Genomic DNA, 72089 nt, shown 5'->3' with positions numbered 1-72089 from the left:
CACCAAAGCCAGCTCCAAGGAGTTCCCTGGCGTGGCAGTTCTTCAGACAATGTGCTGACGACAAGACACGAGTTGTTTTTTACGCTGTGCAATCAGAGCCTGAAGCGAGGAATAAACGTTCTCAACATGAGCACGAGCTGCAGTGGAGTAGACACCTCAAAAACCAAGAAAGGTCTCTGGCTCCTCCAGCTTCCTCTTCTGCTGCAGTCTCGGCCTCTTCATCCACCTCTGGAGTGACAGTGCCACCTGCCGCCCCGCAAACAGAGGATCTGCCAGCAACACCACCACCCGGGTCACCAAGCATCTCCACAATGTCCCACGGAAGCGTTCAGCTCTCCATCTCCCAAACACTGGAGCAGAAGAGGAAGTACCCCCCTACCCACCTGCGATCCCTGGCCCTGAATGCCAGCATTTCAAAATGACTGTCCTTTGAAATACTTTAATTCTGTCTGGTGGAGACGGAGAGTTTTAAAAGCCTTATGGCGGTGGCTGTCCCACAGTACGTCATGCCCAGCCGGCACTACTTTTCCAGGCGTGCCATCCTTTTCCTGCACAACCAAGTGGGGGACAAAATCAGGTATGCACTGCCATCTGTGGCAAGATCCACCTAACTATGGATACGTGGACCAGTAAGCACGGTCAGGGAAGTTATATCTCCATAACAGCACACTGGGTAAATGCAGTGGTGGCTGGGCCTGAGGCGGATAGCAGTTTGGCGCATGTCCTTCCACCACCGAGGATTGCAGGGCGCTTCAGTTTGCCTTCTGTTGCTTCCTCCTCCTACTCCGCTTCCTCATCCCGTCAGCGTAACACCTTTGCCACCAACTTCAGCACAGCCAGGGGTAAACGACAGCAGGCAGTTTTAAAACGTATCTGTTTGGGGGACAAACCCCACACCACGCAGGAGCTGTGGACGGGCCTTGAACAACAGACCGATAAGTGGTTAGTGCCAGTGAGCCTCAAGTCCAGCCTGGTGGTGTGGGGTAATGGGTGAAATATCGTAGCAGCTCTGGGACTAGCCGGTTTGACGCACATCCCTTGCCTGGCGCATGTGCTGAATTTGGTGGTGCAGAGGTTCCTTAAAAATTACTCCGATATGTCAGAGCTGCTGCATAAAGTGCAGGCCGTCTGTGCGCGCTTTCAGCGGTCTCACCCTGCTGCTGCTCGCCTGTCAGCCCTGCAGCGTAACTTCGGCCTTCCCGCTCACCGTCTCATATGCGACGTGCCCACAAGGTGGAAGTCCACCTTGCACATGCTGGCCAGACTGTGCGGGCAGCAGCAGGCAATAGTGGAGTTTCAGCTGCAGCACGCACGGGTGAGTTGCTCTGCGGAACAGCACCACTTCACCACCAATGACTGGCCTTCCATGCGAGAACTGTGTTCCTTGTTGCACTGTTTCGAGTACTCCACCAACATGGCCAGTGCCAATAACGCCGTTCTCAGCGTTACTATCCCACTTCTATGCCTCCTTGAAAAAACGCTGCTGGCGATGATGGAAGAGGATGTGGCACAGGAGGAGGAGGAGGAAGAGGAATATTTTCATAGGGTTTCCGGCCAGTCATTCACAAGTGGCTCCGAGGGTGGGTTCCTGCACCCACAAACGCCAGGTACGCAATTGTCCAGCCAGGGCACAGTTCTGGAGGATGACGAGGTGGAGGATGAGGAGGATGAGATGGAGGAGGAGGAACCGTGTTCACAGCAGGGTGACACCCAAACCAGCTCATGGCCATCACTGGTACGTGGCTGGGGGGATACAGAGGACACAGACGATACACTTCCCACAGACGACAGACTTTCGTTGCCTCTGGGCAGCCTGGCACACATGAGTGATTACATGCTGCAGTGTCTCCGCAATGACCGCCGAATTGCCCACATTCTAACTTGTTCTGATTACTGGGTGGTCACGCTGCTGGATCCCCGTTACAAGGATAATGTACCGTCCTTAATTCTGTCACTGGAGCGTGATTGTAAGATGTGCGAGTACAAGCGCACGCTGGTAGACGCGCTGCTGGTGGCATTCCCACCTGACAGCGAGGGCACAGTGGAAGCACAAGGGGAAGGCAGAGGAGGAGGAAGAGGTCGCCAACGCAGCTGGGGCACCACCAGCACATCAGAAGCCAGGGTTAGCATGGCTGAAATGTGGAAAAGCTTTGTCAGCATGCCACAACAACCAGCACCACCAGCTGATATGGAATATCTTAGCAGGAGGCAGCATTTCAGCAACATGGTGGAGCAGTATGTGTGCACACACCTACACGTACTGACTGATGGGTCTGCCCCCTGCAACTTCTGGGTCTCCAAATTGGGCACATCACCTGAGCTTGCCCTTTACGCCTTGGAGGTGCTGGCCTGCCCTGCAGCCAGTGTATTGTCTGAACGTGTGTTTAGCACGACTGGAGGGGGTTATCACAGTTTATAATTCCCAATGTTTTGGGGTGTACCTCCACCGCCGCTTCCACCTACACCGCCACAACCACTGCCTCCTCAACCTTCTACTGCATATGGACCTCGTCCTCCTAGATCAAGATTATTATTTATTATTTTTATGTATTTTATGTTATTTAAAGTAATTTCCCTATCCACATTTGTTTGCAGAGCACTTACCGTGCTCTTAACCACATTGTGCTGGCATTTGCAGCCCTCCATCCCTTTCCATGACATTTTTAGAGCCATTTTAGTGCTCAAAAGTTCAGGTCAAGTTCGAGTCCCGGCTGAACGCGTCGAACCCGAACATCAAGGTGTCTACTCAACTCTAGCAATGAGCAATCATTTTGGCTATAATATCATCAGATAATACTGTACACTTCTGAAAATGCACAACAATATACAAACAGATTTACAGAATAAAGTGGTCTTACAAAGCAGGAGATGCTCCAAACCCCCTATGCTGTAGCGCACTTCCATCCGGGGGGACGGCAATCCCCAGCAGTCATGTATACAATGGAGTGTGATAGGGAGGGATTACTGTGTTTTAATTGGGCTTGTGTTCAGTGTGTTATTTTAGGAATTACTTTGCTAGTGTTTAGTGTCACTGTCTTTTGTCCTTAAAAAAAAAAAAATGTTTCTGTCCGTTTATTTTTTGGGCCTTTAATTTAATTTTGGGCAGTGATATCCTGGGGAAGGTAATGCAGAAGAGTGAGCTGCAGCTTGGTCTGGACGGTCAGGACCTTTTGGAAGGGATTAAGGAGGAGGAGGGGGTACCGCCTTTCATTACCCCAGTGACATCCCTTCCAACTGGTGCTGGTGGTTTCGGCGAACAGAACCCCCGCACCTAGTCAGACCTAGGCATCAGCGGGGGGACAGCGGAGCCAGGTCAGGGGCTCCACTTATGCTGGTCCCCTCAGTCCACCACTGGTCGACCTTGGGTCTGACAAGCTATGTGTAGGCCTTATGCTACACCGTTACCAATTACCTGCTGCTGCCTGTCCTGAGTCTGATGTTTTTGGCCGAGCTATGTGTAGGCCTTATACTCGACCGTTACTGCTGATGCTGTGTGTCCTGATCCTGATGAGTTTGACCCTGGACTAAAGGGGCCTTACTGCAACCTTATTGGTTAAAATTACACCAAAACCTAACAATATAAAAAAAAAAAAAAAAAAAATGGAAGCACACGTTAGAACAGAAAAAAAATATTTATTAACAAAAATGGCTCTAAGGCAACTTTTTAAGAAGGTCGTGCAGGTCCAACATCTCATTCATCCGTTTGCGGTGCAGCTCCTCCATCTTCCGCACCTGCTCCCGGATCTCCTTTATGGCTGCATCATGCTTCCACTGCAGCTGCCTCATTTTTTGTTTTAATTTAATGAGTACTGTTAAGAGGCACGAATACAGAATTATATTGCTGTGTGCACATACAGGGAGTGCAGAATTATTAGGCAAATGAGTATTTTGACCACATCATCCTCTTTATGCATGTTGTCTTACTCCAAGCTGTATAGGCTCGAAAGCCTACTACCAATTAAGCATATTAGGTGATGTGCATCTCTGTAATGAGAAGGGGTGTGGTCTAATGACATCAACACCCTATATCAGGTGTGCATAATTATTAGGCAACTTCCTTTCCTTTGGCAAAATGGGTCAAAAGAAGGACTTGACAGGCTCAGAAAAGTCAAAAATAGTGAGATATCTTGCAGAGGGATGCAGCACTCTTAAAATTGCAAAGCTTCTGAAGTGTGATCATCGAACAATCAAGCGTTTCATTCAAAATAGTCAACAGGGTCGCAAGAAGCGTGTGGAAAAACCAAGGCGCAAAATAACTGCCCATGAACTGAGAAAAGTCAAGCGTGCAGCTGCCAAGATGCCACTTGCCACCAGTTTGGCCATATTTCAGAGCTGCAACATCACTGGAGTGCCCAAAAGCACAAGGTGTGCAATACTCGGAGACATGGCCAAGGTAAGAAAGGCTGAAAGACGACCACCACTGAACAAGACACACAAGCTGAAACGTCAAGACTGGGCCAAGAAATATCTCAAGACTGATTTTTCTAAGGTTTTATGGACTGATGAAATGAGAGTGAGTCTTGATGGGCCAGATGGATGGGCCCGTGGCTGGATTGGTAAAGGGCAGAGAGCTCCAGTCCGACTCAGACGCCAGCAAGGTGGAGGTGGAGTACTGGTTTGGGCTGGTATCATCAAAGATGAGCTTGTGGGGCCTTTTTGGGTTGAGGATGGAGTCAAGCTCAACTCCCAGTCCTACTGCCAGTTTCTGAAAGACACCTTCTTCAAGCAGTGGTACAGGAAGAAGTCTGCATCCTTCAAGAAAAACATGATTTTCATGCAGGACAATGCTCCATCACACGCGTCCAAGTACTCCACAGCGTGGCTGGCAAGAAAGGTTATAAAAGAAGAAAATCTAATGACATGGCCTCCTTGTTCACCTGATCTGAACCCCATTGAGAACCTGTGGTCCATCATCAAATGTGAGATTTACAAGGAGGGAAAACAGTACACCTCTCTGAACAGTGTCTGGGAGGCTGTGGTTGCTGCTGCACGCAATGTTGATGGTGAACAGATCAAAACACTGACAGAATCCATGGATGGCAGGCTTTTGAGTGTCCTTGCAAAGAAAGGTGGCTATATTGGTCACTGATTTGTTTTTGTTTTGTTTTTGAATGTCAGAAATGTATATTTGTGAATGTTGAGATGTTATATTGGTTTCACTGGTAAAAATAAATAATTGAAATGGGTATATATTTGTTTTTTGTTAAGTTGCCTAATAATTATGCACAGTAATAGTCACCTGCACACACAGATATCCCCCTAAAATAGCTAAAACTAAAAACAAACTAAAAACTACTTCCAAAAATATTCAGCTTTGATATTAATGAGTTTTTTGGGTTCATTGAGAACATGGTTGTTGTTCAATAATAAAATTAATCCTCAAAAATACAACTTGCCTAATAATTCTGCACTCCCTGTATTTACCCTCCTAGTGGGGGCTGGTGACATCCTCCTCATCTGGAGCTGGGGAATCCAGCTGCCGAGAGGTTCCGGCCTCCTCCTCCGGTCTTCGCCCACATCAGGTGGGGGTGGTGCATCCTGCTGCGTCTGGAAGGGTCCGGCCAGCTCCCCCTCGGCGGACACCTCCACCACCTCCATCTCGTCCGTCGACGACCTGCGGCAGACAGAGGGAACGGGAACACCTGTAATCACACAATGTTCAGAATTTAGACAAACAACTCAGAACTCCTAACAAATGCAAATTAAGTGAGGGATGTGTCTAATGTAATGATGGATGGGGCCTTTTACTGGAATACAGAATGATGATTGTAGATATATATTGTGGGGATCCGCTCTAGTAGGCAGGTTAGCGGACGCAGTATAGAGGCAACAACAAAGTCTTTAACTTAAACAGTTCAGTGTTTATTCACACTTGGCAGGTTAACAAAATATAAACCAAGTCACCTTAGTTTAAATCCTGGTGTTCCATTCACACCTTGCTGCAGGTACCTCATACGAAGGTCAAGTCCTGGTGTTCACTTCACACCTTGCTGCAGGTACCTCATACGAAGGTCAAGTCCTGGTGTTCACTTCACATGATGCTGCGGGTACCGCATAAAGAGTCCTAGTCCTGGATGTCGTTCTCTCGTCCTCCCAGACAGGTCACAGGCATGCATCCAGCCACAAGCCTCATATCCCAATACAGAGATAACTTGCTGCTGAGCCCAGCTGTCTTTTAAGGACAGCTATTGTAGTGTACGGGAGAGTAATACCCCGTCACTACAGAAGGGTCACTTGGGTATTGTCGTTCCCCCTGTATTTTTGGGGAGGTTGGTATAGAATATCTTATAATGTCATGCTATGTATTTTCCTGTTACTGTGAAACGTGCATTTGCAGGCCGGCTAGGGTGTAGTTCCAGCTCTGAGTCACTAGAGGGAGCTAGGGAACCCTAGGTTATATAAGGCCCAGTCAGGAAGTTGTAGCAGGAGAGACAGACAGTGGGAGCAGAGGTCAGAAATGATCCTGTGTCTGAGAGAAGGCCAGGCTATGGGCCTGTGAGAGCAGAGCAGGCCTGAAGCCTGTCGGCTAGGAGAGGGTAGTAAAGGCCCTGTAACCGGGTTCCGGATCCAAGGAAAAGGTTCCCCTCCTGAGTCACCATCCGTTCAGCTGAAGCAGCATAAGCGAGCCACAAGCCAAGACACAGATTACCACAGAGGCCGATCAGATAAAGCGAGAGGTACTCAAGATAACAGAGGAGGTACTAGATAAGGACAGCTTCAAGGGTACGCCAGATAAAGGGCATTAGACCTTGGAGGGAAAGTCACGTGTAGCGGGACCAGTCAGGAATAGTGTGCAAGCCGCCTGTACTGCATCTCCTGTAATCAACACTCTGTATAATTCATCGCTAAGACCGGCCTTCCTGTAATGTCAAGAACCATCTGTATTCTTCTAAAACCAACCGTCTTTTATGGAACTGTGCACTACCAGTGTCCGTGTATTATCCTGACTGATATTCAGTAAAAGTTCCAGTTTTTGTTGGCTATCCTGTGCTTGCTTCATTCTTCCACCATACTTTACACGGCGTGTCACCGTTTAATTGACACTGGCGTCACGAACTCATCAACTACCTGCCTGTTCCAGCATTTGCCCCAATTGAAGACGACAGTGGATCCCAGGTTAGTGAGTCGATCTGCACTACAAAGCCCAGCATACACTACTGACCCCCTGGGACACTGCATCGCTCTTTTTGGCGTCACGAACAGGATCCGCATACTTCTACAGTGCAGAGAAGTGTGAACTGTGTGCTTTAACCATTCTACCACCGTATTACAAAGTCTGCACCCTTTATTTCTAAACCTGTGGATTACAATTGTGCCTGGGAGGAATCAGAGACGCTGTACTGTGTTGCGCTACCCCCAGAGAGAAAATCGCATTTGTGGACTGTGTTTTATTGGACTTTTCATCATCCTGCTTGCTGTCAGTGAATTGCAGCATCAGGACATCTAAAATGGCCGCCGACGCCATGAGGCTTTTTACTGCGCCATCAGGATGTGCAGAGGCGCGAATATTTGGCGCCGAAACCTTCCAAGAAGAAGGAGGGGACGATTGCCCTGGAGCGCCGCCCACCTTGAGGAGTGGCGAAGCGGCTAACTACTTTGAAGAGTTACGCCTGGGAGGCGGGGCTCCGATGGAGATAGACTGGCCCAGTGCGTGGGAGGAGTCAGAGTCGATGCAGCAACCAGGAAGAGAAGAGATGGCGTGCGCTGCAGAGAGCGAGGATGAGACCACGTGCGAGTGGGGCGCCACTCCACCGGACTTTCCGGAGTTGGGGCCGTGGGATCCTCTAGCCTGGACGGCCACCCCCTGGGCCCAGGCCATGGACCTAAGCATCACCCGACCTGAGTCCCCACCGATCCGTCGCCGGCATGCAGAATGGCCGGCTATTATGGAGGAGTTGAGAGCCGCGGTGGCGAAGAAGAACACCAGCCGGAAGAAGCGGTTCGAGAAGATGGCTAAGTCCATACAGGGAGACTCCTTTCCGGGTAAGCCCCAGCTAGAAAGGCGCCGCGGGATCGTGGTGTCCTTTGATAAGGACAAAGGCTATGGGTTTATCCAGGAGTTGGGGACTGGCCGGGACTTCTATGTCAACCGGCGATCGGTAAAGCGGCACTACCTCCCGGAGCATCTCCACAATCTGACCATAGGGGAGATCGTAGAATACACCCCAGCCGAAAGTCTAAGGGGCCCCTACGCCACCGCAGTGACTCACCCGAAGGCGCCGGCTGAGAACTGGGACTCTGGAAAAGAGAGGTCAGAACCGGTTGAAACAGCTAGAGCGCACGTGGAAAAGGGCCAAACCACCCATCTTCAAAGTCAGGCCTACCTCAGTCCAGACGTCTTCTGGGAGCCTATCGTGCTGCAGGGGCTGGAGGAGCGGTATCCCCCTCCGGATGCAGTGAGACGAGAGGAGGAGAAGGAGCGGCAGGACAGCTGCCGGAGAGCCGAGGAAAGTGCTGAGGCCCGGCGCCAAGCAACAGCTGCCATTGTTCCCCCAGCGGCCGGACCCCCTGGACCTCCGGTAGATCCGACCACCTGTACCAAAGCAGAACTAGAGGCCCTACGAAAGAGGGTGTATTGGGTGGCGGACCTCGGCTGCGCAGGAGGCGTGCGATGGTTTCCATTTCCGAGGACGGAGGCCGAGATGGAGGCCGTGAGAGACAAACCTCCCCCTCTAAAAATTGTCAGGGGAGACGGGTTTCAAATGTGGCCGTCCTTGCCGGAACAACTGCTGCAGGTTCCCTATGTCGACTCGTCATCTGAGGAAGAACATGATACTCGTCTGTGAGTACTTTTGCCCTCTTGTTCATCTCCTTAATGGCCGTTTGTCCCTCCAGTTGGCAGAGCTGGTGAAGCTCGCTGCCAGTTACCCACGGCCGGTGGCCTCCTAGTTGAATGATGTGCCACTGTGTATCAATGCTTCCAGCTGCCTTTGTTTTGTTTGGGACATCCGGTTTGCTGCTGAATTCCCGGTTGTGCCTTGAAGTTTTTGCACAAATTTTACCCCTTTTACCCCCATTTCAGGTTGAAAAGACATTTTTATGTCAGCACTATTTTAAAGGGTAAGCAGGACTTGCCAGGATAACAAGGCCCTGGTATTGTCAGAGTCCTGTATTGTCATTTTATATATGTGCTGCTGACAGTATTTAATAACCGGTTTTTCTATTCAAGTATATGTGCCCAGAGATGGACTTCCTATGTGCAAGCCTCTGAGAGGTTAATTTATTATGGACTTATTTATTGTCATGGACTATCCTGGTTCTTTCAACATCCGCTGTGCCAGGTCAGCGCCTCCGTTCCACTCACTATCCTGTGAAAAAGAGAACGACGCCCCTTGTCACCAGACTTCGCCATTTCCAATTGGGTCTGATAAGAGTGTAATTGACATATATGTATGCATGCATGTGTCTTTCTCTATTTCAGGTCATGATTCCAGTTGGGCGGGCCCTGATGGAGTACGAGGTCGTACTCAGCTTAAAGCAGCGGGGTATGTAGTGTACGGGAGAGTAATACCCCGTCACTACAGAAGGGTCACTTGGGTATTGTCGTTCCCCCTGTATTTTTGGGGAGGTTGGTATAGAATATCTTATAATGTCATGCTATGTATTTTCCTGTTACTGTGAAACGTGCATTTGCAGGCCGGCTAGGGTGTAGTTCCAGCTCTGAGTCACTAGAGGGAGCTAGGGAACCCTAGGTTATATAAGGCCCAGTCAGGAAGTTGTAGCAGGAGAGACAGACAGTGGGAGCAGAGGTCAGAAATGATCCTGTGTCTGAGAGAAGGCCAGGCTATGGGCCTGTGAGAGCAGAGCAGGCCTGAAGCCTGTCGGCTAGGAGAGGGTAGTAAAGGCCCTGTAACCGGGTTCCGGATCCAAGGAAAAGGTTCCCCTCCTGAGTCACCATCCGTTCAGCTGAAGCAGCATAAGCGAGCCACAAGCCAAGACACAGATTACCACAGAGGCCGATCAGATAAAGCGAGAGGTACTCAAGATAACAGAGGAGGTACTAGATAAGGACAGCTTCAAGGGTACGCCAGATAAAGGGCATTAGACCTTGGAGGGAAAGTCACGTGTAGCGGGACCAGTCAGGAATAGTGTGCAAGCCGCCTGTACTGCATCTCCTGTAATCAACACTCTGTATAATTCATCGCTAAGACCGGCCTTCCTGTAATGTCAAGAACCATCTGTATTCTTCTAAAACCAACCGTCTTTTATGGAACTGTGCACTACCAGTGTCCGTGTATTATCCTGACTGATATTCAGTAAAAGTTCCAGTTTTTGTTGGCTATCCTGTGCTTGCTTCATTCTTCCACCATACTTTACACGGCGTGTCACCGTTTAATTGACACTGGCGTCACGAACTCATCAACTACCTGCCTGTTCCAGCATTTGCCCCAATTGAAGACGACAGTGGATCCCAGGTTAGTGAGTCGATCTGCACTACAAAGCCCAGCATACACTACTGACCCCCTGGGACACTGCACTATGTGTTGTCAAAACCCGGACCGCCACTTAAAATCCAGTCCGGTGTTTGACCCCCCACATGGCTGCACATCAGCCCAACAGCACACACTGGGAAGAAAATACCTGCCTCCACATACAATTCCCTTTAGGCCTCATGCACACGGCCGTGGCCATATTGCGGCCCGCAAACGGTGGGTCGGCAATCCACGGCAGGCCGTGTGCACCCCGCATTCACTTAAATGGGTCCGCAATTCCGGAGATGCGGAACAGAGTCACGGAACAGAACCCTGGAAGCACTACGGAGTGCTAACGTGGTGTTTCTTTCCATTGTTCCGGATATACCACGCACCAGTGGCGTACATAGAGAAGCCCCATAGCAAGGATCAAACCAGGCCCTTAAAGGACTAGAGGGTTTTCGCCTAAACCTGTTTCAGTGACCCTTGGGCCATTTTGTCCACTGCCTCGTTTATTAAAAGTTGTTCCTTTAGAGGGTAGAGTCCTGACCAAGTTTTCATCTCCAGTAGAAGAGGAGAGTATCCCAACTGGGCCCCCTCTTTCCCTGGGCCCCATAGCAGTCGCATGGTCTGCTGCTATGGTAGTTACGCCCCTGCCACGGACCCATTCAAGTTGAATAGGTCTGGCCCGCTACACAGATGTTGCCCATGCATTGGGGACCACAATTGCAGTCCCCAATGCATGGAACGGCTGCACAACGGCCGTGTGCATGCGGCCTTACTGTGTTACAATATTTATGTGTGTGAGAAACGTACGAAATCAGCTGGTTACATCATACATCTGTACCTCGCTGAGTGAAAAAGTTCAATATTCTAGGCTCAAAGTGTCACACTCTAGTGAATTAATTAAGCCATACCCTCTGAGCAAAGGGTACCTGAGATTGTGACTTTGGGGTTTCATAAGCTGGAAGCCATAATCATCCTAATAACAATTAAAGGCTTGAAATATCTCGCTTTGCATGTAATGAGTCTATCTCATATGTTAGTTTCACCTTTTGAGTTGCATTACTGAAATAAATTAACTTTGCACGATATTCTAATTTTTCAAGTTTCAACAGTATATACACTGTGTATGTATGTTTATATGATTACTATGATTACTTAGTTCTTGGTATAAAACGTATGAAATCAGCCGGTTACATCATACATCTCTACCCGCGCCATGTGTATAAATATATATATATATATATATATATATACTCATGGCGAGGTAGAGATGTATGATGTAACCGGCTGATTTGCTACGTGTGACACCAGGTAGTAAGTAATCATTTGTAAAGGGATGAAATACTTATTTGCATAACTGTATATATATTACAGAGTGTTGGCTAGAGATACAAAAGTAATGTAAGCATTGTACCTGGGCATATTCTGTCACTTATATCAGTGATCCACGCGATGTGCCTCCTTTTAAGATCGGACCAGTGCTTAATGACGGCCATCGCACTGTGCTTCCCCTTGAACTCCCTCAAAAGCTCCTTCTGTATCCCCCGCACAATGGCCTGCTCTTCTTCTTGGACTCTGGTCCGATCATATCCCCGCTCCAACATGCGCTGCAGGATAAGGATGCAAGCATATAATCACTCATTTTTTAACTACAAGTATTGAAAATAATGTGCTCAACAACACAGCAAAAAGTATTTAAGTCTTTGAAGGGGAAATATTAGATTTAATGTTACCGTTATAAAATTGGATTGGATTGCAATTGTATGTGTGTGGGTTCTGAGCAATCGGATATTGGCCACCTGAGCAGAGATGTACCTGTCTAGTGAAGTGACGGTACAGTATGGGGTGTACAGCTTGTTCGCCTCCCCGTGATTCACCCATCTCCTGACCAACAGGACACAAACTCTAATCTATAGACTCTGTGTGTGTGGTATATAGTGTGTGGCAGGAAAATAGATGTGAAATGTGCATGTGAGAGATATTTCTCTGCTGTCAATACATAAATGCTACAGACATAGTGGTGTGATGTCACAGCAATACTTAGTGCACCAATCAGTAATAACATACTCAGACCTGATAAAATGTGAAGTTGTATGTATTGCGCAAAAATATGCGCAATATTCGCAATCGCAAATATATTGAAACACTCTATCTGCATATAAAGCCATTGTTCTGTCTTGCATTCGAAATGCAATCAAAATCAGTGCTGTAATGTAAAATTACTTACAGTGATCAGAAGTTCATCCTCACATTTGCGAAAGTTGCTAACAACCATCTTCTCCAGTCTCAGGAAACTTCTAGCAGTTAGCCAAACTAGGCCATGCCTGTATTGCGCAATTTGCATGCGCATTATGTGCATATTACATTGCCGATTTTTGTAATCAAGAAAATAATTGAGAATTCTCGATTTAGCGAATTTATGACAAATATTTACTCCCAAATATTCGTGAAATATCATGAATTTGAATATTGCCCCTGCCGCTCATCACTAGTGGCAACGTACTTCGACCCCCGGTACAAACACAAAATGGCAGCTGTCACCAGCATCACAGAGGGCTGTCAGAATGCAGCATTTCCAGGCCTTGCTGCGAGAGATGCTACATTCTGTGGGAATTTCCACCCACAGCGAAACAGGTGTGGGTACCAATCCTACCTCGCCTGCAAGAAGAGGGCGGTTTGAAGATGTGTTGGTCACTTCGGATATGAGATGATTCTTGCAGCCAACCCATCGACAACCGCCCTCCGGATCTAGCCTCAGGGAACGCCTAGACCGACAGGTGTCTGACTACATCGGGTTAACGGCCGATGTATACGCTCTGAGAAATGAGGAACCCCTGACCTACTGGGTGTGGAGGCTTGACCTGTGGCCAGAGCTGGCACAATTTGCCATGGAACTCTTGGCTTGCCCCTTGTCGAGTGTCCTCTCCAAAAGGACGTTCAGTGCAGCAGGGGGGATTGTGACCGATAAGCACACTCGCCTAGCTCACGACAGTGTGGACTACCTCATATTTCTAAAAATGAATGAGGCATGGATCTCGGAGGAATTCAACACCTGTGACGACAATGTGTAATTTAATTTCCTCATGCCAGCCCACACATATCCGCCGTCACCCAGAACAAAGAATGGTCCTTGTTTTATGCATATACAGCAGCATAAAAGGTCTTTTCTGTCAGGTGAATGCCTAATTTTTTGGGCCTGTACTCCAGTGGCCTACAGTAAAATTTGTATCCAGTGACCGCCTAATGTACCTCCAGCCACATCATCACAAGTTCTTTTCTGTATGGTGAATGCCTAATTTTTGGGGCCTGTATTGGCCTACAGTAAAATTTGTAGCCAGTGACCACCTAATGTACCTCCAACCACATAATCACAAGTTCTGCTCTGTCAGGTGAATGCCTAATTTTTGGGGCCTGTACTCCAGTAGCCTACAGTAAAATTTTTATCCAGTGACCGCCTAATGTACCTTCAGCCACATAATCACAATTTATTTTCTGTCAGGTGAATATCTAATTTTTGAGGCCTGTACTGGCCTACAGTAAAAATGTTATCCAGTGACCGCCTAATGTACCTCCAGCCACATCATCACAAATTATTTTCTGTATGGTAAATGCCTAATTTTTGGGGCCTGTACTTCAGTAGCCTACAGTAAACATTTTATCCAGTGACCGCCTAATGTACCTTCAGCCACATAATCACAATTTATTTTCTGTCAGGTCAATACTTAATTTTTGAGGCCTGTACTGGCCTACAGTAAATTTTTTATCCAGTGACCGCCTAATGTACCTTCAGCCACATAATCACAAGTTCTTTTCTGTCAGGTGAATGCCTTATTTTCTGGGGCCTGTACTCCAGTGGCCTACAGTAAAATTTTTATCCAGTGACCGCCTAATGTACCTCCAGCCACATCATCACAAGTTCTTTTCTGTCAGGTGAATACCTAATTTTTGGGGCCTGTACTGGCTTACAGTAACATTTTTATCCAGTGACCGCCTAATGTACCTCCAGCCACATATTCACCTGGTGAGGACGCTAGAAATATATGGCAGAGGTTCCTTAACTGGTTAAGTCATATGGTCCTTCTGGTGTACTTAGATATGCCCCTGTGTCCATAGCTTCTAAGAGTTATTACATATCCTTCATACAGTATGGATGCATCAAACTTTAAATTGAGACTTATAATAAAAGACATTGAAAGTTAAGTTGTTTGTTGCAATTCTGTATTTAATGAGTGTCAAACTAATGATTCTTACATCTGTGTATACAATATCAGTATTCTGAGATTTTATCTTGTTGCTACTTTCAGGAAATCAAGACAATACATTTTTCGTCGGAGAATGCAAGATATGCTGTATATAATTTTGTCTGTAATTTTGGAGTTCACATTTTACATATACTGAAGGTCAGGAAAACCCTGATCCATATTGCCTTCATGGTTAATATTCAGGGTTATGTGATCATTTCCTTTGAATCACCACTGTAGGATTTTAATTATGCTACAAAGTAACTAATGCTTAGTAAAGTCATTCAAACATCCTTCCATTTTAATTCATCCATGATCTCATCTGATCAGAAAAGAGCAAATCCTTACATCATGGAAAATAAATGTTTCAGTTAACAAAGACAAAAGCAAAGATACTATGAATAAACTGGATCTGTTCTGACAATACAAAGCATTCTCCTGTATATATACAGAATCACATTTACAAATGTGATTGTGCCTAGACCTTGTCCTAAAATGTGCTAAACTTTGGCAGTTTGGTGCATCTAGTTTTAGAAAAATACATTGCACCTAGCTCGTCAAGGGGTGTGGCTGATTGGGAAATGAGGTCTGAATTATAATGCCCCATTTTGCACCAAACTAGTGTGTTATATAGTTTTATTTATTTTCCAAGATGAGCTACATTGACATTTACACTGTCTAAAAGATTAATACATCTGTGAAGTCAGTAATTGTAGTATGACATTCCTGCATCTGTCACAGCTCTTAGACTTAATGCAGACCATTAGAAGGTGTCTGAAAACAGTAAGGGTAAGGGTCCATGAATAATGTCTTTATGGAAAGAAACTGTGGAATTTTACTGTAGCACTGATTTTACATCCTGCCAGCAGCTGAAGACTGGGGTGTCAATATAAATTATGGGGATCTGTGGACCACCAAAACCAAGCCTTTCCTACAGGGCACCCCCATCCTTTTAGCATCACATACCCTAGCAGAGTATATAATAAAGTGCTGGGTAAAGCAAGCAGTCCCCTTTATTATTGCTTCAAAAGTAATTAGTATATCTATATCAAGTACCCTGAGAACTAAAGCATTACATACATACTTTCATTCATTGTAAAGTTTATATTTCCGAAGCAAACATTAGAAGCTTTGTCCTCTTGTTTCTCGATATCAGATTGATTTACTGGCATCACAATCTCATTTGCTTTCACATACGTTAATACAGGCTCATCATTCTTTTCATCCATGATGCACTCTACTTCTTCATGATGAGTGTCATTGGCTTCAGTCTTTACCCATTCCTGAAGAATCAGAAATAAAAAATATTCAATTACAAGCAAACAGTGAGCAAACAGTGAAGTAAATCCCTTATCATTCTACATTTTGTAGGTCTGACTCCCAACTTCATAAAAAAATAAAGTTTAATCTTTGGAGCAGTGAGATCATAAAAAAACATTTATTTCATAAGATGGCGTGTGTGGATAGGTTGGATTTTCCTGTCTGGTTCTACGGTTCTTCTTTAAATAAGGCTACTTTCACACTTGCAGCAGGGGATTCCGGCAGGCAGTTCCATCTCCGGAACTGCCCGCCGGATCCGGCAATACGGACGCAAACTGATGGCATTTGTCAGACGGATCAGGATTCTGATCCGTCTGACAAACGCATTGAAATGCCGGATCCGTCTCTCCGCTGTCATCCGTAATTTTCAACGGAGATAAAACCTCAGCATGCTCCGGCATTATCTCCGTCCTGAAAAGGCAAAAAGACTGAACTGAAGACATCCTGATGCATCCTGAACGGAATGCTCTCCATTCAGAATGCATTAGGATAAAACACATCAGTTCTTTTCCGGTATAGAGCCCCTTGGACGGAACTCAATGCCGGAAAAGAAAAAAGCTAGTGTGAAAGTACCCTTAGAGAGGTACCTGGAAAGATTTCCTTTCTCGTTGCTTTGTAAGGCTGACCATTTGCATTCGATCATTAGTTCTAATGTTTATGCCTGCTTGACGGAGCATGAGAAAACCTCAGCAAGACTGTTCTGGCAGTGAAAAGAAAAGGCTTGAGCAGCTAAAATCCAATCAGGAGGCCTCCATGCACTTTAGATGGTCGCCTGCCCCACCAAAATCAGTAGTTATGGCTGACCCATATCTAATATGTATGGCTAGCTTAAGATGCACATTTGGAAAAACCAAAAGTATATGCTGACTGAACAGTTGACCATTTTAACTGTCACTGAAAAATCTTTAGGCTAAGAATCAGTTGCAATATACAAATGCTTTAAACTTTAAAGTGTTACTGTTATTTCAGATTAAAAAGTCTTCTTAGCAAAGCTTTGACTAAATGTTGCTAAGGAGATCCTGTCTTCAGTATCAGGCATTTTACTGAGCGCTAAAAACAAATCCAATAGGCAGGGTGATGGCCGGTAATAGGACACGTGCACATAGTCAGGGACAGGGGTAGCGACAAGAGGTGGGCTGGAACTAACTGTATTAAACATAGGCCTCTTCCCGCTCAGTAAAATGCTGAAGACTCAAGACAGGCTCTCATGAGCAATGTCAGAGCTTTGCTAAGAAGATTCTTTAAAACCTGTTTTCTAGTACAAAGAAACATCTTTCCCTAATTCAGTATATCAAAAAAGCGTTTAACATCCCCGTCCCTACACAATATTAAAAAATAAACGGAATCAACAGTTACACTTTAAGATGTTCAATTTACATTCTGATGCTTTTCTTTACTTATGAGGAAGTTTAGAGGTGTAGCTACAATATAGAGACTTGAAGTTAATCTTACAGATACCTGTAGAGTACAGTACACACATATTTATGTAGGCCCTTGGGATCTTAGAGAGCACTAAAAGTAGGTAGTACTTGCATGTCTATACTGTATGCACTCTTTATAAAAATATAGGATACACAAGGTAAGATAAGGAATAGGTGGAGTAAGCAAACACCTAGCATGCTATAGAGGGGTGATTGTGTAATTCAAGTTCAGAATATCTTCTCTTAACAAAAGTGGAACTTGATGAGGGGGCCGCTCCAGAAAAGAGAGTGCATGCAAAGGTCAGTAGAGTAGGTCATTTTTGACATGAGTATGTCTGAAAAGTAACCTTGAGAGGAGCTTTTAAGTGTACTGTGGTTAAACCTAAACTTTTCATTGATAAGTATCCATCTTGTTTACATGGGAAACTGAACATTATTTAAACCTTAAGCATTTTTTATTGAGATTTGTCTCATTTTTAACTCAATCCTTTAATTCATATGCAGTCATTTAACTTCACATGTCTTCCTGTGCAAAAATAAGGAGGCAGTGGGAGTTAGTCAGTGGTGCTGCTAAAAAGCACCATCACTTTTTTTGGTTGGGACTTGTGAGCCTAGCTACAGGGGTGGAGATGTTGCAGTCATACCAGACCATGATGTCTGAGACAGTCCAACTGATACTCCACATACAGTAAGACATTAGTACTACTGTAGAAATGACACTAGTTTTTGACAGATCGACATAGGGACCCAGAAGCTGAAAAGGCTATGGACACCTTTGAGGTGCTTTGTTTTATTACATTGTTTGTATTATGGAACAAACCAGTTCCGTCACTAAAAACAATGTAAGTCAATGGTGACGGATACGGTTTGTTTTGTTTTGACTTCACACAACCGCATCCTAACGGAACGGTTACATACTAATGTGCAAAATCTTCTCCCAGATCTCAAAACTGGAATTAACATTAGCATTCAGATGGCCAAATGCTGCCCTGGAATCAACATCAGCAGAATAGAGGCACGATTTCTATGTCTGTGTCACGAGGGTATCAAGAACCACGCCTGACTCCGTTATACCCGGGGTCAGGAAGTCGCAGCGGTTGGCTGCACGCTCTATTTAAGATAGGGCTGTTTTCCTTATGGTAGCTTTCTGAGTTTGCTTTGCAAACCCTTTTGGCTCACTCAGGGATCCGTAGCTCCTTCTCCTCAGCTGTTCCTTGTCCAGCACTCCCAAACCTCCTTATATTCCGCTCTCACACTTCTCTGGTTGCCAGAGATAGAGCTTCCTGCCTGGACATCTATCCTGACCCACTGGAGCTGTGTTGCTGCGTTCTCTGACTGTTGATTCAGAACGCTACCCTCCGGATCCCTGTTGGACCTTTGTGGACTGCTGTGGTCGTCCACCTGGGTGTTTGTGTTTGTCTGTATTTGTCTGTCCTCTCCCTGGTGTTTCCCTCTTAGTGCAGTGGTGCGGACTAGCGATCCCACCGGCCCGTTCACTATCTAGGGCTCATTTCAGGGAAAGCCAGGGTTTAGGCACGTGATCGCCGCACGGGTGAGGAACCCGTCTAGGGACGTCAGGGCAGTCAGGTGCCAGCCGCAAGGTGAGTTAGGGGTCACCACCTTTCCCTCTCCCTTGGGCAGGGCTTTCCCTGTTTTCCTCCCTGTGCGTGACACCGGTCATTACATTATCTCTGGCCCTTATTTTGTGTAGGTTAAAAAAAAAAAAATTTTTTTTTTACCTATTTAGAATCCAGTATGGATCAAATTGCTACTCTGTCCAAACAATTTCATGGCCTGTCTTTGGAGGTGGTAGGATTGAAGGCGTCGGTCCTCCAGCAACAGCAGCAATTACAACTGACCGCAAGCCCAGCGGTTGCTACTGATAACCAGGTTGTTGCGGAACCCAAGGTCCCTCTCCCTGACAGATTTTCTGGGGGAAGGGACAAGTTTTTGACATTCCGTGAGGCCTGTAAGTTATATTTTAAACTGCGCCCTTACTCCTCTGGTAATGAAGATCAGCTGGTGGGGGTTGTTATTTCCCTGCTGCAGGGGGACCCGCAGTCCTGGGTGTTCTCTTTACCTACTGATTCCCAGGCTCTTCGGTCAGTGGATGAGTTTTTCGGGGCCTTGGGTCTCATATATGACGACCCTGACCGAGTAGCACTGGCTGAATCAAGATTACGGAGACTCTTACAAGGAGAACGGCCGGTAGAGGAGTATTGCTCTGAATTCCGTAGGTGGGCTACGGATACCCAATGGAACGACCCGGCTCTCAGGAGTCAGTTCTGCTCTGGGTTATCCGAAAGGGTTAAGGATGCGCTTGCATTATATGAGACCCCCTTTTCCCTTGATGCGGTTATGTCCCTTTCTATCCGTATAGAGAGACGCCTTAGGGACAGGTTGAAAGAACCGGAGAAATTGGTAACTCCTCCCAAGCAGCAGTTAGTCTGTACGGACTTAGACGAGCCTATGCAGCTAGGAGGAACTACTCGTCAGGTCCGTCCTCCTGAGGCTCGCCGTAGGCGTGGGGTTTGTTTTTTTTGTGGGGAGAGGGGTCATTTCATTAATGTCTGTCCTTCTTTCCTCAGAAACAAAAGACCGTCGGAAAAACTACTAACCCCAGGCTGTGTGGAGGATATCAGCCGGGGGGTATACGTCTCCTCCATACGTACATCGCAATTTGTGTTGCCAGCGGTTATTATTTTTGGTGATAAGACGGAGACTATTTCTTTCTTTTTAGACAGTGGAGCAGGGGTAAATTTGATAGATGCCCATTTTGCCCGCACTTTGGGTTTGTCTCTCTGTACGTTACAGAGACCCATTCCCATATTCGCTATTGATTCTGCTCCCCTGTCTCAGAGAAACCTCACCCACATTGTTCATAATTTACACCTTCGGGTAGGGGACCACCATAACGAGATGCTTTCAGGTTATGTTCTGGAGGGGCTTCCCACTCCGGTGGTGCTGGGTCTTCCCTGGTTGGTAGCGCACAATCCAGTAGTGGATTGGCAGGCCAGGGAGATATTGGAGTGGAGTGAGCAGTGCAGAGAAAATTGCTTAAATAGCAATTGCTTAGTCGCCTCCATAACTACCCTACCTACAATTATTTCTGATTTTGAGGATGTTTTTTCTGAAAAGGGTTGTCAGAAGTTACCACCTCATCGTCCTTATGATTGCCCGGTTAACCTTATTCCCGGCGCAAAATTACCCAAGACCAGGTTATATAATCTTTCGGGTCCAGAGAGACAAGCCATGAAAGATTATATCTCCGAGAGCTTGGCTAAGGGACACATCAGGCCCTCTTCTTCACCCGTGGCTGCAGGGTTTTTCTTTGTTAAAAAGAAAGATGGGGGCCTGCGTCCTTGCTTGGATTTTCGCGAATTAAATCGGATAACCATCCGAGACCCATACCCTCTTCCTCTCATTTCTGACCTGTTTAATCAGATTGCGGGTGCTAGGTGGTTCTCCAAACTTGATCTTAGGAGGGCCTACAATCTGATTCGTATTAAGGAGGGGGATGAGTGGAAGACAGCGTTTAACACCCCTGAGGGGCATTATGAAAATCTAGTTATGCCTTTCGGTCTGACCAATGCTCCTGCCGTCTTTCAACATTTCGTTAATGACATTTTTAGTCATCTAATCGGCAGGTTTGTGGTAATATACCTAGATGATATTTTAATTTATTCGTCTGATCTGAAAACACATGAGGTGCATGTCAGACAAGTACTGCAGGTCCTACGGACGAATGAATTATATGCTAAGATTGAAAAATGTGTCTTCGCCGTTCAGGAAATACAATTCCTGGGTTATTTTTTATCTGCTTCAGGTTTCCGTATGGATCCTAGGAAGGTCCAGGCAATTTTAGATTGGGATCTTCCTGAGAACCTCAAAGCACTACAACGGTTCTTGGGCTTCGCGAATTTCTATAGGAAATTCATTAAAAATTATTCACTTATTGTAAAACCGCTTACTGACATGACTAGGAAGGGGTCTGATTTTTCTAAATGGTCTGACGCCGCTAAAGTTGCTTTTTCCTCTCTAAAAGAGAGGTTTACCTCAGCACCTGTACTAGTCCAACCTGATGTCTCTCAGCCTTTTATTGTTGAAGTCGATGCGTCAGAGGTGGGAGTGGGGGCGGTGCTGTCTCAGGGTCCGTCTCCTGGCAAATGGCGTCCTTGTGCTTTCTTTTCTAAAAAACTATCTGCAGCAGAAAAGAACTACGATATTGGCAATAGGGAACTATTAGCTATTAAACTTGCGTTTGAGGAGTGGCGTCACTTCTTAGAGGGGGCAGTCCACCCCGTCACTGTGATTACGGACCACAAAAATCTCCTGTACCTCGAATCAGCTAAGCGTCTCACCCCTAGACAGGCTAGGTGGTCGCTATTTTTTACCAGGTTTAACTTTGTGATTACCTATCGTCCTGGGGCAAAGAACACCAAGGCTGATGCACTATCTCGTTGTTTCCCTGGAGGGGGTAATGTGAGTGATCCGGTGCCCATTCTACAAAGAGGAGTGGTTGTCTCTGCGGTACACTCTGTTTTGGAGGGGAAGGTGTTAGAGGCCCAGGGGGACGCCCCGGTCTCTTGCCCCTCAGAGAAATTGTTTGTACCGTTGAACCTACGTTTCGAATTATTAAAGGAACATCATAATTCGGCACTTGCTGGGCACCCGGGTAGTAAAGCAACCTTGGAGCTATTGTCTCGTCGTTTTTGGTGGCCAAGGTTGCGTCAGGATGTATTGGATTTTGTGTCTTCTTGTTCTACCTGTGCACGCGCAAAAGTTTCACATACACGTCCTGCAGGGTCTCTATTACCACTCGTCATTCCCAATAGACCGTGGACACATCTGTCAATGGATTTTATCACTGACTTACCTTTGTCTGCGGGTAAAACAGTTATTTTGGTAGTAGTGGACAGGTTTAGCAAAATGGTACACTTCATTGCGTTACCCGCACTACCTAATGCTAAGACTCTTGCTCAGGTATTCGTCAGTGAAATCGTGAAGCTTCACGGGGTCCCCTCCGATGTTGTTTCGGATCGGGGTACCCAGTTTATTTCTAAATTTTGGAAAGCTTTTTGTTCCCGTTTGGGGGTACACTTGTCCTTTTCCTCAGCTTTCCATCCTCAGTCGAATGGACAGACTGAGCGTACCAACCAAAACCTTGAGACATATCTAAGATGTTTTGTGTCTGAAAACCAAGAGTTGTGGTCATCATATTTACCGTTAGCTGAGTTTGCCATAAATAATCGTCGTCAGGAATCCACTGGCAAGTCACCATTTCTTGGTGCATATGGTTTTCATCCCCAATTCTGTACTTTCAAAGAGGGGGGGTCTTCTGGGGTTCCCGAAGAGGAACGTTTTTCGTCATCTCTTTCATCGGTATGGCAGAAGGTGCAAGCTAACTTGAAAAATATGGGAGGTAAATACAAATGCATGGCTGATAAGAGACGGTCGCCAGGTCCGGACCTAGGAGTGAATGACTATGTGTGGTTGTCTACTAGGAATATTAAATTGAAGGTTCCCTCTTGGAAACTGGGTCCTAGGTTTATTGGCCCTTACAAAATTGTAGCCATCATCAACCCCGTGGCTTTTCGCCTGGAGTTACCTCAGACTTTTAAAATTCATAATGTTTTTCATAAGTCGTTACTCAAAAAATATGTTCCACCTCTAGAACCATCACTGCTGCCACCCCCTCCTGTTGTCGTGGATGGTAATCTAGAATTTCAGATATCCAAAATTGTTAATTCTCGTCGGGTCCGCCGCTCTCTTCAATATCTGGTGCATTGGAGAGGTTACGGTCCCGAGGAAAGAATGTGGGTTCCTGCGTCTGAGGTAAACGCCGACAGGTTAGTTCGGGTTTTTCATGCCTCTCATCCTGAGAGACCTGGTCCTGAGTGTCCGGAGGCCCCTCGTAGAGAGGGGGGTACTGTCACGAGGGTATCAAGAACCACGCCTGACTCCGTTATACCCGGGGTCAGGAAGTCGCAGCGGTTGGCTGCACGCTCTATTTAAGATAGGGCTGTTTTCCTTATGGTAGCTTTCTGAGTTTGCTTTGCAAACCCTTTTGGCTCACTCAGGGATCCGTAGCTCTTTCTCCTCAGCTGTTCCTTGTCCAGCACTCCCAAACCTCCTTATATTCCCCTCTCACACTTCTCTGGTTGCCAGAGATAGAGCTTCCTGCCTGGACATCTATCCTGACCCACTGGAGCTGTGTTGCTGCGTTCTCTGACTGTTGATTCAGAACGCTACCCTCCGGATCCCTGTTGGACCTTTGTGGACTGCTGTGGTCGTCCACCTGGGTGTTTGTGTTTGTCTGTATTTGTCTGTCCTCTCCCTGGTGTTTCCCTCTTAGTGCAGTGGTGCGGACTAGCGATCCCACCGGCCCGTTCACTATCTAGGGCTCATTTCAGGGAAAGCCAGGGTTTAGGCACGTGATCACCGCACGGGTGAGGAACCCGTCTAGGGACGTCAGGGCAGTCAGGTGCCAGCCGCAAGGTGAGTTAGGGGTCACCACCTTTCCCTCTCCCTTGGGCAGGGCTTTCCCTGTTTTCCTCCCTGTGCGTGACACCGGTCATTACAGTCTGTCAGGCAAAAGTTCCCATTTTTAAGTGTTCCCTAAAAATATACCTTCTAAGGAAAATATCTGTTTCCTAGTAGTACTATCCCATTACCTGTTTTACCTGGGCACATATTGAAAACTACAATAAGGACTCGCTCACAGAGCTGTAGAAAGGATTTATGCTGCATAGGTAAATGCACAATTCACTGCAAAAATGCCCCAAAATGATACGCAACTGACAATACTAGCTAATTCCTCAGACCGATGTTAAAAGCTGAGAACTTTGCCAATATCTTCCAGGCAGGAACATATTGCAGCCCCTCATGCACCACGTCACGGTGTCTCAGCACGCATGGGGTCCTACCACTCACTGCCAGTGGTGTGTGAACAGGGTCTGAACAGTGCTGCAAACCATCCGTCAAACTGACAAATGCCATCAGTTTGCGTCCGTATTGCCGGATCCGGCAGGCAGTTCCGGCGACGGAACTACCTGCCGAAATCCTCTGCCACAAGTGAGAAAGTACCCTAAGACGGAAGTAAAAACGGAAGCCTTTAAGAGGCATTCCATTTTAATCCTTCATAATACAAGTCTATGAGCTGCAGAATGGATCTGTCCTGGTTTCCATTATGGAGGAGTCCAGTCCTGCATAACGGAAACCAGGACGGATCCATTCTGCTTTCCATAGGCTTGTATTATGACGGAATGCAAATCAGAAGCCTTTAAGAGGCATTCCGTTTTGCTTTCCGTCATAATAGAAGTCTATAGGAATCATAACGGATCCGTCCGTGTTTTCCTTCTTGCATAACGGGAACCAGACCGATTCGCAAATAGACTTCTATTATGACGGATCAAAACGGAATGCCTTGTTATAACAGAAAGCCATAACGGAATCCATAACACTGATGTGAACCCATCCTTACATAAATTTTTGCTATAATTTAATCAATACAATTTCAGTGATTTCGGATGCTCAAAATAACCGATTCAAGCAAATTGAGTTTAAAACAGATCAATTTTTATGCTCCTCTGTAGGTACAGAAATACAGAAAACACAATGGTTGTTCTTCTTAAAGGGGCTGTCCAAGATAATAAAAAATCTTGGACAAGACCTAAAATGGCTTGTATACTCACTAAGCACCCATTCACGTGACTGTATATTTCTGTCCACATCCGTGATGCAGACCCAGTAATTTCAATGGGGCCGCAAAAGATGTGGACAGCACAACGTGTACTATCAGAATCTGTACTTCTATTCTGTGGCCCCCGCAAAAAAGATAGAACAAGTCCTATTCTTGGCCACAATTACGGACAAGAATAGGCTTTTCTACTACACGGGAAAGACTATCTGATCTGCAAAATGCAGAATGCACACGGCCGGTATCTGTGTTTTGCAGATCTGTAATTTGCAGACTGCAAAAATATATACATCCTTGAGAATGAGCCCTTATACTCACCCCTTGTGAAGAACTGTTCTCTACATTACTTGCCCAGCTCTCCTGCTGTTTGCAAAGAACAGCAGTGACGTGCCTGGATACCACACATGACCACTGCAGCCAATCACTGTCCTCAGCAATAAACAGCTGAGGACAGTGATTGGCTGCAGAGGTCACATGTCGTATCCATGTACGTCACTGCTACTATTGCAAACAAATAGCAAAAGGAGAACTGGGCACGTTTTGTAGAGAACGGTGCTTGACAAGGGGTGAGTATAAAAATGTTTTTATTTTAAATCATTTTAGGATTTGTCAGAGATTATTAACTATGTTCACAAACCTTTAAATAGCAATGATAGTGCTGGCTGTGCAGTAGTAAAAGTGCACCTGTGGCCTCCCACTACTCATTTACAATAAAAGGCATCAGCAGGACGTGATGTGGTAACATAATACATAATTAAAGGGGATCTGTCAGCTTAATATGCTGTCCTATGTAAGGCAACATATTACAACTACAGTTAATATGTTCTATTAGTAGCCAAAACAAGACATTTTGAGTACTAAAAGACTGAAAGAATACACTGGGCACATAGTTTATGGATCCTGTATATTCAAGAGGAGAGCTCCCGCGCCTCTCCCCGCCACTCATACACAGCTGCCTGTCAATCACTGGCCTGAAGGCGTGACCTATTGTAAGCTAATATTGCTAAATATATAAAGTTTAATAAGGAAACATACTGAAAATATAATGCATTGTACAGTATATTCATACATGGTGTACTTGTTATTCAATAAATGTTACCTGCAAGTATCCATTGTGACTGTCAAATAAGTCATGAAATGAATTCTTTGGATCAGGTACAATAGGAAATATAAATTTCTTCATTCTGTTGAAAGAACACCCACAGAAATAGGCAATTTAGACATTATGAAAAACACCTCAGCCTTTATCTTATCCAGACATGGGAGCAATCTCTAATGAAACTGAGACTTCCTCTCTGTGAGGTGTGCAGAACATGGCTCTATCTGATCTCACAGACTGCACGGTACAGTACTATATAAGGACATTAATAAAGACTATTAGAAAGCTTAATTTCATTTTTATATTTTTAAGAGTGAGACAAATGGAGGGGGTTGGGCACTACTGGCTGAGGTAGTGAATGTATACCGTAGTCTGCTTTTATACCCACTAAAGGTTTGAACAATGGGCAATTCTGTGGTTAACAATACTTCATCATTGTGTAATTTATAGGAATCTTAGCTATGTTTTAGGGTGTTGCCAAAGGTCGCAGCTGTGCTGCATTTTTGAAGCCGTAAAAAATTCACCCAAAAAATGCATGTGGTTTTGGTATCAACATATCTGCATTTATGGTGTATTTACTTCGCGCAAAGGAAAACACACAGCAGAACTGAATTCTTAATTATTAATAATTACAAAACATAGTTAAGGTGGAATTACACGTCTGACAATCTGCTTAATGTGCTGCTGATCACCCGATGAACGAGCAAAATGTCTGTTCGTCAGGTGATCCGGCTGTTCATGCAGGCACATAAATTGTTGTTTCAAGGCAGCAGAGCATGCAGTCTAAGCAGCAATCTGCTGCCCAAAAACAATGATTCTGTATGGGGACAGGCAATCGCAATAGTGATCCCTCATCCTCATACTGTGAAGAAGATTGATGCATCTAAATACAGCAATGTCCTTCACTGAACGAGCAGCCGACTGTTGGGAAGGAATGCTTTCTTCCCAACAATCGGCTTTAGCTTGGCCAGTGTAAACCTGCCTTTACATTAAAGGGGTAGTCCGGGTTATTTTTTTGTTCTTTGTATGTTTCTAACTAATGAAATGTAAAGGCTTTACCATGCACTTACTGCATCTACAGTTGCTGCTTTCTCAGATTTAACTGATGGTCACATGACCTATGATGTCAGCTTCTCTCACTGCCCTTATGAGGTTTTGTGCACAAGCCTGAGAGATCAGATATGTGTCTGTACACAAGACACCACTGTGCTGGACGTGCCCCCACCCCCACCTCTGCACTGTAGTCTGCTCTCTCCCTGGATTCTTCAGGAAAAACTTTAACCCCTTATTTACCACAGACTCAGGGCTGAAAACTTTACTTAGTAGCTGCAGGCAGTGAGGAGACAAATGCTGGGCACAGGAGCTGACAGACTGGAGGAGTTCTGCAAAGCATCGCACAAGAACAGGTAGGGGGGAAGATCCTGTGTAAATCAGCAGAGTCATTGTGCAGCTGAGACTTGTAGTCCTACACATACAACATGCTGCTGAGTATCCCAGCAGTCAGACTTGTCACTCAAGGCAGACTTATTTACTCCCTTCCCAGAGAAAGGGGAGGGGCAGACAAAGGGCCAGAAGAGAACCAGGGAAATGAGGAAATATAATTTTTTTTGCCTAAAACTTACTTAGCTTAGCTATATATTGCTGACCATCAGATTTACAGTGCTATATATTTTTTTTTCATAACTCGAACAACCCCTTTAAGGTAATCGAAGTCTGCTGTTTGTTTTTCCTTTATTGGAAGAAAATGTTGTGTGTTTACCGCACCAAAAGTGAAGCACAGCAGCAACATACAGTACGACAGCACCTTTATTTATTTTGCATATCTAATTTGTAGCAGTAGTACACTATGAGCAAGGACCCCACGACATTCGATTGTTGCCTCTTGGATCAGGATTGTGCTTTATATCTTAAAAGATTTTACTTTTTTGTTATTTCTTTCTATGTCATGATTAAACAGTAGTTATTATGCAACATTGTTGCTATTTGTAGATACATCGTTGCTAATTTTCAAGTGCAGTTTAAAAAGTCTCAAACATGGGGTTTGCAAGTTTTTATGCCAGAAAAGTGGCATGGGGGGAATGTGCATTCCTTATACAGTAGCTGGCTAAAAATGAAGGGGTAAATTAGTGGGCCCCAAGTGTGTCTACTTTAAAACCACTGAAACTGGGGCCTGCAGACAAGCAGATTAAGTATGTCAGCCCTCTGCAAAAAAAGAAAATACTGTAGATTCTTGTGCTGTGTCTTCTTTTAAGAAAATGTACATTATATGTTGGACAATTGTTGCAAGATATGCTAATTAATGGTTTCTGTTCAGCAGAAAACTGAAGTATTAGCCAAAATGGAGAGTTTCTGCAAACAGTATTCAGCACAGGCATGTATTATATGTTTGTCCATTCAAATAAATAGGCTCCACTTAAAGGGAACTTGTCACTTTGTACATGAAGTCCTAACTCCAGACAGAAAGTTATATGATAGGATGGGTTGACTGGATTGATATATAGTTTTGTGGAAAAAGATTTAGTATTAGCTAAAGGGGTATTCCCATCACAGACAGATTGCTAGGATATGCCTCCTTTGTCTGATAGGTGCGGGTCCCACCTCACGCACCTACAATGAGAATGTGGGTCCGTCCACCATCAAGCGGTGCTCCCCTCTGCTCCCATAAAAGGGAATTGGAGCGCACCATGCACACGCGGCCCCTGCACCCATTCATTTCTATGGGTCAGACAGAAAGATCCAAGCCAGAGCTCGGCTATTTTTGGCGGCCCCATAGAAATAAATGGAGGGCGGCTGTGCACCCTCCGTTCATTTCTCCGCTCCGTTCTCATTGTAGGTGCGGGTCCCAGAGGTGCGACCTGCATCTATCCGACAATGGGGGCATATCCTAGCGATATGCCCCCATTGTCTGAGATAGGAAAACCCCTATAAATTGTATTCATTTAAAGGGTTTCTGTTATCAGAAAAATCATAACTGTCTGACTTATATCTCCCTGCCTGCCGCCATCCGTGCTAAATAATGACTTTTATAATATGCAAATGAGCCTCTACGTGTTAGTGGGGCAGCACCTTGCTGCAGCACCTAAAGGCTCCATCCTCACACCGTTTTCGCCCTTGTAAAGGTGATTGACATCCTCGGTCTCCTCCATGCCCTGCAAACCCCGCGCCTGCACCGTCCATTCTAGTATTAGGCGCAGGCGCAGTGAGTGAAGGACGCTTGCCTGCTGCAGTCCTTCGCTAACTGCGCCTAATACTAAAATGGACTGCGCAGGTGCGTGATTTGCGGGTTGAGGAGACCGAGAATGTCAATCACCTTTACAAGGGCGAAAACGGTGAGAGGACGGAGCCTCTAGGTGCTGCAGCAATGCCCCACTAACACGTAGAGGCTCATTTGCTTATTATAAAAGTCATTATTTAGCACGGACAGCGGCAGTCAGGGACATAGGTCAGACAGTTATGTTCTGCTGACATCGCTAATGTCAGCCAGCTACATACCGATTTTTCTGATGACAGAAACCCTTTAAATCCCTTTACATTGTGGGCTTAGGGGTCAAGAAGGTGGACGAGCAGTAATCGACAGCTATCTCTGTATGCACATTTCTACAGGAAAGGCTGTCAGTCACTTAGTAGGAGCACTTGATGGAATCCTAAGCTTGGAAAGAGAAGAGATATAAATGAATGAAATACAAGCAATCCTGAAACTTTTTCCACAGAACTGTACAGGTGAAACTCGAAAAATTTGAATATAATGCAAAATTCATTTATTTCAGTAATGCAACTTAAAAGGTGAAACTAATATATGAGATATAAATGTAAAAACACAAAATGCAATCGCACTCTACAACCAGCACTCTGCCCTGCCTTTATGCTGGATGTTGAATAAGGCATTGGTGTACATTTTGGCCAAAGCGTAATAAGCCACTCACCACGTCAAGGTCGCCTTCATGAGTGGTCCCTAACACTAGTTCCTACCTTTTATGGGCCATGACAGCCACATAAAGTCCAGGGAGCGCAGGCACAGCATGCACGCCAAGCACACTCTGCTTTTAACCCCGTCCGGTGCCATTACAGCTTTCAACGGATCCAGGGATGCAAGTACCCACATGCATGCTGAGCCCACTATATACTTCTCCTGGAGCCTTATGGCTACTGGTAGGTGCTGTATAAGCAGACTCAGTTTTATACTGACTTTAAAACCAGCCTCCAGGGGGCAGATTAACTGGACAGGTGTGCTTGACTGCTTGGAGAACGCCACGCCTCCAATACGTACTACAAAGAGAAAAATATGGAAAATTCAGCCCGCCATAAGGCTCCAGGAGAAGTATATAGTGGGCTCAGCATGCATGTGGGTACTTGCATCCCTGGATCCGTTGAAAGCTGTAATGGCACCGGACGGGGTTAAAAGCAGAGTGTGCTTGGCGTGCATGCTGTGCCTGCGCTCCCTGGACTTTATGTGGCTGTCATGGCCCATAAAAGGTAGGAACTAGTGTTAGGGACCACTCATGAAGGCGACCTTGACGTGGTGAGTGGCTTATTACGCTTTGGCCAAAATGTACACCAATGCCTTATTCAACATCCAGCATAAAGGCAGGGCAGAGTGCTGGTTGTAGAGTGCGATTGCATTTTGTGTTTTTACATTTATATCTCTATTTCGCCACAGCAATCTGCACCTGCTAGGGGTTGTGCGGGCTGAATTTTCCATATTTTTCTCTTTGTAGTACGTATTGGAGGCGTGGCGTTCTCCAAGCAGTCAAGCACACCTGTCCAGTTAATCTGCCCCCTGGAGGCTGGTTTTAAAGTCAGTATAAAACTGAGTCTGCTTATACAGCACCTACCAGTAGCCATAAGGCTCCAGGAGAAGTATATAGTGGGCTCAGCATGCATGTGGGTACTTGCATCCCTGGATCCGTTGAAAGCTGTAATGGCACCGGACGGGGTTAAAAGCAGAGTGTGCTTGGCGTGCATGCTGTGCCTGCGCTCCCTGACTTTATGTGGCTGTCATGGCCCATAAAAGGTAGGAACTAGTGTTAGGGACCACTCATGAAGGCGACCTTGACGTGGTGAGTGGCTTATTACGCTTTGGCCAAAATGTACACCAATGCCTTATTCAACATCCAGCATAAAGGCAGGGCAGAGTGCTGGTTGTAGAGTGCGATTGCATTTTGTGTTTTTACATTTATATCTCTATTTCGCCACAGCAATCTGCACCTGCTAGGGGTTGTGCGGGCTGAATTTTCCATATTTTTCTCTTTCTAATATATGAGATAGACTCATCACATGCAAAGCGAGATATTTCAAGCCTTTATTTCAAGCCTTTACTGAAATCAATGGACTTTTGCACGATATTCAAATTTTTTGAGTTTCACCTGTATATCAGGTTAGCTTCTCCTGCTCTATTACCTGACGCCTTCTCCTGCAGCTTAGATGCCATGTTCCATATGACAAGCTCCCTTTAATACTGAATGCTTGGCTATCATGGACTGCCAAGATCACTGCAAACCTGTGTTGTCAGGATAACCCTTTTAACCCCTTGTATAATATTGTTTAGTTAAAGCCGATCTACCCGGTCTCCTATTGTACATTTCTCTCCTGTGTTTATGCATTTGCCCATAAAACTTAGGCCCCTTTCACACGGGCGAGAATTCCGCACGGGTGCAATACGTGAGGTGAACGCATTGCCCCCGCACTGAATCCGGACCCATTCACTTCAATGGGGCTGTTCAGATGAGCGGTGATTTTCACGCATCACTTGTGCGTTGCGTGAAAATCGCAGTATGTTCTATATTCTGCGTTTTTCACACAGCACAGGCCCCATAGAAATGAATGGGGCTGCGTGAAAATCGCAAGCATCCGCAAGCATGTGCAGATGCAGTGCAATTTTCACGCATGGTTGCTAGGAGATGATAGGGATGAGCAACCCCATTAAAGTCTAATCACTGCATTATTTTCCCTTATAACATGGTTATAAGGGATAATAATAGCATTCTTAATACAGAATGCATAGTACAATAGGGCTGGAGGGGTTAAAAAAATAAATAAATGAACTCACCTCATCCGATTGATCGCGCAGCTGGCATCGTCTTCTTGCTTCTTCTTTCAGGACCTGCAAAAGGACCTTTGATGACATAATCTTCTATCTTTATTCAGCAGGACCTGCGCTGACGTCACCGCGCTCACCACGTGCCCGGGTTCAGGTCTGGGTACCACATTCAGTTTTTTCTCACGCGTGTGCAAAACTGAACATCGGAACGCAATTGCAGTCAAAACTGACTGCAATTGCATGCCTACTCGTGCGGTTTTCCCGCAATGTACATGCAACGCATCCAGAGAAAATCCGGAACACCCGTGTGAAAGAGGCCTTATAGAGCTACATCACTTTTTAATAGTTTTGCCTGTTGTAAAAAAAACTTCAAAACTGAAAATGGATATTTCAAAGAACCCATTTGTTTAGCGATTTACTGCTGTAAGTAATACTTGTTCATTTACGTACCTTTCCATATTACACCTGAGAAATACTACAATAATTATGATCACAGTAGAAATGACTGAAAATGTAATGATGAAGGTCTGCACTCCGGCTGCTGCGGGCACATCACATGACTCTAATAAAGAGGAAAGAACAAATACTACATAACTTCAAAGCAATAGACCAAGACACAATGTGGTACAGAACATTATATGACGTGAATCATACCTACTAGACTGTAGTTCTTCATGAAGATGCTATTGCTCCACTCGCTTTCATATACTGACCATTTACAACCCTCTACGGTTTGAAACTGCAATTGCATATAGAAACACTTCTCTGGATCCAGGTTTGGATTGTTGAAACTGCAATGTATGTGTGTTGTTGATGAGTCCATATCATGACAATCTGAAGATGTAATAGTTCTCTAGCAAGGGGCAAAGGAACAAGAATGAAATGTGCGCAGAGACCTTGTTGACAAGCCATACTGCTTATTAGTGATGAGCGGCAGGGGCAATATTCGAATTCGCAATATTTTGCGAATATTTGGGAGAATATTTGTAATAAATTTGAGAATTTGCGATTATTTTCTTGATTGAAAAAATCGACAATGTAATATTTGCGTAATGCGTAGTCAATACAGGAGTGGGTCACTTTTCCTACATTTTTCAAGCTGCTAGAAGTTTCCTCAGACTGGAGAAAATGGTTGGCACGGCAGAACATTAGAATAACTTTATATGCAGATACTTAGAGTGCTCGAATATATTAGTGATTGCGCAAATCGGCATTTAATGTGCATATTTTTGCGCAATACGGGCAACTTCACATTTTAGAAGGTCTGACTACATATTACTGATTGGTGCACTAAGTATTGTTGTGAACTTGTGACATCACAGCACTATGTCTGTAGCATGTACAGGTCCTTCTAAAAAAATTAGCATATTGTGATAAAGTTCATTATTTTCTGTAATGTACTGATAAACATTAGACTTTCATATATTTTAGATTCATTACACACCAACTGAAGTAGTTCAAGCCTTTTATTGTTTTAATATTGATGATTTTGGCATACAGCTCATGAAAACCCAAAATTCCTATCTCAAAAAATTAGCATATCATGAAAAGGTTCTCTAAACGAGCTATTAACCTAATCATCTGAATCAACTAATTAACTCTAAACACCTGCAAAAGATTCCTGAGACTTTTAAAAACTCCCAGCCTGGTTCATTACTCAAAACCGCAATCATGGGTAAGACTGCCGACCTGACTGCTGTCCAGAAGGCCATCATTGACACCCTCAAGCAAGAGGGTAAGACACAGAAAGAAATTTCTGAACGAATAGGCTGTTCCCAGAGTGCTGTATCAAGGCGCCTCAGTGGGAAGTCTGTGGGAAGGAAAAAGTGTGGCAGAAAACGCTGCACAACGAGAAGAGGTGACCGGACCCTGAGGAAGATTGTGGAGAAGGACCGATTCCAGACCTTTGGGGACCTGCGGAAGCAGTGGACTGAGTCTGGAGTAGAAACATCCAGAGCCACCGTGTACAGGAAATGGGCTACAGGTGCCGCATTCCCCAGGTCAAGCCAATTTTGAACCAGAAACAGCGGCAGAAGCGCCTGACCTGGGCTACAGAGAAGCAGCACTGGACTGTTGCATGTCATTCGGAAATCAAGGTGCCAGAATCTGGAGGAAGACTGGGGAGAGGGATATGCCAAAATGCCTGAAGTCCAGTGTCAAGTACCCACAGTCAGTGATGGTCTGGGGTGCCATGTCAGCTGCTGGTGTTGGTCCACTGTGTTTTATCAAGGGCAGGGTCAATGCAGCTAGCTATCAGGAGATTTTGGAGCACTTCATGCATCCATCTGCTGAAAAGCTTTATGGAGATGAAGATGTCATTTTTCAGCACGACCTGGCACCTGCTCACAGCGCCAACACCACTGGTAAATGGTTTACTGACCATGGTATTACTGGGCTCAATTGGCCTGCCAACTCTCCTGACCTGAACCCCATAGAGAATCTGTGGGATATTGGGAAGAGAAAGTTGAGAGACGCAAGACCCAACACTCTGGATGAGCTTAAGGCCGCTATCGAAGCATCCTGGACCTCCATAACACCTCAGCAGTGCCACAGGCTGATTGCCTCCATGCCACGCCGCATTGAAGCAGTTATTTCTGCAAAAGGATTCCCGACCAAGTATTGAGTGCATAACTGAACATAATTATTTGAAGGTTGACTTTTTTTGTATTAAAAACACTTTTCTTTTATTGGTCGGATGAAATATGCTAATTTTTTGAGATAGGAAATTTGGGTTTTCATGAGCTGTATGCCAAAATCATCAATATTAAAACAATAAAAGGCTTGAACTACTTCAGTTGTGTGTAATGAATCTAAAATATATGAAAGTCTAATGTTTATCAGTACATTACAGAAAATAATGAACTTTATCACAATATGCTAATTTATTGAGAAGGACCTGTATATATGGACAGCAGAGCCTATCACACTACCTAACACCCTGCACTGGAACCTATCAGCTACACTATATCACTATCTAACCTACACTGACTATCTCCCACTAACTATCTGTATTATATATATAAGCTAACTAACTAACTAACTAATGTAATGAGTTTGACACACCAAAGCACAGAGCACATCAATGACACTGCTGTCTCTCATAAATGCAAAAAAATGCAGAAAATGGCTGCTGGGGAGGTTCTTATATAGAAAGGGGTAGGCTACTTTCCTATTGGTTGCTAGGGATGTTGCTAAGCTCAGACAAAGACATTGCAGCCTTCTCATTGGCCCACAAGCAAGAAGCAGGGAGGGATCATGGGATCAAGGAAAAAATCTAGAATATTCACAAATGCGAATATATTGCACTATATTCTAAATAGTCGCAAATTCTCATGGCGATATTCGCGATTAAAATTCGCGATTCGAATATTCGCGCCCAACACTACTGCTTATTATGACCCTTGAATCCCATGTTAGACTATATACTGACATGCCATAAATATAATCATATTTCAGTATATTCCTCTGTTCTTAAAGGTGATAGTCACCTTCAACACTTACAGTATATTATACATATTATATAAAGAGCATACAGAGAAAATTATCAGCAAAAAAAAGTGCTGCATGTGTGTTCATGACATCCAAAGTTTAGATTGGGCCCTTCTGTAGTCCATCATTAAAGCAGTGATGTACACACTTTCTGACCTAAAGGATGCTGTCAAGAATGAGACGCTCTTCTTTCATTCAAAGGGGTAGTCTGAGATTTTGATATTGATGGCCCACCAATGTGTCTCTAGGCCAGTGGCGGCAAACCTATGGCACGGGTGCCAGAGGCGGCACTCAGAGCCCTGTCTGTGGACACCCATGCACTGGAAAAAGTCAATGGTGTGCCAATATGCCTTAGGCCCCTTTCACAAACGCATTGCGCCTGCACAGAATCCGGAGCCATTTATTTCAATAGGGCTGTGTACATGTGCATTAGTTTTCACGCATCACTTGTTTTTTGCGTGAAAATCGCAGCATGTTCTATATTCTGTGATTTTCACGCAACGCTTGCCCCATAGAAGTGAATGGAGCTGCGTGAAAATCGCATCACATCCGCAAGCAAATGCAGATGCGATAAGTTTTTCACGGATGGTTGCTAAGAGATGTTGTTTGTATACATTCAGTTTTTTATCACGCGCGTGCAAAACACATCAAAACGCATTGCACCCGCGCGATAAAAACTGAACAACTGAACTTGCTCGCAGGCAAAACTGAATCACTTTACCTGCGAAATTGCGCAGTTTTTACTGAACGCATCCGCAACGCATTCGGACGTAATCCGGACACGCTCGTCTGCAAGGGGCCTTAGACTTTTCCTTACATTCATCAGCGCAGGGCGCACTATGAACAGGACAGGCAGCGCGCTGAATGTAGACAAGATATTATAGCTAAATGATAAAGTACATGGAAGATATACAATATTGGACTATAGTATACAGGTTAACTTGCCGTGTTGGCACTTTGCGATAAATAAGTGGGTTTTGGGTTGCAGTTTGCGCACTCGGTCTGCAAAATGTTCACCATCACTGCTCTAGGCTTTAAATACTGTAGGTCCATAGTTTATTGGCTAAACCATGGGCATATGGACATATAAAAAGGGTTCACTGTTTTTACATAATAGTGACTAAGCATTAATTACACATTGGCTCTCTCCTGGGGAAAAATAAGGAGACACAATATGACTTGAATTGCATTGTACAGCTTAGTGTAGAATACTGTGCTGTAGCACTGAATGGTGGAAAATTGTTAATGTAACAGTGGTGATGTGGTCACTGACTTTTCGACGTTTAATAAGAACAACCAGCTGCAGGAAATTGCAACATTAACTAACGTAATATCTACAATATCTATTATCAGATCTCCAAACAAATGTTGACAAAAATAAAAAAACACATGCAGTACCATATTTGAGATAAAAAGATAAGATCAAGGTAAAGAAGTTCTAAAACAAAATAGACTATATACAGAATGAAGAATAAATGTGTTAGTATTGCAGTGCCCCACTGTTAAAGCAGTGGTTCCCCTGCATCTGGAGTTGTCTGATGCATTTCCTATATTCTAACTGCAAAAGACCAAAACTGTGTTGTGATGTGTATTTCAGTTTTTGCTGTGTAAATAAGCAAATTTTTGTTAACAGGCCGTGACCACTAGCCACTAGGTGGAGCTGTATCCCTCCTTAGAATGGAGGAGTTAGAACGTTCTAGAGTCAGAACAGAGCAGTTTGAGTCAGCGAAGTGAGAGGAGCTGAGCTAGCTGAGTCAGGCTCTAGATTAAACTAGGCAAAGATAAGAAAAGAGCAAAGAATTGTGTTAGTAGCATTCCAGAAGTAAAGAGGAGGTGTGAGGATATGTACTGTGGAGAAGTGCTGTCTAAAAAGAAAGGACCCCGGAGTTTCCATAGCCCTGTATCAAGGAGATTAAAGTCTTACATAGCCTGGACACACCGTATGAGTAGACTGATCACTTGCATAGGAGAATATCCACATCCCACAAAGGACATTGTTAAAGCATACATTAACCAGCTCAGCTCCCCTAGCTTAAACCCCCTTAATGACCAGACCACTTTTTACAATTCTGCACTACACTCCTTTCACCGTTTATTGCTCGGTCATGCAACTTACCACCCAAATGAATTTTACCTCCTTTTCTTCTCACTAATAGATCTTTCATTTGGTGGTATTTGATTGCTGCTGAAATTTTTACTTTTTTTGATATTAATCAAAATTAACCAAAATTTTTGGAGAAAATGACATTTTTCACTTTCTGTTGTAAAATCTTTCAATTAAAACTACATTTCTATATACATTTTTCTCTAACTTTATTGTTCTACATGTCTTTGATAAAAGAAAAATGCAATAAGTGTATATTTATTGGTTTGGGTAAAAGCTATAGCGTTTACAAACTGTGGTGCAAAAATGTGAATTTACACACTTTGACTTTCTGAGCACCTGTCATGTTTCCTGAGGTTCTACAATGCCCAGACAGTAGAAACACCCCACAAATGTGTCACGGCCACGGTTATGGTCGTGACTCCTCAACCGCATGCGCTTGCCTGCGGTTTGGTTTTGGTGTTCAATCACAGGTGAGGGCCGCTGGTTTGTGGCCTCACTTGTGGTTGCTGCGGGCAACTAGTTGTATGTGTTGCTTTCAGCAGAGCAGCCTGAGCGGTGCTGGGCAGCTTGCTGCATGGCATGCGGTTGCACCTAACAATCTTCATGTTGGGTGTTGTGTTTGTTTGTCTGGTGTGCACTGCGTTTGGTGTTGTGTGTGCACTAGGACTCTTCCCTTCACTGTGGCTGCCCGTGGCAACATTTGGTTGGATGTGTACATGTTGTGGCAGTGTCCCGGCCTTCGGGCTGACTCCCAGGACATGGTCGCCACCCATGTCGTTGCCTGCGGCAACAGCCACAGTGTGATCTTGGTTTGGACACTTCCCCTTTAAGTGGTGTTTTCCCTTCCCTGGTCTTGGAAGGGTTAACTCCCTTTCTGTGTGTGTGAGACACTGGTTTACCCCACATGTGACCCAATTTTGGAAAGAAGACACCCCAAGGTATTCCATGAGGGGCATGGCGAGTTTGTAGAAGTTTCTTTTTTTTTGGCACAAGTTAGCGGAAATTGATTTTTTCTTTTTTTTCTTACAAAGTCTCCCTTTCCGCTAACTTGTGACAAAAAGTTCAATCTTTCATGGACTCAATATGCCCCTCAGCGAATACCTTGGGGTGTCTACTTTCCGAAATGGGGTCATTTGTGGGGTGTGTTTACTGTTCTGGCATTTTGGGCGGGGCTAAATTGTGAGCAACCCTGTAAAGCCTAAAGGTACTCGTTGGACTTTCGGCCCCTTTACGCACCTAGGCTGCAAAAAAGTGTCATACATGTGGTATCGCCGTACTCAGGAGAAGTAGGGCAATGTGTTTTGGGGTGTATTTTTACATATACCCATGCTGGGTGAGAGAAATATCTCTGTAAAATGACAAAAAATTGGAAAAGTTGTCTTTTACAGAGATATTTATCTCACCCAGCATGGGTAGACAACACAGGGAGATGACAAAGGAAGAACCCCCTCCCGCTTCCCTGGTGTTCAACATCACTATCAGCATTGATCATGATACAAAAAGAATTGAAGGCCTGGATTAGAGATGAGCGAATCGAAGCTGACGAAAAAAATGATTCGCAACAAATGCGAATTTCCTTGCGCTTCGTGGTAATGAATTGCATTTTTGCTAAAATGGCGGCTACACGTGTGAGGACTGAGGACATGGGGCAAGGAACTCTGGGAAGGTGGAATCACCCAGATTGACATGCCTGCATGGAGTCGATCAGCAGCCAGCCAGCCCTGTGATTTCACAGCCCTATAAATACGGCGACCATCTTACAGTTAGACATTTTCAAGCGTTCAGAGTACAGGGACAGACGTGTGAAAGACGTCAATTGGAAAAACCTGATTGTGGACAAAAAAAAGACTGAAAAAACGATTTATAAGTGCAGGAAAAGGATAGAGAGGAATCATTTCACAGCATCTTAGTGCAGGGAGAGATGTCAGAAGGCGCTAGGGACATTGATAGGAAAGCAATTTACAAGTGCAAGGAAAGATTATTTGGGGATCCGAATAGCCATTAGACAGCTGTGTCATTCCAGCTATTTGTTATTGGGCTACAAGTGCTATGTTGAAAAGCTATTAGTGGCTTATATCTTAGTATCTTTAGTATCTGATATCTGTACTACAAGAAAAATATATGTGCATTTCACTTCTGCAGTTATTTCTGTTGAAAGCGTATAGGGGCGTATTTCAGTACTACAAGAAAAATATATATACGCACTGCACTGTTGCAGTTATTTCTGGTGAAAGCGCATAGGGGCGTATTACAGTAAAAAAATAAAAATATATACGCACTGCACTGTTGAAGTTATTTCTGGTGAAAGCGTATAGGGGCGTATTTCAGTCCAACAAGAAAAATATATTCTCAGTTCACTTCTGCAGTTATTTCTGGTGAAAGCGTATAGGGGCGTATTTCAGTACTACAAGAAAAATATATCGCAGTTCACTTTTTAATTTTCTTCTGGTCAAAGTGTATAGTGGCGTATTTCAGTCCAACCAGAAAAATATATTCTCCGTTCACTTCTGCAGTTAATTGTGGTGAAATTGTTTAGTGGCCTATTTCAGTACAAAGAGAAAAATATATTTGTCGCTTTTAGGGGTGTTTTAATTTCCATTTAATTTGTTTAGTTCAGGTACAAGTATGTCAGACAGAGAAGTGCCAGGCCAGGCACAGAGGAGTGGTAGAGGCCTAAATATTTCTGGCGCAAGCAGTGGTCGCAGCAGGGTAAGGGGGCGTGGCAGCAGGAGTCGCAGCAAGAAGCTCCTGGTGTCATCTAGCGGTCGTGTCTTGACCAGCAACCCTGCGGTTCTTGATTGGTTAACTCGGTCATCCACGTCATCCCAAGTGACATCAGACACCCCCAGCCAACAGTCGATGGGTTCGTCAGACACAACCCTAAGTTGGCATGGTCTGGGAGCAGGCCCTGTGCCCTCACCTGTCCTCAACCTGTCTCTGTCCTTTTCTGTTCCCTCGCCATGAGAAGTACTACATGCTGTGGGCTCAGCTCCACTTTGCAGTGAGAAAGAGCTACTAGAGGACAGTCAGCAGCTACTGCCTAGCCAAGATCTGGAGGAGACCTCTGCAGTTTCCTCCACTAGGCGGGCAAGTAGTGATGAGAAGAGTGGCATGGGAGGTGGTGTTGCATGCGGTCAGGCTCCTTACCCAGAGACTGTTGAGGAGGACATCAGTGATGTGCAGACAATACTCGATGATGATGAAGCCGATCGCACTTGGGAGCCAGGTGCAGAAGAGGCTTCATCATCATCATCAGAAGAGGGTGGCAGCTTGCCTGTGAGACAGCGTCTGAGCCAGCAAGGTGGTAGCATGGCTGGGAGTCAGCAGGGTGGCAGCAGTTTTAGGTCAGGAGCCAAACGTGACCGGGGTAGACTACCAGCTTTACAGCAGATTTCCTGCCCGGAAAGCAGTGGTGCACGGGTTCACGGAAGCAGCGGCAGTAGCAGTCAGCCAGTGAGTACTGTTGGGGAAAAAAATCAGGTACTCAGCGGTGTGGCAGTTTTTTGCGAAGCCGTCGGAGGAGGTCAACATGGCCATATATAGAATCTGTGGGCAGAAGATGAAGTGTGGCCAGGGTGCCAATGTTGGCACCACAGCCCTGCATCAACATATGCAGCGTAACCATAAAGTGACCTGGGAGAACCGAGGCTCCAATCTGCTGGTCCAGCCTGCAGTAGCGACCGTTGCATCACCCAGTGGCATGCACCTGGTTTGAGCCAGTCAAGGCTCCACCATCTCAGCCGAAGGGAGCGGTCTGTCATTCCCTTCTTCTGCTAGTCCAGATGCTCCTGCTCCTACTCCTCGTCAGTCATTCCGTCAAGCAATCGATCACTGAAGCGATTGCCAAAAGACAACAGTATGCGTGCATCCAACGGCGCAGAAGTTGAACGTGCTCCAGTCCCTCCCTTTCCAAGTGGTGGACTCTGCACCTTTCAGTGAACTGATGGCTTGTTCCAAGCCAAGGTGTAGAGTCACAAGCCATAATTTCTTTGCGAAAAAGGCAGTACTGTGTTATCCTCCTGCTGCTGCTGCCATATCCACATTATGTCACCTTGCCACTCTGTGGTATCCCCCTGCTGCTGCTGCTACTACTACTTCTGCTGCTATCTCCACACAATGTCACCTTGACACTTTGTTGTATACTGCTGCTGCTGCCATATCCACATTATGTAACCTTGCCACTCTGTGGTATCCTCCTCCTGCTGCTGCCATCTCCACACTATGTCACCTTGCCACTCTGTGGTATTCTCCTCCTGCTGCTGCTGCCATCTCCACATTTTGTCATCTTGCCACTCTGGTTTCCTCCTGCTGCTGCTTCTGCAATCTCCAAACTATGTCACCTTGCCACTCTGTGGTCTCCTGACGCTGCTGCTGCTACTGCCATCTCCACACTATGTCACCTTGGCACTCTGTGGTATCCTCCTGCTGCTGCTGCTGCTGCTGCTCCTGCGGCCATATCCACATTATGTCACCTTGCCACTCTGTGGTATCCTGCTGCTGCCATATCCACATTATGTCACCTTGCCACTCTGTGGTATCCTCCGGCTGCTACTGCTGCTGCCATAGCCACATTATGTCACCTTGCCACTATGTGGTATCCTCTTGCTGCTAATGTTGCTGCCATCTCCACACCATGTCACCTTGCCACTCTGTGGTATCCTCCTGCTGCTACTGTTGCTGCCATCTCCACACTATGTCACCTTGCCACTCTGTGGTATCCTGCTGCTGCTGCCATATCCACATCATGTCACCTTGCCACTCTGTGGTATCCTCCTGCTGCTACTGCTGCTGCACCATCCACATTATGTCACATTGCCACTCTGTGGTATCCTCCTGCTGCTGCCATCTCCACACTATGTCACCTTGCCACTCTGTGGTATCCTCCTGCTGCTGCTGTCATCTCCACATTTGGTCACCTTGCCACTCTGTGGTTTCCTGATGCTGCTGCTGCCATCTCCACTCTATGTCTCCTTGCCACTCTGTGGTCTCCTGCTGCTGCCATATCCACATTATATCACCTTGCCACTCTGTGGTATCCTCCTGCTGCTGCCATCTCCACACTATGTCACCTTGCCACTCTGTGTTATCCTCCTGCTGCTGCCGCCATATCCACATTATGTCACCTTGCCACTCTGTGGTCTGATGATGCTGCTGCTGCCGTCTCCACATTATGTCATCTTGCCACTCTGTGGTATCCTCCTGCTGCTACTGCTGCTGCCATATCAACATTATGTCACCTTGCCACTCTGTGGTATCCCCCTGCTGCTGCTGCTACTGCTGCTGCTATCTCCATACAATGTCACCTTGTTACTTTGTGGTATCCTCCTGCTGCTACTGCTGATGCCATATTCACATTTTATCACCTTGCCACTCTGTGGTCTAATGATGATGCTGCTGCCATCTCCACACTATGTCACCTTGCCACTCTGTGGTCTCCTGATGCTAATGCTGCTGCTGCCATATCCACATAATTTGACCTAGCCACTCTGTGGTTTTCTGATGATGCTACTGCTGCTGCAATCTCCACACTATGTCACCATGACACTCTGTGGTATCCTGCTGCTGCAGTCTCCACATTATGTCACCTTGACACTCTGTGGTATACTCCTGCTGCTGCTGCCATCTCCACACTATATCACCTTGCCACTCTGTGGTATACTGCTGCTGCTGCCATATTCACATTATGTCACCTTGCCACTCTGTGGTATCCTCCTGCTGCTACTGCTGCTGCCATATTCACATTTTATCACCTTGCCACTCTGTGGTCTGATGATGATGCTGCTGCCATCTCCACACTATGTCACCTTGCCACTCTGTGGTCTCCTGATGCTAATGCTGCTGCTGCCATATCCACATAATTTGACCTAGCCACTCTGTGGTTTTCTGATGATGCTACTGCTGCTGCAATCTCCACACTATGTCACCATGACACTCTGTGGTATCCTGCTGCTGCCGTCTCCACATTATGTCACCTTGACACTCTGTGGTATACTCCTGCTGCTGCTGCCATCTCCACACTATGTCACCTTGCCACTCTGTGATCTCCTGATGCTAATGCTGCTTCTTCCATATCCACACAATTTCACCTAGCCACTCTGTGGTATCCTGATTCTGCTGCTATTGCCATCTCCACACTATGTCACCTTGCCACTCTGTGGTATCCTGCTGCTGCTGCCATCTCCACACTATGTCACCTTGCCACTCTGTGGTATCCTCCTGATGCTAGTGCTGTTGCCGCCACCTCCACACTCATTGGGCCACTTTGTGGACTTCTCATTCTGTTCTCACCCTCCCCACTTCATGACTGGTCCACTATTTATCATTTATTTGAACTTTCTTCTGATCTGTCAGAACAAAGGAAAAATGAGACGCACAACAGATCCTGTCTGTGTAGCAGCTGTGAGGCCTGTATGGTCCCATCAGAATTGGCTTATGATTTGGTAGCCAAAAGCAGGAGTGGGTACAAAACACAGAAGATATGCAAATATTCCATTCACCTGTCATCTCTGTTTTAGATCCACTGCTGTTTTTTTTGGCATTAGCAATACTGATGGATTATTGAGCAAATGCTGACCGAGTGAAGGCGTATGCTCCACAGACAGGATCCGTTTTTTGTGAGTTATTGTTCTGACGAATCAGAGAAAAGGCAAATTAATCAGTGACGTCAACACAAACTTAATACTGACACCCTCTCCACTCTGGAAGGAGGGCTCTACTTGTATAAGCGTTTAATAGAACAAGTTCTGTAGACATCTATGTGGAATCAGCTGACAAGGGTGTAAAAGGAATGCGCTTCTTCTTGGCGCTAACATCGACCTGTAAGGCTGAGTTGATACTTCAGTTATTTGGTTAGTTTGGGCCCCATGACTGCCCAAATAAGTGAAGTGTGCAGTCATTCTAAGTGTGACGCCTGTCATCTGCATGTCATACGGACTCACAGTATTATTTCACTATCAAAGCAGCCTCCCTATGCGTGTTACTGCAAGGCACAGTGTTCTACACCACTAGAAAGGCTCTCTGCAACTAGGAAATAGAAGTTTTTAACGTAATTCGCCAGAAATTTATTCGGATCGAAGCAAATTTTTCCAAAAAGATTTGGCAAACCAGTAAATCGAATTTTAGAAAAATGTGCTCATCTCTAGCCTGGATTCAAAGTGCTCGAGTATGACTATCAATCATAAATGCTTTCCAGCTGGTGACCGCATGCTGGCCTCCAAATAAGTTAGAGAGCCACACAAATGATTGCCTACCTCAACATTCTCCTCCTGGGTGTGGAAGCTACCTGATCAGGTGGGATGAGGTTGGGGGCCCAGTGTGCTCACTATATGTGTGGGTCCCACATAGGAAATTTACCTCTATCAGTCATGGTATTTTCTGTAAATGACTGAGATGGGAATACCAATTTAAATTAAAATGGCAAGTTTAGCATTCTCCTTCACAGAAAAGTAATCATCAATATGCATTGCCATTGTGAAAATATTTATAACTAATTTAACTAAGAATAAATAAAACTGTGGTCTGATAGAGATATTTCAATTATATACTTTGTTTCCCTAAAACTAGGACATCTTTGCGTCACTAAAATATGAAAAATGCTTAAAAGGGGGTTCTCTTGGGCTTTGAAGATTGTTTCACCACTACTTACCATTCCGTTGCACTGCCGATTACACACTCTTGGCTATGCTCACCTAATGCACATGGACAACACAAGAGAACATCCAGTCAAGGCTAGTGTTGGGCTCGAATATTCGAATAGCGAATATTATTCGCGAATATTGGCACTTCGAGAATTTGCAAATATTTAGAATATGGTGATAAATATTCATAATTTCAAATATTCTAGATTTTTTTTTCATCAGTAACCTTCCTTCTTGCTTGTGGGCCAATGAGAAGGCTGCAATGTCTTTGCCTGAGCTTAGCAACATCCCTAACAACCTATAGGAAAGTTGCCCACCCCTTACTATATAAGAACCTCCCCAGCAGCCCTTGTATGCAGTATTTTACAGATCTGACAGAGACAGCAGTGTTATTGCTGTGCTCTCTGCTTTCCTGTGCCATTACATTAGATAGTTAGTTAGTTAGTTAGTTAGCCTATATATATATATATATATATATATATATATATAATACAGATAGTTAGTGTAGGTTAGATAGTGATATACTGTAGCTGATAAGTTCTGCTGTCCATACATGTATAGTGCTGTATGTATGTATCTATCTATGCTACATACATGCATAGTGCTGTGATGTCACAAGTTCACAACAATACTTAGCGCACCAATCACTAATAAGTAGTCAGACCTGTTAAAATGTGAAGTTGCACGTATTGCACCAAAATATTCGTATCATTGGTGCCGATTTCGCAATCGGGAATATATTGGAGCACTCTATCTGCATATAAAGCTATTGTAATGTTCTGTCGTGCCAACCATTTTCTCCAGTCTCAGGAAACTTTTAGCAGCTTGAAAAATGTAGCTATACTGACCCACGCCTGCATTTCAAGCGCATTACACGAATATTTCATTGCCGATTTTTTTGTGATCAAGAAAATAATCTTGAATTTGCGAATTCTCGAATACTCTACCAAATATTCACGAAATATAGCAAATTTGAATATTGCCCCTGCCGTTCATCACTAGTCAAGACATCAATGGAAGACAACAGTCAGGTGGTCATGTGAGCGCAGCCTAGATTGCGGAATCGACAGAGCGACACAATGGTAAGTAGCAGTGAAATGATTTTCCTTCTGCAGGTTGACTGATAACTAGAATCTATCCAAAGTCCTGGAGATAACTCCTTTAATGTTTAAATTTATAGGGATTGTGCCACAAAAAATATTCCACAATTTTCAAACCAGCATATAGATCTGAATACTTTTGAAACTGCATGTAATTAAAAAATTTGTATAGCCACTGAGCTATTCAAAATAAAATGTATTTGTATAGCGCCACCTGCTGTTTGTTGTTTTTCTTATTTCTTGCCACCTCACTAACTTGTTTGCATGTGCTAAGCTTAAAGGGGTTCTGCAGTTTGTTTAAAACTGATGATCTATCCTCTGGATAGATCACCAGCATCTGATCGGCGGGTTCCGACACCCGGGACCCCCGCCGAACTGCAGAACCCCTTTAAATCTTCTGCAGAAAGGACACACCCCTTAGAAAGGACACAACCCCCGAGCCACCAGACTGAGATAAATTCAGCAGTGGAATAGTACCAATGAATGGGGAGATCTCTGGATCCATGTGAGGTACAGGGCTAGTTCTAAATTAGTTTGAAAGGTTTTGTCATGTACTATATGATATCTGATTTTTATTATTTTAACTCAATCATGGCATAGCACCTTTAATAAATACTCTGGGCAAAACAGATACACACATAAAGAAGATCAAAGAGAAAATCCCTGCCTTTTAAGCACTATACGTTAAGGCTGTCAGTTTTGTCTATGAGCTATGCCTTGTATTGCATCTCAGGCCCATTCACTTGGAACCTCCTCTGTCTGTCCTAAGATCCCCCTATGATAGGGCATATGCACAAAGGTAGTATTCATAAGACAGCCCCTTTAATATGTAATGATGACAAATAGTAAACTGGCTTCTCAATTCAAAGTTATCCAAATAACAAAGGGGCACATTTATTAAGACCAGCATTTTAGACTCCGGACTTAATAAAGACCCATAGCTGGTGGTGGATCTGCCAAAGTTATGAAGAGTCGTCAGCCTCTCCATAACTTCAGCGCATCCAGCACCAGTTCTGAACATCATAGATCATTTTCTACTCCTATTCTCTGTATGAGACGGGCCTACCGACTCGTTCCCTGCCTACGCCACACCCAAAATTTTGGACCTGGCATAAGCGGGAAATAGTCACTGATGGCGGAGTACAGTAACTAACCCTTGCGCTGCCATCTGTGCCTGAAATACGCCTAATTTTGGCATATTTCAGATTAGTAACTGACCCCCAAAGTTTTTATAGTAGCTTATTTTATCTGGAGCCTGATGTTTATCATTAGGGTAATGGAAAGAAGGTATGCAAATTAGCTTTTACCAAGCTCTGCCTCTGATGCAACCGGATGTAAGGCAGCGAACCTATAAGTCAATGTTTGACCTTTCAAACAGGCCTTGAGACCTGACTCAGATAATAAATAAGCCAGCATCTTATCTGCAGACAGCTGTTTCGGGGTGGTTGCCCCTCATCAGTGCAGAGCAGAGAGTACTGGCTTAACTGGGTGAGAGGCCTAAGTTAGGATTCGGGGGGTACTATCTCTCCTTGCGGAGAGAGCGCCTTAAATCTGTGTGAGGAGACTTATAGGCCAGACCACGCTCCTCTGGAATTCGGGGAAGAAGGGATACAAATGACCATTTACCAAGCTCTGCCTCTGATGCTACCAGATGTAAGGCAGCTATCCTATAAGTCAGTGTTCAACTTTTTAAATAGAGCTTAAGACATGACTCGGATATTAAATAAGTCAGATCCTCAGCTGCAGACAGTTTCGGGATGATTGCCCCTCATCAGTGCAGAGAAGAGAGCACTGGCGAGTGAGAGGCCTAAGTCAGGGTTTGGAGGTTCTATCTCAACTTGGGGAGAGTGCCCTTATCGGCGTGAGGAGACTTATAGGCTCTATAAGCGCTCTCCCCAAGGAGAGATATTACCCCCCAAATCATTGGGTTGATATAACTGTGGGTTACATTGGCAATATCAGGAAATAACTGAATAAAAGTGTACATCCAAGGATGATCCCATCCATGTCTGCCACCACAAATCTATAATGTGATGACAGCAGAGTGCAAGATGCATACTAGTAGCCTCTCCAAAGCTGAGCATGGAAAATGAGAGGCTTCAAAACTCATAACTATAGAGGTGTGGCCAGCTGGGTCGGACAATCTTCTCTTTCTAAACCAAGATTAAGAAAATCACTACAGACCTGCCATTCCAATTCTTCTCTGTTTTTCAGCTGCAAAACAAGTTTTATGCAATTGCTATTTATTGTCCCATCATACTGATCTGAAGTTTGAATGATCATAACAGGATCCTGCCATGACAAAGTTACATCCTCTGGGGGACCTAGATATGGGAAATATAAGGCAGAATTGTAAATATAAAAATAGCAATTATTACAAATAATATAAATATAGACATAGCATGGATACATTCAAATTTATTAGTTTTAGTAATAAAAAAAAACTATATTTTGAAAAAAATCCATTCCAAATATAGTTTAAGCAAAATAGCAGGATTCAGTTTTATAAGGGCTCTGCGGGTTTTCCATCTGGATGTAGTGAACGCATAGCATCCATACATTTTAATCACAGCATGTTCTATATTGTACAGTTTTCACGTAGCCCTGGCTACACAGAAATAAATGGGGCTTGCATGAAAAACAGAAGACATCCGGATGCAATACGTTTTTCACTGATGGCTGCTAGGAGATATAGATTGTTATTCTTCAGGTTATTGCCACGTGAAAAAAACGCATGCAATCCAGACAGAAAAACACAGACACTGAATGCAATCACAGCCAAAATTGATTGAACGTGCGTGCACAAGCCTAAATTTATTCCTGAGCAGATCCTGACCTAATTGGCATGGCTGATGTAAAAGAGGTCTAAGAGTGTGTGTTAGGCCTCATGCACATGACCGTTGTTTCATTCAGTGTCCGTTGTTCTGTTTTTCGTGATTTTCTGCGGACCCATTGACTTTCAATGGGTCCGTTGAAAACTCGGCTGATGCACCGTTTGTCATCCGCATCCGTGATCCGTGGTTCCAGTCCATCAAAAAAATATAACCCGTCCTATTTTTTTCACGGAAAACGGTTCGCGGACCCATTCAAGTCAATGGGTCCGTGAAAAAACGCAGAGGCACACAAGATTGTCATCCACGTCCGTTTTTTTCTATCATTTGCATGGCAAACTTGACTTAGACTTTTTTTTACTTTCCTTCATGTCTGGAAACAAAAACGGAAACAGATCACGGAACAACGGAACCCCATTTTGGGAACACAACGGAACACAACAACGGTCGTGTGCATGAGGCCTAAATCACATAAAGTGAACCTTAAAGGGGTGGTCCCCTGTTGATATTTATGTAATATAAATAGGTATATATTTTTTTTAAATGTCCAAAAGATGCAGGTTCCACCTCTGGGACCCAATCCTCTCTCACATGCTGCATACATTTACTGACATGGGAACTCCAAAAATAACCAGAGCTTTGCTTTTTTTAAGAAACCCCATAGTAGTGAATGGAAGGCGCATGTGTAGCTTGCTTTCCATTCACGGCAGGGTCCTGTTCTTGTGATAGGAGTAGTTCCCAGAGGTCCCTATTGGACATTTTTGGCATGTGCTATTGATATGCCAAGAAATGTCCAGATTGAAATAGCACTTTAAAGAATTTTCAAAACCCTTTAAAATGCATGTGGATACTTGTGTGCATTGAAAATGTTATGGTCACACCTTACTGATATGAATGATACACAACAAAGATTAATGACAACCAAGGGTAGACTGGGAACTTAAAGTGGCCCTGAAAAAAAAAAAAATAAAAGTGGCCCCACATTGTATGCAGGTCCATCGTCCTGAGGATGACAATACAGTTGAATTCACTATATACCTGCACGCTGTCTTCTTTGTAGCGGCAAGCAGCGTAATTACAACTGCTTGTCCCACTCACTTGAATGGGACGAGCGGTTTTAATTACACAGCACCACCACTACAATATTGATGGTGTGCAGGTAAATTTTGAATACGATGCAGAGCTACCCGAGCGCCACAACCCCTTCAAACAGCTGATTAGGGGGGGTGCCGGGAGTCGGACCCCAACTGATCTGATATTGATAACCTATCCTGAGGACAGGTCATGAATGTTAATCCACTGCACAAGACAAAAGGTAACTGGTGTACAAGTAAGAGGATCCTAAACTTCTAGGGGAGATTGGTAGTCAACATATTCTATCATATATTTTTCATATTTTGATATCCTTGTAACCTTATTTCCTACACATTATTTATTTTTATATATCCACATTGCTTTTAGTATATTAGGAATAAATTATCATTTAATTAAACTATCACCTCCACTTGATCGCCAGATACAGTGTACCAGTCTACCTATTAAACCCTATTTACACCTTCCTCTGACTGGATGAGTCAGTATAGACTTAGAGCACCATACATGACAATAGACAGGTGAGCATCTATATAATCTCAGTAGTCAACATTGCTTCCTACAGCAAAGGTGTTAGGGCCATTTTACACTGGCAGAGGATAATTAGCCTGTGTAAAAGTGCTAATGATCTCCTGACAAATGACCAAAATACTTGTTTGTTCAGTGATGCCATCTTTGATGTACCACCCAAAATCATTGTTTGATGGCAGAATGTCACCCTGTGTGAACAGTGATGTGCAGCAATGCCAATTATATGCATAGTGAATGGGGGATGGTGAATGATCGTAATAACAATCATTCACCCCCTTTCATTTCACATCAGGCCATGTAAAAGGCCTCTTTAAATAAGTGCTGATTGACTTCTACATTGGTTCGTGTAAGAGAGGAAAAGTCCTTGGGCAGTAAACGAACAACGTTTGAGGTTTTAATGGCTAGGTGTCCAGCTGCTTGGACTTTCAATTTTATGGCTGATTGTCGTATGGCTTCAAATGTATACTACAACTCTCTTAGGAGGGCAGTGAAAGCATAAAAAAAATGTAAAAATGATAAAGATAACCAAAGCAGAGGCCAAAACAGCCATTTAGGAAATATCTAAAATAATTTATTTTATAAATTATGTAAAACTAAAGAATTCTAGACTTCCCACCAAAATCAGTAATGCATTCACTTACCTTTAAAGTTAGCCTGCACAGATTCAGTCAAAACTAAGCAAGAAAGGAGGAGGAGCAGCATCCTCTGCAAATATAAAATGTTGATGTGTGACAAGTGAGGCAGGGGACATTCTGCCACTCACTTTATATCACTAGGAAAATGATCTTTAAAGATAAGGAAAGAGCTTGAGGAAGTGACAACAGGAAAGAACCCAATTTTTTTTTTTTTATGCAAAGCTGTAAAGTTTAAGATATTTAACAGTTCATCGATCAAGATAAAAATAGTATAAAAGAAGGAAAGAGTATCTTACCTGCATTCACTTGACATAGAGTTAATTATAACTAATAGTCATGTTGTACAAACTGTGATATCACTGTGTTAGGGTCCATCCAAACATTCAGGTTTCTTGATGCAGTTTTGGAAGCCAAAATCAGGAGTGGATCATAAAAGGAGAGGAGGTTTTGGCTTCCAAGACTGCATCAGGAAACCTCAATGTGTCACTGAAATTTAAAGAGAAGTTTTCACATCCAGAAGTAATGCCAGTGTGGTGGAGCAGGGGTTATCACTGGTGCCTTCCAGTCCTGGAGTCCTAGGTTCAAATCTGACCAAGGACAACATCTGCATGGAGTTTACACTGTGTTTGTGTAGCTTTCCTCACTCTAAAGACATACTAATAGGTAACTTAGATCAAACGCCTCATTGAGGATAGCATGATGCTAATGTCAGTGCTATATAAGGCCTTACTCACCCATCAGTGTTCTGACAGTGATAGTGAGCCAAAACCATGTGTGAGTCTAAACACAGAACAGGTGCAGATCTTTCACCTATACCAGTGATGGCGAACCTTTTAGAGACCGAGTGCCCAAACTGCAACCCTACCACCCACTTATTTATTGCAAAGACTGCATGGCAATGAATACCAATATAGTATATCTTCAATGTAATTTATCATTTAGCTATAATAGCCTATCTACATTCAATGTGCTGCCTGTGCTGTTCGTAGTGCGCCCTGCGCTGATGAATGGCAGGAAAAGTCTAAGGCATATTGGTACATCATAGACTTTTTCCAGGGTGCGAGTGCCCACAGAGAGGGCTCTGAGTGCCGCCTCTGGCACCTGTGCCATAGGTTCGCCACCATTGCCCTATACCTTATATCCCTTGTCTGTGGAGGCTCCAAACCTGGTTTTGGCTCATAATCACTAATGGAAATTACTGACCAAAACACTGACTTGTGAATAAGGACGTAAAGAGTAAAATAAGATTTCTTGTAATGCAATTCAGAATAATACATTTGTTTAACCTCTTCAGGACAAGAGTTGTTAATGTGCAAATTTGGTCTGGTCTTAAGAGATGGCCACCTCTTACAAGCACAGTGGGTTCATGTTTGTAAAAAGTAATAAGGCCGATTGCAGATATTTAACCCTTCAATTGCGACCACAGCAGCTGAGGTGGCTTTCCCTGGGAGCACTGTTCTCCCGGAGCATGAACAGCTTCCCTGAGCTGAGATCGGGGAAGCCATTCTTTCTATGCAATAGCCTGGGTCTTTCTTCAGGAAACAGGGCTATTAGAGCTTTAGTTTCTATGGAGGTCTGCAGGTGGCAGAACTCCATAGCAAAATAGCGAATTTCTCATACACTGCAATGCTAATTTATTGCAGTGTAAGAAAGAAGTGATCTAAAGTGATCGTATATTTATGTTTCCTAAGAGTAAAAAATTTTAAATTTAAAAAAATAAAAAATGTAAAGTATAAAAATTCCAATCATCCCATTTCCCCAAATTAAACGTAAAAATTAACATAATAAAATGAACATTTGCATTGCCGCATCCCTAAATGCCTCTACAATTAAAATAATATTTAGCGTTGATCGAGCACCAAAGTGCTCAGGTGCTCTGGAAGTATAATGGAAGTCAATGGGAGAACCCGAGCATTAAACCAGGCACCCCCTGCTCTGAAGAGGGGAGGGTGCCTGGTTCATAGGAAAAAGTCAGAAATTGATGGAAACACCACCGAAATGGTTCGGGATCAGCATGGGGAGGATGTCTCGATGCATCTTGGACTCCCAGGTCACTGCTGGGAACCATGTTGTCCGAGTAGTAAACCACTTTCACAGACTGACAATAATGCGCCCAAAAAATTGCTAAGAAACATTCATTCCTATATATTTACTTGCATATAAAGTGCAAGTGCTGCCAAAAATTACAAGGAAGAGGCACTCCGATACAACCTGTATATCACATAAAGGAGGGCATCATACACACTCTTTAAAAATTATGATTGATGGCCTGCTGGTGACCCTCAAAAACATTTGGAGCAAGGGCCTGCTGATCTGACCATCTTAAACATTAGGGTCGAGGGCCTGCTGCCGCATTGGTGACTCTAGATAACCTCTGGGCGATTGCACGTCTCCTGACGGCGATGATCCATTTGGATGTCTGCCCTATACACTTTCGGTGTTCTTTTCTGCGCCTACCATAGTGATCACTGGTACCGGGGGATCAGGGTTCGATGCCTGAGAGGGAGCCTGAGAAACGGCTACCACATCCAAGGGAGGTCAATGGCCGAAATCTGATTGGCTGTTGTTGCCTTGCCCCTTTTTTTTCCTAATTGTGAACCACCCAGAGAGGGTGGGTCAAGTTATGAAAGCGTCCTAGGAAGTCAGCAGGAGCGCGGCGATTACCCACTTCTGACTCAGGGAGGTAGTGAAGATAAATAACAAGAGACACTGTTATTGAAATGAGTACACTTTCCATTAACGAGGATCTATGTGAAGGCAAGTCTGGTGCCAGCAGCCGACTTGCTCCCGGCCTCCACAACGTTCACCCAGTATGCCGTCATGGTAAGGATTGTGTTGACCAGACTCTTGGCTACTAAGACTGGACTTGTAGGTGAGGGCCTGCTGCCGCTTTGTTGACTCTATATAACTTCTAGGCGATCGCATGTCCCCATGACAGCGACAATGCATTTGGATGTCTGCCCTATCAACTTTGGAGCACTTTTTCAACAAGGACCTTCTGGTATACCACCATTTTACTTTTCCTCTCCACCAGAGGAATGAGAGATGAGAAGTTCTCTTTGTAGCGGGGGTCGAGAAGGGTGAACAACCAGTAATCCGTGTTGTCTAAAATGCGTATAACGCCCGGGTCCTGGGAAAGGCAGCCTAACATGAAGTCAGCCATGTGTGCCAGAATACTAACAGGCAAGACTTCGCTGTCATCATCAGAAGGTGAGCTGATTCTGTAAAAGATTGTAGGTGAGGGCCTGCAGGTGAGCTGACCCTGTAAAACATTATATGTGAGGGCCTGCAGTTGAGCTGACCCTGTAAAACATTATATGCGAGGGCCTGCAGGTGAGCTGATCCTGTAAAACATTATATGTGAGGGCCTGCAAGTGAGCTGACCCTGTAAAACATTATATGCGAGGGCCTGCAAGTGAGCTGACCCTGTAAAACATTATATGCGAGGGCCTGCAGGTGAGCTGACCCTGTAAAACATTATATGTGAGGGCCTGCAGTTGACCTGAACCTGTAAAACATTATATGCGAGGGCCTGCAGGTGAGCTGACCCTGTAAGGCATTATATGCAAGGGCCTGCAGGTGAGCTGACCCTGTAAAACATTATATGTGAGGGCCTGTAGGTGAGCTGACCCTGTAAAAACTATATATGCGAGGGCCTGCAGGTGAGCTGACCCTGTAAAACATTATATGCGAGGTCCTGCAGGTGAACTGACACTGTAAAAAATTATATGCAAGGGCATATATTCGAGGGCATTATATGCGACGAATAAGCATGTTGATATGATTTAAGAGGAGAAGGATGAGAAAAGGAAGATTTAACCATATACCCTTGTTTGTGGTGGAAGAGGTGCATGGGAATACAGTGTATTGAGTACATTAAACAACACATTTAAAGTGCCTTTGTTCATCCGCTTTCCTCTGGTGGAGTTGAGCAGTCAGGGGCAATCCAGGCGTTGTTCATTTTTATAAGAATCAACCTGTCAGCATTTTCAGTTGACAGGCAGATACGCTTATCTGTTATAATGCCATCAGCAGCACTAAATACCGCTCAGACAAAACGCTGACGGCAGGGCTGGCCAGCACCTCCAAGGAGTAGAGCGCCAGTTCGTGCCACGTGTCAAGCTTAGACACCCAGTAGTTGTAAGGCACTGAGGGATCACTGAGGATGCCGACACGGTCTGCTACGTACTCCTTCACTATCTTCCAAAACTTTTCCCTCCTTGTGACACTAGGCCATGCATCAGGGTGAGGGTACTGGCGGGGTGTCATGAAACTGTCCCAGGCCTTGGAGAGTGTTGCTCTGCCTCTGTGGGAACTGCTGTGTGTTCCCCTTGTCTCCCCTCCTCGGTTGGCCAAGGAAGTACGGACTCCGCCGCCAGCATTGTCAGATGGAAACTTTGAAGCAATTTTTCAACAAGGACCTTCTGGTATTGCACCGTTTTGCTCGTCCTCTCCACCTAAGGGATGAGATGAGAAGTTCTCTTTGTAGCGGGGGTCGAGAAGGGTGAACACCCAGTAATCCGTGTTGTCTAAAATGCGTATGACGCGCGGGTCGCAGGAAAGGCATCCTAACATGAAGTCAGCCATGTGTGCCAGAGTACCAACATGCAAGACTTCGCTGTCGTCATCAGGAGGATCACTCGCAATCTCCTCATCCTCTTCCTCCTCTTCTGCCCACCCACGCTGAACAGATGGAATTAAACTTCCATGGGTACTACCCTCTGTAGCGGAGGCAACCGTCTCCTGCTCCTCCGCCCCCTCCTCTTCATCATCCAATTCGCATGCGAGAAGATGGGCAGAGGGTGGTCTGGCTATCACCCTGTGTAATGTCTTCTTCCCCCATTTCCACCTCTTCCACATGCAAAGCGTCATCCTTAATTGTGAGCAGTAAGTGTTTGAGTAGACACAGAAGTGGGATGGTTACGCTGATAATAGCGTTATCGCCGCTCACCATCTGTGTTGATTCCTCAAAGTTTCTTAAAACCTCACAGAGGTCAGACATCCATGCCCACTCCTCACTTCTGATTAGCGGAAGCTGACTGGAAAGGCGACGACCATGTAGCAGCTGGTATTCCACTACTGCCCTCTGTTGCTCACAAAGTCTGGCCAACATGTTGAACGTGGAGTTCCAGCACATGCTCACATCGCACAATAGCCGGTGAGCTGGCAATTTAAAGCGCTGCTGCAGCGTTGACAGACCGGCTGTAGTTGTCGAAGACTTGCGGAAATTTGCACACACGCGGCGCACCTTCACCAGTAGCTCAGGAAAATTGGGGCGGTTTTGAGAAACCGCTGAACCACAAAGTTTAAGATGTGGGCTAGGCATAGGATGTGTGTGAGCTTGCCGAGCTCCAAAGCCGCCACCAAGTTACGGCCATTATCAAACACAACCATGCCTGTTTGTAGGTTGAGTGGCGAGAGCCATAGCTCAGTCTGGTCTCTTATCCCCTGCAACAGCTCTGCGGCAGTCTGCTGTTTGTCTCCTTAGCACATTAGCTTCAGCACGGCCTGTTGACGCTTCCCCACTGCAGTGCTTTCAGCTACTGGCTGATGGCTGACTGGTGCTGCACGAGGATAATTTGGAGGTGGAAGTGGAGGAGGGGGCATAGGAGAAAAAGTGGGGGTTGGAGCCACTAATGTAGGTGCTGGCAGAAACACTGATCGATGTAGGGCCCGCAATCCTCGGCGTCGGTAGCATCTGTGACATCCCAGAGTACGACTCGCTCCTGGCCTCCACAACGTTCACCCAGTGTGCCGTCAGGGAAATGTAGCGTCTCTGGCCAAATGCACTTGTCCATGTGTCCGTGGTTAACTGGACCTTCCCAGTAACTGCGTTGGTCAGGTCACGTGTTGCCTAAATGGCAATATTTCCAGGGCCAGTAATTTTGAAAGGTGTGCATTTAGTGCTATGGCCTGTGGGTGGGTGGCTCGGTATTTGCGCTTGCTTTCAAATGCCTGGGGTAAGGACATTTGGCTGCTGCGCTGGGACAGGGAAGTGGATGTGGTCGCTGATGGTGCTTGCGAAAGTCCAGGTGCAGGGCAAGAGGGATCCTCGCCTGCGCCTTCGACAGGTGATTGGCCAGCATGTACCATATGGGAAGAGGAGGCAGTGGTGTGACCTGCAGACACAGATTGTGGACCCAGGCATTCGTCCCACTTATTACAGTGCTTGGATGCCATGTGGCGGATCATGCTGGTGGTGGTGAGGTTGCTAGTGTTCACGCCCCAGCTCATTTTGGTGTGGCATAGGTTGCAAACTACTATTCTTTTGTTGTCTGCTCATTCCTCAAAAAAGCGCCATACTGCAGAACACCTACTCCTTGGCAAGGGAGATTTCTACAAGGGGGTGCTCCGTGGTAGAGTTGCGTGCATGTGTGGTGTGGTCCGCTGTCACAGGACGTCAGCTTCGCGCTCCATCCCTCCAGTGCCGCCTGCGCCCTGCAATAAGTTTGGAGCGAGGACATGCGCTGTGTCCTCGTCTCCAGAGCAACAGAGGGGCCGAGAGGACCCAGCCGTGCACACCTCCTCAGCGTGGTAGGCGTCCTCCGCTCCCAAAGTTACTGCAAAAAGCTGAGCGCCAAACTAGGCACTCGGCGCTCAGCTGTATGCAGGGGGATGAGTTATGTGACCCTGACCACATCACATGACTTCTTCTCTCCCCTATTTAACAGGCAGCCTGCTGGCCAGAGGTTGCCTGTGATTAAGGTTCTATACATTGTGTATATTCCCTTTGACATTGTTACTTGGAATTAGTTTTTCGGCTTGTTTTTTACTTTGTCCATTGCTTGCTCCTCTTGTACTTGCTTCTCTTGGTATTGACTCCCGGTACCGCCTTGACCTCCTGGTTTTGACCTTGCTAGTTTGACGTCTCTGTGTTTATCTGTTTTATTTGTCTCTCCCACACTTACTCAGGTTAGGGATCGCCGCCCAGTTGATCTCCGTTGCCTAGGATGGGTAAGTGCAAGTAGGCAGGGACACAGGTGTAGGTGGGGTCAGTTTGCACAGTTTCAACCTTCCCACCCGCTTCTCGTGACACCCGCCTTCTTCCTTTGGCCACCCAAATGCCTATTCCAGCCTGTTGTGGTGCTACCCATCCCTCCCCCTCTGTACTGCTGTCCTCGCTTCGCTTTCCACTTTCACAGGTTGGGTCAGTGACCTCATCGTCTACCACTTCCTCACTCTGCTCATCCTCCGGATTTGTTGACCTAACCACAACCTTAGTGATTGACAACTGTGTCTCATCCTCTTCATCAACCTCTTGAGACAGTAATTGCGGTTGACTCATTGGCATCCACCTCATTAAACACTAATTGCCATTCCCCACCATCATGTTCTTGTGACTGTGGATGCTCAAGAGGTTGGGAATCAGGAAACAAGATCTTATGTCTCTCTTCAAGCGTGCTTGGCTAGAGGGCCAAATCAAGTAATGGAGATGAAAAGAGCTCCTCGGAATATCCGAGTGTGGGATCACTTGTTTGGCGAGACTCTACATGGTGGGAGGAAGGAGGATCAGGGTGAGGATTCTGTTAACCAGACTCTTGGCTACTGAGACTGGACTTGGTGGACGACAGGGTGGTGCTTAACCGACTAGAAGCATTATCTGCTGCAATCCAACCGACCACCTGGTCGCACTCGCCTGACTTCAAGAGTTTTGTCCTGGAACGTCCTGCAAACTGGGACATGAAGCTAGGTATCGTGGATGATTGTTTTTATTGTGCTCTGGCAGCAGGCACAGTTTTAATGCGCCCAGGGCCACAGCCTCTACGTGAACCATCAGCATCACGGCCACTTCCCCATCCCTTAATGCTCGCCTTCTTCATATTAAATGTTATATGCACAATTGACACACAAGATGTGGCATGGATGTCACAGTTCACAGCAAGCACAGTATATGGAAAAAGTATGTAAAGGTATGGAAAAAGGTAAATAGATTTCACTTACATTTTTTCTATCTCTAGAAGGTATTGCACAGATGTCACAAGTCATTGCAGACACACTCTATAGGAAGAGTACGTAAAAGTATGGAAAAAATATACTAGATTTCACTTATATTTTTTCTATCTCTGGCCCTGACACACACAAGGTATTGCACAGATGTCACAAGTCACTGCAGACACCCTCTATAGAAAATGTATGGAAAAGTATGGGGAAAAAAATTTGATGTCTATATTAAATTCCTGCCACCACACACAATAGTCCTTTTGGGTCTTTGAAATGTTTTTCAACTAAATAGATTACGATCACACTCCCTACACTATCTGTCCCTTTCTAAGCCTAGCTCTCCCTGACTAATAATGAGCCGAACACGCGCCATCAGGTGCTATATAGCAACCGATCACGTGTTCCGGACAGCCAATCACTGTAATGCCAGTAACCAACGAGGCTACGGCATTACAATGATTGCAATTCTTACCTGGACGTTTCTTGGCTGCATAGCAGCCAAGAAACGTGCGGGGTGGAGACTAGAGCATGGGGTTTGAGCACATGTCACTTCATCTAACAAAAAATTTGAATACAAAGCAATTGAATAAAAAAATTTAAAATTAAAATACACTCCAAAATGATATCAATAAAAATTTGAGATTGCCCTGCAAAAATGAGCCCTTACACAGCCCAGTAGACGTACAATTTATCCCGCAAAAAAAAAAAAGTGTTCATATAGAAAAGTGAATGGAAATTTTTTTAAAAAAAAGTTATGCCCTTAAGAAGGCAGGGAATAAAAAATGAAAATGCAACAATAGAAAATCACCAGGAGCTGAAAGGGTTAATACGTATGCCAGAACTTTGTAATTAAAAAATACATTAAGTAAAAGACCCTTTATGAGAATAGAATAAAAATAAAATTAAGTATTGTAAAGATAAAAAAAATATATATATATAAAACACATTTTAATTAAATATATTTTTATTCATTGTCCATCTGCACCGTGAAGCGCCGTCCAATGAGTTCTGAAGGATTTGGCTGAATATGAGCAGATAATATTGTCCGAAACACTTCAGAATTCATCCTGCTGCTTTTGTCAGCAGTCACATCAATAAATACAAGAGAACTAGTTCAATTGGCAGCCATACATGCCCACGCCATGACACTACCACCACTATGTTTTGGCCATGCCTAATGTTTTTGCTATCTCTCTGATGGGTTTGTTTTGGGTTTTTTCAGCCTAATGATGGCTTGCTTCACTGATAGTGACAGCTCTTTGGATCTCATCTTGAGAGTTAACAGCAACAGATTCCAAATGCAAATAAAAAGCACACTTGAAATGAACTCTGGACCTTTTATCTGCTCATTGTAATTGGGATAATGAGGGAATAACATCTGGCCATGGAACAGCTGAGAAGCCAATTGTCCCATTACTTCTGGTCCCTTAACAAGTAGGAGGCACATATGCAAACTGTTGTAATTCCTACACCGTTCACCTGATTTGGATATAAATACCATCAGATTAAAGCTGACAGTCTGCAGTTTGTTCATTTCGTTTCAAATCCATTGTGGTGGTGTATAGAGCCAAAAATGTTAGAATTGTGTTTATGTCCCAATATTTACGGACCTGACTGTATACAGCACAATAACAAAACTGCCACATATTTGTGGATCAGCGATGAAAACTAGAAACAAAAGAGAAAAAAATAGATGGCGTAATGATGGTGCTTTTTTGCTCATTCCTCTAAAATTAATTAATGATAATTAAATATAAACATATACGTACCCCAAAATGGTATGTGTAGGAACTACAACATGTCCAGCAAAAAAATATCCCATATTGCTGTTTGATGCAAAAATTAAACAAAAAAAAATTAGTTCCAAAATTGGGTAAATAAAAATTGAAGAAAGGCCATCTTGAAGGCCAAGCATGTCCTGGTCCTGAAGTGGTTAAAGTGGTCAGCACAAGCATTGATGTGTCACAGCATTTATCCTGACCAGCAATAAGCTCTGCAAGGAGTTCATTTCTTTTTCTTTTTTCTCTATGCATGGGTCAGCAGTAGTTTCCTGTGACCTCTGATGTTTCCTCCAACACTACAAAATCTAGGTCAGTAGTAAATTAGGTATTGGATCAAACCAAATATGTGGTAAGAGTTGCCATGTAAATTTGCCTTCATGTTTTATATTCTGTTTCTTAATTATACTTATGAAGGTCAAGAAATTGTAAAAAGTCTCAGTGATAACTCATTAACATAGCTCACCATACCCATTTTACCCCCCATGGGAGTGAGTGGTATAAAAATGTAAAAGCATGTGATTTAAAAAAGTCCCTATTTGCGACTTTTTGAAGCCAGAATTCTGGACTGTAAGGTGTGATAAATTCCCTCCAATGACTCCAATGAAAGCAGTCATCCGTGAGTCATCAAATTTATAGAAAAGCTGTCCCTTCTCCAAACATATGTGTTATAGCAAATTCTTGTATTATACAAAAAGAGTCCATGGTCTGCTTAAAGGGGTGTTCAGGGATTTTGATACTGATGATGATGACATCTGATTAGTGGGGGTCCCACACCTCCGCCAATCAGCTGTTTGAGAAGGCATCAGTATTTCTGTGAGTGCCGCGGCCTTCTCGCAGCTTACCAAGCACAGCACTGTACATTGTACAGCGGCTGGGCTTAGTACCACACTCAGCTCCATTCGCTTCAATAGGGGCTGAGCGCGATATCAAGCACAGCTGCTATACAATGTACAGTGCTGTGGTTAAAAGGCACGCAGAAGGCAGCAACGCTCACAAGAGCGCCAGTGCCTTCTCAAATAACTATTCGGCGGGTGTTCTGGGTTTTGGACCCCCACCGATCAGATACTGATGGATAAAACATCAGTATCAAAATCTCAGAAAATCCCTTTATTCCGCCTGTTACAGAGGTCACAAGTGACATGCTGATCTTGCCTAACCACTGTCCTTACCTATTTGCACGAACTGTCCTAGTTGACAGCCCAGAACTGGTCGACAGTCCTTCCTTAAATAAGTGCTGTAATATACTATTGATAGATCAGCCAAAACTAGGTAAAGGCAAAGCAGAAACAGACAAGCCAGGTCAAACCAGGAGAGACAAACCCGCACAGAACCAGAATACACAAATTGGTAACCAAACTATGCCAAAGTCAATACCAGGAGAGACAGACAGAACAATCAGAGAATAAAACAGATACAATACCAAGCTAGGGGTTGATACCAGGAAACCATGTCAGGGTCCAAATCATCAGGCAAAAGATCAGGATCAGAAACCAAATCAGAGGTTCAAATGCAATAGTCCACAGATGCTTAGAAAGGCTAGTGAAGTGATTCGAAGACAAACCAATCAAAGGTATCTGTGGCCAGCAGTTGCCAATTTAAAATAGACTGTGCAGCGATTCCATGATGTCAGTATGCCCAGGAGCGTAACTAGAAGTGACTGGGCCCCACAGCAAATATTTGTAAGGGCCCCTCCAGCGCGCTTCGCACCTCCCTCCTCCTGTGTAAACCCCACTCCTTTGGCACAGTGTAGAGGTATACTGTATATTGTGTGGCACAGTGTAGCGGTATACTGTATATCGTGTGGCACAGTGTATGCTATGTGTATAACATAAACATATTTAACATGAACACTTACATTTACTTGGCCCTTGGGGATCTCGGACGCCACTTCAACACTTTGGCCGGGGGCTCGGCGGAGCTGATGTTGTGCTTTATCCTAATGAGAAAGATTTCATAATAAGGATTTGGAGAAGGGGCAGAGGAATAGCAGAGCAGGGAGAGGCTAGTGCTGCTACTAGGGCAGGGCTGGCCAACCTGCGGCTCTCCAGCTGTTGTAAAACTACATTTCCCATCATGCCATGCTGGAGGCTGATAGCTGTAAGCAGTCTAGGCATGCTGGGAGTTGTAGTTTTGCAACAGCTGGAGAGCCACAGGTTGGCCATCCCTGTACTAGGGGGTCATACCATGGGGGAGTAATAAAGCCCACCATAATGCCCCCCAGTAGTAATAATTCTCCTTATAATGTGACAGTGCAAAAATACCCCCTTGTAATGCCCCCAGTTGAGCTAATGTCCCCATAGTGCCCCCATAATGTGCCAGTATAAAATACCCCTATATAGTGCCCCTAGTAAATTCTCCCATAGTGCTCCTCTCACCCTTCCTACTAGTGCCCGCCATAATGTACCAGTATAAAATGCCCCATATATAGTGCCCCAATAGATGCCCCTCAGTGTCCGGCCTCTGATAGGCTGCCGGCCTAGTGTCCCCCATAATGCCCTCCAATAATGTGCCAGTAAGTGTCCCCATAGATGCTCCCCATCATGTGCCAGTATCAAGTGCCTCTCTCCTCCCCCCCCCCCCCCACATGTCCCAGTATCATAGTGCCATCTCCCCCCCAATATGCCAGTATCAAGTGTCTCTCTCCTTCCCACCCCCCATGTGCCAGTATCATAGTGCCAACCCCCCCCCCCATGTGCCAGTATCAAGTGCCTCTCTCTTCCCCCCCCCCATGTCCCAGTATCATAGTGCCATCTCCCCCCCCCAAAAAAAAGTGGCAGTATCAAGTGCCTCTCCCCCCATGTGCCAGTATCATAGTGCCAAACCCACCCATGTGCCAGTATCAAGTGTCAACCCCCCCCCCCCACATGCCAGTATCAAGTGCCTCTCTCTTCCTCCCCCCCATGTCCCAGTATCATAGTGCCAGCTAAAAGGCTTCTGTGAGCATGAGACCTAAGACATTTGAAAAATCCAGTTCCTATACTGACATTCATATTTAATGTCTGGTTGCACAAATTTAGTTCAGAGTTGTCTGATAAAATTAGTAGTATATTACTGGAGAGCTGCTTTTTGTCTTCTTTCACGTTTACTAGTGATGATCGAGCATGCTCAGCCGAACACCTGTAGATGCTCGGCCGAGTACCGCATGTGCTCGAGCGCCATACTCGAGTCTCCTCCCCGCGCATGTTCGGCGGGGAGGAGAGCTGAACATATGAAGAGACAGAGGGCCAGATTTATCACGACTCTGACAGCTCACTCCACTTTAACATATGGCTAAAGTCAGTTTTAGCCAAGTCAGATTTATGATCGGCCCTGTAAGACTGTAATAAATGTGGTTTGACGGTAGCAGTTTATCCGTCAGTAAGCAGCTTTACAAAAGTCGCACATCTTTAAGAAAAAGTCGCACGTTTTTATGAAAAAGTCGCATGTTCTATTAAAAAGTCTCATAAGATAAGCATGACTGTTGGTAATCAGGAGAGGGCGGAGGAGAGATAGGAACCGGGCCGGCACCTCTGCCTACCTGTAGCTCCCCTAACTAAAACTGAACCAGTTAATAAACACTCGAGACAACAGGTAACCTTTAGCTGGGTGATGATCGGCCACAGCTTATTTATTTTAAACGGCAAAACCAAAGAACATCATCTTGGAGCGGTATGCCAACCGCCGGACTCCCGGCGGGCAAGTACGCCATCAGCCATTTCCAACACTCCGCTGTATCAAATGCCGCCAGCTGTGACTTCATATCTCCAATCATACCGCAATTCTTAAAAGAAGAAGACAACATAAATATCTCCAAAACAACAGTTGTACAGGTTCCCAAACCTTTCTTTTCAACTTTCTTCCTTTATTTTTTTTTTATTATCTTTTTCTTTTTCTTTTTTTTTTATAACACCCCTGGAGAAAACCAGAATCCCCAAGGCAACTCCACACTGAAACTACCCATTCAAGGGTGGGAGGGAGGGCAACTCGGCTTCCGCTGACAAAGAGGAAGTGCAGCAGCAGCAGAGGAGGGGGTTATATAACCTGGATAGAGGGAGGAGACAAAACCCTACGCCCCCATTGTCACGAACTATGGATCCGATCGCTCCGGGTCCCACAGCTCTGACGTAGTGGTCTGTGACGGAGTCTGCGCACACACAGAGACCTCACTTGACCGGGGTATTACCACTCGGCTAACACCCCCCCACTATACTTCGGTAACTGCCACCACGTGGGTTCCCGGTCCACGAGCCGACTATCCGGGTCATTCACTATCACCCAGATCAGTGGATGAACCGGATATCACTTACTGACCAAGCGCAGTCAATCACCCCCAGCTACAATTCCTAAATGCAATTTAACTAACTACCTGGTAACGTCTCTTCAAAGGCAAGGTACGTTGTTCAGCAGCTTAGAATATGGAAGACTTGGCCACTTAGATTTTATAATCTTTAATAAGCGGTAAAAAGCAGTGCATACAAGTCTAATGAAAATGACTATAAATCTACAGAATAATAATAACAATATAAATAATCACGACAGTTCAAATGAAAGGGAAAAAGATGAAAGAATACTTAGTTTCTCTGGAGGGTTTCAGATGGTCGCTCATATGTCCTTTTTGAATCCTTGCAAACCCCTTTTCAGTATGTATCAGGGGAGACCCTCAAAGTTCTTCTGATACAGGGATATGCCGTCAATGTCCAATTAAGTGTCTGGTGATGTTCCATGGGTCTCTCTCCTCTGTCCTTGTGCATGGGTTTTTATGAACTCTCCCATGGGCAGGAGACTTACTCCTGTCAGCCAATGGCAGCAGAGTGACTGTCAATCCTAGGGATTGGCCTCCAAGTGTTTTATGACCCCATCAAAGTTCAGTTCCTACAATGAGGATTATACTTAAGCTCGTATCTTCTTGATACATCGGCATATTTTTATACAGAATACATATTTGCGATCCTTATTTATTTACCTACAGAATGAGACCACACACGGTAATGCTGGGACCTGTAGTTCTTCTACCACCCATAGGTCAGCTAAGGAATCACATCCTCTAGTCATATTTGATACCAAATTAACCACAATACTCTGTAGAGCCTGGATCTGGTGTCAGAAAGGGTATAAGTTGATTCATAAATGAAATATGAAAGTGGACTGATTTTATGCCCAGAGCTAATTAAGGGCTATTAGCTCTCCTCAAACCAGACCTGGAAATTAATGACGTCACGCTCCAGCCAGGCTTGACAGCGAGCTGATCTTGGACAGGATGAGCTGGGCCTGGTGTAGCTTTTATGACCTTTTATTGCTGGCCTTACAGAGTAGTGGTAATAAAAGTGTCCATCTATATCATAGGCGACCCAAGCTTCAGAAAGATGAGAGTTCACAGCTTTTTACATAGGCCAGAAGCATATAAGATGGCTACCCAGAGGAATTATGTATGTATGCCGGCACACCCATAGTGACTAATCTCCCACAATCCCTTAACCCTTTAGGTACCTAACCCAGGGCAAGGTGCTACACATGACCCAAGGCTGGGGAGGGGAAGGGGGGACCACCAGTCCCTAAGCACCCTCCATAAAAAGTCGGGCGCTTGCCAGACTGTTGGTAATCAGGAGAGGGCGGAGGAGAGATAGGAACCGGGCCGGAACCTCTGCCTACCTGTAGCTCCCCTAACTAAAACTGAACCAGTTAATAAACACTCGAGACAACAGGTAACCTTTAGCTGGGTGATGATCGGCCACAGCTTATTTATTTTAAACGGCAAAACCAAAGAACATCATCTTGGAGCGGTATGCCAACCGCCGGACTCCCGGCGGGCAAGTACGCCATCAGCCATTTCCAACACTCCGCTGTATCAAATGCCGCCACGGAGGAGACCCACAGCCTTAAACAGGGCTCCGACCACCACCCAGCAAAAACATGGCCTATTCAATCCCGTCTTGCAAGCCAGAAATGAAGATGTCTAGACCAATCTCTGTCAAGTGAACCCCATCGGGCCTCATAAGGGACCTATTATCACCGTCTAGTTGGCGATGTCTCACCACAATTCCCCCACGAGACCGCACGAACCGGGACATGCGGGAATTGACTGTCCTCCTACATTTTTCAGCAGCCTCGGCATCCCTGGCCCCGTGCCAAACCACCCGAGGGATGATCTAAGACCAAACCAGCACCATCTCAGTGAAAAAGGAAGAGAACCTCTCAATGTCAGAGCGCATAAGGGCCATGAGCTCAGCCAAACGTGATAGGCATAGGTCATTGCCACCGGCATGAATGACAAGAATCACAGGACCCCTGGAATGAAAACCAATATCTACCACCTCCGTAAGAATCTGCGACCATTTGAGACCTCGGATACCCCTCCAGGAGACGTCCACTTCTCGAAATCCCAGCGTCCGACCTCCAGGCCTGCACTCCGCCCTTTGAGCCGCCCAAAAAATGTACAAGTGGCCAACCAACCAGACCGCCGGGCGTACCACACCTGAAAGAAAAAACAGTCAGCACAAACGCAACATAAGACGACGCTGCGAACTCGCGCTGCACACCCACTGGTATAAACCCAAGCGTAACAACCTGAGGAAACAAAACATCCACACGCCTGTAGACTCAGAGCTCACGTATGTATAATTTACTAACTTATCTATTTTTTTTATTTTTTTTATTAAATCAAGAGATCCGGCCTGATGTATCTGGCATAACAGGCAGATTGCCACCTACCAATGCGCATTACCTCAGACTCCGGCAAGCCCGCTCTGGCTGCCTCCGTGGTAGCACCAATGCGAAACGAATGGGTGCCAAAATCCTTCGGGTCAACTCCCAACCGAAGCAAGCAAGCGCGAAAAACAGATACAAACTGAAATTTAGTCAGGGGGGAGACATCCTGGTGAGTGAAGAAATTGGTACCCCCAACACGCGCCGCGCAGTAAGCAGAAACTAAGCGAACTGGACAAGCCACATCCGCTACCTGATGAAGAGGGATCCACACCCCCCTGCCAAACTGATCCGTTTTAGATCTACGAACCAGGACCCTGAGAGCCCCATTCCCGCAGACCACATCCTGACATAACAAACCCCCTGGCTTCTTACCAGAGGGAGGGAGCAATTCGCCCACTCGGAGGGCAGCAAAAAAGGTCAAACTAAAACAAGCCGAGAACAACGTTGCTTCAAACGCTGAAGCACACACCCCCGAACATACCTTGACCAGCCTACACAACAGGCCGAACGAAATAGGCCGTCTACAATCCCTAAGCACATACTCCTTCTTCCAACCCTTCATGGCCTGCCTGATGACGAAATGCTTGGAGACATCAGGCCAACCACAAAGACGAAAGAAAAAGGCTACGCCAGACAACCGCCGCTGCGCAACCGGTGCAGACACACCCATAGATCTAAGCTTGAGTAACCATTCCACCGTCACCTCCAAACGGAGGGAATCCTGCGTGGCGACATTTCTAGCGCCCACCCCTGATAACCAGTCGGCCCACGCCTTACCGTGACCCCGCCAGGTCGCTGGAGACACTGAAGCCCCGACTAGGGACATCAGCTGCTGGCCACCAAACGCCATAGGTACTCCAGACATTCCTTCCCGATGTGCTCCGCCTCCGGAAGCAGCTCCCGAAAAACCTGCCAACGAAAACGGGAAAGAGCATCAGCAATACTGTTACATGTCGAGCCCTGAAATAGATATTATGTTCCAGGCAACGCAAGACCAAATGTCGCAGAAGCGCAATCACCGGGAGGGAAGAAGAAGACAGGCGGTTGATACAATGGACCACACTCAGGTTATCAGACCAAAAACACACGTGGCGATTTGAAAGGTCCTGACCCCAGATTTCCACCGCCACCACAATCGGAAATAACTCCAGCAAGGTCAGATTCCTACAAAAGCCCTGCGAGCGCCACAAATCCGGCCAAGGAGCAGAGCACCATTCCTTACCAAAAATTGTGCCAAAGCCACAGGCACCAGAGGCATCTGAAAAAAGGGACAAAACCGAATTAGGCATCTCGTCAGAGATCACACACGTGTGCCCATTGTAAGAGCATAGAAACTCCTGCCACACACGCAAGTCGGCTTTCAGGGACCTAGTCAGACGAATGCGATGATGCGGGGACTTAGCCCCCCGGGTGGCCAATGACAATCTCCTGGAAAAAACACGGCCCATGGGCATAACCCGACATGCAAAACAAAGCAAACCTAATAATGACTGCAGCTGTTGAAGGGTAACCTTACGCACCACCAGAAAACCCTCTATCAAATACAACAACTTCTGCAACTTATCACCGGGCAAACGAAAAACCATCTCGACAGAATCAATTTCAATGCCCAAAAAGGACAAACACGTGACCGGACCCTCCGTTTTTTCCGCCGATATGGGGACCCCAAACCTAGCCATACAGGACAAAAACGTATTAAGGAGAGAAAGACAACCGTCCCCCGATCCCGGGGAAACAAACAAAAAATCATCCAAGTAGTGTATGACCGACGAGGACGAAGTCTCATACCTGACCACCCATTCCAAAAAACAACCAAACATCTCAAAATAGTGGCAGGAAATTGAACACCCCATAGGGAGACAAGTATCATAATAAAACAGACCCTCAAAGGAACAACCCTGAAGATGATGACAATCCAGGTGAACGGGCAAAAGCCGAAAAGCCGATTCAATGTCCGATTTCGCCAGAAGGGCGCCACGACCTGCACTCCTAACCAGCGAAACCGCCCGATCAAAGGACACATAAGACACCGAGGCCTCCTCAGACAGAATGGCATCATTCACCGACGAACCCTTGGGGTGGGATAAGTGGTGTATGAGGCGAAACTTGCCAGGCTCCTTCTTGGGAACAACACCCAAAGGAGACACTCTAAGGTTGGGAAACGGAATAGATTGAAACGGCCCCTTGACTCTACCCAAAGACACCTCCTTACCCAACTTCTCACGAAGAACCTCCGGAAGCTCCCTAGCAGACCGTAAATTATCGGAAAACACGGAAAACCTACTCAAAACAAAAAGGTATAAAGAAACCAAACGTGAAACCAAAGCGAAGCTGAGACGCCGCCGCTCCCGCCTTATTGATGGGGGGCGGGAGCATCGGTTAGCAGCGTGGTTGCCACCGCAGGCCGAGCACTCATGTTTGTATTTGCACAGACCTGCGTATTTACAGTGGCCCTCGTTGAAAAGCCAGCACGCCCCGGGGCGGCGGACGGCCACTGGCCCCTGACCGGAAATCGCTCCGGAACCAGTGGCCGCGCTGGGAAAGGGGGGCTGACGTTGAGACACCATGAGGCGGAGCCAAACATCAGTGGCCTTAACGCCCCAACCCACCTCCGGATGTAACGCTAACCGCCGCCGGTATTCTTCATCATACCGCCACCAAGCGCTCCCGCCATGGGCTCTATAAGCGCTGTAAATAGTGTCTTGATAGACAAACAATTCCGAACAGCGGTCAGGGTGACGCTGACCCATGACACAACCTAACACCGAAAAAGCTTGCAACCAGTTATTAATGGTCTTAGCGACACTGGGTTTTCGATCAAACGGCTTGTCAGGAAAACGCCTCTCTTTGTCCACCGTATGCTGATCCACCGATATAAGAGACCAAATGTCAATATATTGGTTGGACCAGATTTTTTCCTTCGCCGTGTCGTCCAGATGACAACCCAGGGGGCTAACACCACAAAAGAAAGAATCCTTATATACTCCCGCCAAAGAAGGAGAAGGGGTAGGAGAAGAGGACATTTTGGAAAGCAATGCTTTGAGCGTCGACTCCAAATCCGCACTAAAACCCCCTCCCCCCCATGCCCCGGTATATTGGTACTCACCAGGTGCGTCAGCCGCCAGAACCGAAGAAGGACCGGGTACCGGGATCTCAATCCGGGGTTCCGTCACTAGAGCCAGGCTGGGAGCCCTGGAAGCATGACTAGGCACCCGCCTCTTACGTTTTGCACCCGCCGCCCGACCAGACTCCTCAGATGCGCCCGTCGATCCATCAGAAGATGACGGAGAGCGCCACCTGGAGGACCTGGAACGCCTGCTGCTACCAGAAGCCCTGGAACGGTGACGGGACTGGCGCCTGCGCGCATGGCGACGATAACGCCTCCCACTATCCGGGGATGACGATGAAGTCTCAGACACCTCCCTGCGCCTGCGCGACCTTACGCTGCTCCCAGAGGCCTGGGGCGGCAGAGAGGGCTGAGGCTGATTTTGAGGCAGCTGAGGGGGGTGGGATGGCAGAGGGGGGTCGGCAGCTACCATAGGGGGCTCCCCCAGCGAGGCAGCAGGTCCCATTAAGCCGACCTGGCTGCCAGTAATTAAAATCGGGGCAACCCCTGCACCCCCATGACCATCACTAACAGCAGCAGGCGCTGCAGGCTGAGAAGGAGGGGGGGGTGTCATACGACTCGATGCTGCCTTGCGCTCCCATGATCCTCCTCACACTCGCCTGCCACGCACCGAGTACTTCCGGCGCGGCGGGGGACGAAGGAACCGGAAGGGGCGGGGCTACAGCGCACTGAAGGGCCGAACTAGGATGCCGGCCGGACGGGACAGCGCATGCGCGGGACCGGGAGCTGCGGTGAGTGCCCGAAGATCTAAGGGGGGTGCGGGGGGACTATGACCTAAACGGGTGGGAGGGCGGGTGCGCCGAGCGGACCGCCTGCCTCCATGAGAAGCAACGGCGCTGCCTGCAGCTTGCGGCAGTGCCGCCACATCCCCAACAATCGCAGCAGTAGAAAAGGGCAGA

General features: G+C 45.5%; 1 protein-coding gene across 3 annotated transcripts; it reads right to left on the bottom strand.

The window, feature by feature from the left end:
• Nucleotides 1-14640: 14640 nt before the first annotated feature.
• On the bottom strand, nucleotides 14641-51767 carry CRLF2 (cytokine receptor like factor 2). 3 transcript variants are annotated; one of them, XM_044287554.1, is made up of 6 exons: nucleotides 51664-51767; nucleotides 48753-48892; nucleotides 32890-33026; nucleotides 32686-32797; nucleotides 26199-26283; nucleotides 14641-15942 (listed from the first exon to the last, which is right to left on the bottom strand). In XM_044287554.1, the coding sequence occupies exons 3-6, from the start codon at nucleotides 32984-32986 to the stop codon at nucleotides 15724-15726; spliced, it is 513 nt and encodes a 170-aa protein (XP_044143489.1). In that variant the 5' UTR covers nucleotides 32987-33026; nucleotides 48753-48892; nucleotides 51664-51767; the 3' UTR covers nucleotides 14641-15723. The 3 variants fall into 3 exon arrangements, with proteins under 3 accessions (XP_044143489.1, XP_044143488.1, XP_044143490.1); XM_044287553.1 differs by having other exon boundaries at nucleotides 32890-33088; nucleotides 51664-51761; XM_044287555.1 differs by lacking the exon at nucleotides 32890-33026.
• Between the last annotated feature and the right edge of the window lie 20322 nt (nucleotides 51768-72089).

This window comes from Bufo gargarizans, chromosome 3 (genome assembly GCF_014858855.1).
Source record: "Bufo gargarizans isolate SCDJY-AF-19 chromosome 3, ASM1485885v1, whole genome shotgun sequence".
Classification (NCBI taxonomy): domain Eukaryota; kingdom Metazoa; phylum Chordata; class Amphibia; order Anura; family Bufonidae; genus Bufo; species Bufo gargarizans.
This window is presented reverse-complemented; position numbering and strand designations above follow the sequence as displayed.

Excerpts from the sequence above, each read along its gene's own strand:
- CRLF2 (XM_044287553.1), bottom strand. The coding sequence starts at position 51,724 with ATGCTGCTCCTCCTCCTTTCTTGCTTAGTTTTGACTGAATCTGTGCAG. Across the intron at positions 48,893-51,663 it reads TGTGCAGGCTAACTTTAAAG|GTCCCCCAGAGGATGTAACT; the intron begins GTAAGTGAATGC and ends TCCCATATCTAG. Across the intron at positions 15,943-26,198 it reads GTCACAATGGATACTTGCAG|GAATGGGTAAAGACTGAAGC; the intron begins GTAACATTTATT and ends CTGATTCTTCAG.